General features: G+C 42.5%; 5 protein-coding genes and 1 long non-coding RNA gene across 7 annotated transcripts; 2 read left to right on the top strand and 4 right to left on the bottom strand.

The window, feature by feature from the left end:
• Positions 1 to 26,613: 26,613 nt before the first annotated feature.
• On the bottom strand, positions 26,614 to 33,689 carry Lnpk (zinc-ribbon metal-binding protein lunapark). The gene is made up of 30 exons (XM_076389856.1): positions 33,170 to 33,689; positions 32,333 to 32,374; positions 32,071 to 32,258; positions 31,811 to 31,997; positions 31,304 to 31,571; positions 30,964 to 31,125; positions 30,687 to 30,872; positions 30,531 to 30,614; positions 30,373 to 30,457; positions 30,259 to 30,333; positions 30,195 to 30,200; positions 30,109 to 30,137; positions 29,973 to 30,057; positions 29,881 to 29,891; positions 29,719 to 29,763; positions 29,642 to 29,655; positions 29,457 to 29,543; positions 29,399 to 29,409; positions 29,143 to 29,203; positions 28,948 to 28,995; positions 28,764 to 28,854; positions 28,696 to 28,722; positions 28,389 to 28,501; positions 28,229 to 28,302; positions 28,106 to 28,156; positions 27,798 to 28,062; positions 27,600 to 27,719; positions 27,323 to 27,418; positions 27,072 to 27,227; positions 26,614 to 26,871 (listed from the first exon to the last, which is right to left on the bottom strand). The coding sequence occupies exons 1-30, from the start codon at positions 33,194 to 33,196 to the stop codon at positions 26,857 to 26,859; spliced, it is 2,709 nt and encodes a 902-aa protein (XP_076245971.1). The 5' UTR covers positions 33,197 to 33,689; the 3' UTR covers positions 26,614 to 26,856.
• A 266-nt stretch (positions 33,690 to 33,955) lies between these two features.
• On the bottom strand, positions 33,956 to 35,708 carry LOC143185670 (malate dehydrogenase, mitochondrial). The gene is made up of 3 exons (XM_076388856.1): positions 35,289 to 35,708; positions 34,817 to 35,203; positions 33,956 to 34,546 (listed from the first exon to the last, which is right to left on the bottom strand). The coding sequence occupies exons 1-3, from the start codon at positions 35,706 to 35,708 to the stop codon at positions 34,172 to 34,174; spliced, it is 1,182 nt and encodes a 393-aa protein (XP_076244971.1). The 3' UTR covers positions 33,956 to 34,171.
• Positions 35,709 to 35,737: 29 nt separating this feature from the next.
• On the bottom strand, positions 35,738 to 38,730 carry LOC143185669 (uncharacterized). Its single transcript, XR_013002944.1, has 3 exons — positions 38,646 to 38,730; positions 38,440 to 38,563; positions 35,738 to 35,997 (listed from the first exon to the last, which is right to left on the bottom strand). It is a non-coding gene; the product is annotated as an uncharacterized LOC143185669 (long non-coding RNA).
• On the bottom strand, positions 36,215 to 38,206 carry LOC143185925 (condensin complex subunit 2). The gene has a single exon (XM_076389254.1). The coding sequence runs from the start codon at positions 38,204 to 38,206 to the stop codon at positions 36,215 to 36,217; it is 1,992 nt and encodes a 663-aa protein (XP_076245369.1).
• Positions 38,731 to 39,020: 290 nt separating the features above from the next.
• Naa35 (N-alpha-acetyltransferase 35) lies at positions 39,021 to 42,301 on the top strand. 2 transcript variants are annotated; one of them, XM_076388572.1, is made up of 10 exons: positions 39,021 to 39,106; positions 39,285 to 39,340; positions 39,627 to 40,162; positions 40,253 to 40,445; positions 40,511 to 40,692; positions 40,761 to 41,093; positions 41,170 to 41,562; positions 41,637 to 41,810; positions 41,877 to 41,993; positions 42,067 to 42,301. In XM_076388572.1, the coding sequence occupies exons 1-10, from the start codon at positions 39,048 to 39,050 to the stop codon at positions 42,214 to 42,216; spliced, it is 2,193 nt and encodes a 730-aa protein (XP_076244687.1). In that variant the 5' UTR covers positions 39,021 to 39,047; the 3' UTR covers positions 42,217 to 42,301. The 2 variants fall into 2 exon arrangements, with proteins under 2 accessions (XP_076244687.1, XP_076244686.1); XM_076388571.1 differs by having other exon boundaries at positions 39,035 to 39,106; positions 39,627 to 40,168.
• Positions 42,302 to 43,412: 1,111 nt separating this feature from the next.
• On the top strand, positions 43,413 to 52,589 carry LOC143186282 (uncharacterized). Its single transcript, XM_076389855.1, has 16 exons — positions 43,413 to 43,636; positions 43,681 to 43,702; positions 43,754 to 43,788; positions 43,886 to 44,113; positions 44,193 to 44,737; positions 44,817 to 45,017; positions 45,090 to 45,152; positions 45,209 to 45,587; positions 45,665 to 45,733; positions 45,805 to 45,822; positions 45,866 to 45,926; positions 45,990 to 46,205; positions 46,275 to 46,387; positions 46,486 to 46,496; positions 50,402 to 50,744; positions 50,984 to 52,589. The coding sequence occupies exons 1-16, from the start codon at positions 43,413 to 43,415 to the stop codon at positions 52,203 to 52,205; spliced, it is 3,750 nt and encodes a 1,249-aa protein (XP_076245970.1). The 3' UTR covers positions 52,206 to 52,589.
• Positions 52,590 to 70,487: the final 17,898 nt, after the last annotated feature.

Here is a 70,487-nt window from a genome sequence, read left to right as displayed (position 1 = left end):
GTTCACAATCAACGGCCGCTTGATTAGAGGAGGCGGAAGTGCGTGGAAACGGCCCTTAAATCCTCGATGAAAACGGTCAGCCGCTCGCCATAGCGGAGTTCCAGCTCCATCGCGATCTCTTCCCCAGAAACGAGCTACTTATCCTACAAAAACCGCTCAACTATTCGTAATTCGACACTCGAAGTGGAGATGTTAACTGGTAAAAGCTCGGCGTTGCTCGATCGCGAACTGGTGAACCGGTTCGAGCAGAAGTTCGGGGAACCCATAACCCCGTCGATCTAGCGCTTCCTGTTTTCCCACAGCTGGCTTTTCCCGTAACGAGGATTCGCTGCATGGCAAAGATTGCAATCCTGAACACGGCATCCTGTTCTACTCTGACGATTTTACGATCCCTGGCTTCAATTAAGAAACACTTGGTCGCTTGAAAGATTCCTGGGAAGCTGCAGCAGGGGCACGGTGCCTTACAAGTTTTATCACTCTATCTTCAGAGAAGAGTATTTCCCTCTTGCCTTACCGAGGACTAACTTATTTAATAATCCTGCACTTGGGAAAGTCGTTCTGTCTCAGGATATCAGAATTACTAATGATTTTGTACACGAAGAAGACCCACTCCTTCTGCGCCGTTCTCCGAAACTCCTTCTTAACAAACTGTCATCCAGACAAAAAGTTCACGACCGAGAAGGGAATGGATCGCGAGGCGTGGCGAGGTGAGAAAAAAGGGATCGCGCGTGTCTGTCAGAATAAGTCCGTTTAAGGGTTAATCTCGGAGCCGATCGAAGGAATTACGTTGCCGGCTGTCCGAGCAACGGCCAGTCGAGCAGCGAAGCTCGGAAGAAAAAGCGGTAAGTGAAACGTAGGTCCGTGATTTACGATCGATCGCTCATCTGCTTGAGCTATCGCCCATCGGTCGCGATTTACATTTTATCGCGCCACGCCGAGGACGTCCTCCGCCGCGAAACGTCAGAATTCACGGCCAGGGGACATCTGCCAACGTGGAGGACGATTCGTCCCGGTGAATCGCTAGCGCTCCATCTGCCGAGCTCGAGATGACGAATGTCTCCCGACGGACCGCGTGGAAATAAACGCGAATCCACAAAGAACTGTGGGCAAACGCGGTGTCATTTTGGGCGTCGTTCTTCGCGACAGTTGGCTGGGCAGAGTCGACGTCTGAACAGGACTCTGGGCGGAGGCGCTTTGGGATACTGTGAAATTAAATTTCAATATTTTGCAACTTCGCTGTCGCTTCGGGCATTCATCTTTTTATAACTCAAGTAAATAGAATTGTGTTGCAGCTTCGCAAACTTCATAAATTACCAGCAGAATGTGCACAGCGATACATGTTATTTATTGCTGCTCCCTTGAAGGCTCCAAAGAGAGATCAGTCTATCCAAGGGACCCAAAAATCTGTCGCCCAGAATGGCGCTCGCCATGAAAAGGGAGGCGACCATTCCCGCGACGCTAATGTGTGTACACAGAGAGAAATTTGATTTTGTTGTCGCCTTACAATACTCAATTATCCCCTTAGCGGTGGGGCTGGAACATCTGTCGCGGGCACACCCCTTGTCACGACACCATGGCCAACTCGTTTCCCCATTAGAAGGATGAACCTACTCGAATTCATGGACGCTAGATGTAGTGGGATGAGCTGAGCTTAGGGAGGAGGGTGATAATATCGCTTATCGACGGCCGCCCTATCAGCCCTTGTTCTGTTCTTCATATTAGTTCCACGATGATGTTTTGGGGCGGCACCGATGGTCTGATAATAGACACAGATGATGAAATCCGGGACTCTCTGTTGGGGGTGTCTCAGAGGGGATGGAAATCGGGTCGAGTTGGAGTTAATGGTGACTGGGATGCCAGTACGAAGAGTTTTCCAATGGAATCATAAAAAACTGATTTACTAAAAGCCTGGGTAACCCAAGTCATCCTCTAGAGTCTAGAATCTGTGGTTTCAGGGTCTGCCATTAAAAAGTGCCCAAGCCATTGTTTGTGTATGATTACCCATAGGATAGACTTTACCTATTAGGTCAACACTGAAGTTGTACCAAAGAGCTCCAATGTCTAAAAACTAAGATCAGTCGCTCGAACTGCGAATGGAGCTTGACCAAGGACTCCGATTCAGACCTAACCAAGATCAGTGACTAAGTATAAGAGGAGGCGAGAGGAACAAAGAGGCTGCCGATTCACTCGTCGAAGTGGCACGTCCACGCTTAAGGAGCGATTATACGCAAGGGATGGCTGGCCTCTGTTGAGCGTATGCCTAACGCGGAGCGGCGCGATGGAAGTGTTGATCCCATAACAAACTCAATCCAACGGCGTGCGTAAAAGCTTCATTTAGCCGTGGCATTGGCAACGTCAGTGGATAACGTTATGGTGGCCATGGTTGCTAGTGGTAGTCACCCATACGCTTTCAGTTCCTCGAGGATCTGTTCCGTCGAGGTGATCAGATTTGATGGACCGATCGTTATGGGTTATAATTACCTGGCAAGCCGAACCAGTCTTGTCCACACAACTACAGGGAACACCCATGTGTGGGCTAGCGACGTGTAGCCCGCGCTCGCGACGACACGGTCTGTTCAACCGTGACTGTGTGTGTGCCACGTACGTGTCAATTTATGGGAATGCATCCGCGAGCGTATTTATGCACACGCGAGTACGCGTGATTACGGGTACGCGTATGTTTGCTCGGTGAAAAATTAAATACGCTAATTTACGTGCACGCGTGAGCCGTGGATACCTCGGAACACGGATACCAATGGGAATGATTCTAGTGTGGGATGCGGGAGCCGCGGCTCTCTGGCTTTCGCTTTGATGCACTATGATTTGGAATTTATGAGGGACAGGGCTTGAAGATTATGTTAATGGGATCTTATCATTTCGCGCAGTCGTGCTGGGAAATTTGAGTCAGCTAGGGGTACTCATTTGATACTCCTAAACTCATGAATAGGAACAACTGGTATTAGTTGATTTTAATCTGGTTAGGTAATTACTTTCAAAAGAGTGGTATAAACTTGTAAAATATTCCAGTCGATTAGATACTATCGCAGAACTGTGTTTACATTTAAAGGCTCGAAGAGGCATTAACTTCGATGCCTGAAGGGTTTCTCGGCCCTTCGAGCCTCTGATAATTGATATAAAAATCAATAGCCACATAAGCGTAAAGTACAAGGATTAAAGCACGCGCGCAGAATTGTCCGCGACGGAGCAGCCTGCAATGCACGCCCAGGATACCTATCGATACACCATAATTAATGTTGAAACACATGTTATATAGTGTATTTTAATACAGCATTACCTACACAACATTTTAAACAATAAGAAGTACACTTTAATGAGGGAAGATTGAACTCGAAACTTCTTCATCAGGAGTAGAAATAATTCCAGTATTTTTACAAGCTTACATTGCAGTATTTTGACTCCACAAAAAAATCCTCTCAGTTAATATGCAAAAAATGATAAATGTGTATGTGTTGCCCGCCAAAAGTTGATCATTAGTGTATGCACACAGACGTCAGAGGCGCGTGTGTCGATGCGTAGCCCCGAGGAGCCGAAGGGACTTAACAGGGCCTCCTCGCCTCCACCCTTCCTCGAATCCCCACTTTCCTCCTTGGTCGACCTCACATACACCTTCTGCTCCCCTTCCGCCGTCCTCTTTTTATCCGGTCGCCCGGTATACGAGGGGAAACATGGCCGCATGCCTCCTCACATGGGCCAAACAATGGCGGATACACGCGGGGCCCAGCCTGTTGTTTGCCCGCTCGTGTTTCGATGAAGTAGGGGCCCGACCACATAATGCCAGGGAACCTTTTTCTGGCCCCTTTTTGCTCCTTCTTCTGGATTCTCTTCTGTTTTCGGCGTCTCTTTTGCTCCCCGTGCTCCTCGCGATTTCTTTGTTTCCTTCTGGGACACGTTGGTCCCCGTCTGTTTGTCTCTATCTGTTTTTGGTTCCAACGCAGCCTATAAAAGGCAGGAATAAGTGTTCCGCATAATGATACAGAATAATTTCTCCTTAACCCCTTTCCACTGTGTATTTAGTCATCTCGATGATCGGGCTCCTCAGTTTTTCAGGTCATTTCGCTGTTTCATGGCTCCTGCGCTTCATCTTTCGCGAACCGTTTTCGATTCACTTCGCCCTTCATTCTGTATTCGTCCCCGCTGTCCAGTTTCCCCAACGCCTTCGTGTTAACTCGTATTTATGTTTCCTCTTGCCGCCTTCCTACTTTTTCCCCGCTTGCATTCTCTCTCCTTTTTGCAGCCTTCGCACCCCATTTCCAACCTGACTTCTCGTGCTCCTTTCTTCGCTCGATCGCGCGCTGCACGTATCCTTTCAAACGCTTCTGTTTCAAACCTCTTTTGTACCCCTTGCTTCTTTGTTGGTCGCCTTTTCAAGTGGCACGGTTGTTCCGCGGGTAACACAGGCCAGCCAACGACTGTTGTCCTAACTGAATGAAGAGCTCCGTGATCTGGTTATCTTTGTGCGATCTTTATCGTCTACCAAGATCGACGTGCTCCGAATTTCGTCTCTCTTCCACTCTTTACTTTTTTACCCTCGTCTTGCCGCAGTTCGAGCATAAAAGAGATTCTCAGAAACTCCTGTAGGCATAAGTCATCCATTCATCGAATCATTTTCCCGCAAAGTAGTTCTCTAAAGACACAACTTCGCCTCTTTGCTCAAGAACCCAGTAAACTACCTGGACATAAATGTCCTCCTCGAGGAATTAGCAAAGATTACGCTGTCGAGAGTCGGCGAGTTAGCCGAGTTTCGACGATTGAAGCGGCATTTCGCTAGGACTTTGCGCATGGTCACCAGTTCCCCAAGTATGGATCAGATAATGGCGGACACGCAGGCCAGCCTGTGTCTACCAGTTCGTGTTCGGATGAAGTAGAACCCAGGTCACATAATGCGCCGACCCCACCTCCTTCTACCTTAGCTTCTCTCCTTCCCCCTGTTCTCCCCCCTTCGTGGCTGCACAGGGTGCCGACTCTTTCCAGAGGTCCGTGCGTTCGATTAAGTGAGACGTGGTCGCACCCCCTTCGCTCGAGAGCTGCTTCGACGGGGAATGGTCCGCGTTAAACGAGTTCACGGTTAAAAGCGTGTAATCGAGACGTTTCGTGCAATCCTCCTCTAGATGCCGTTTAAAATTACCGATGATTTCGGAGCTCGAAACGCGAGGCTCTTTGTAGCGTTCGCTCTGGCTTCTCGTAATTTGCCAAATAATGGATCTGGAAACTTCAGGTTCGCTTGAATCTATTAACTGGAAATAAGGATTCAAAGTTGCCTTTCCACAGAATCGCTGATCAATAGCGACCCGACGCTAATGGGCAACGATGGGTCCCCTGAATTTGGTAAAGATTCCAGTAGCTCATTAGGTTGCATCGAGTCAAAATCGCGTCGTTCCCTGGAACGAGCACCACCACTACCTGCGAGTCTTGCAACTCCACTCATTATCTCCTCGAAATTGCTAACCAGCCGCGATAAATACCGCGATACAACGAGGCCTCGTTTAATCGATTGCAATCGGAATTTCGCGGTGGCAGAGGGAGCGAGCCGATGGAACTCCTGAATCGTCGTGTAACGAGATAATGACAGGTGCAGCATTCGTAGTTTATTAGCGATGGATAAGATCGACGCGTAACACTTGTCCGTGTCACGCGACAACGCACACACGTGTACACGGACGCGGTGTAACGCGACAGCGTAATTTAGATGAGGATCTGTCGGTGCCGCGACAACACGAGCTTCATTTACCCCGCCATTTTTCGCTCGCAATCGCATCAGTCTGCTTCGTACTGCATTTTCACGCCTTTATTTTATAATTATGCTTACGAGGACTCTTATTTTCGACAGATGTTTAATTGGTGGTTCGTCAGTTGTTACAACTTGTCACGTTTGTTTATCTAATTGATAGATGTGGCCGAGAAGGTGTTTCGATACTCTTGTATTAAAACGTCAAGACTATTTAAACCATATTTTCATTAGATTCTTCCCGAATTTCTGATTTAAAAAATACTTATGTAAATTTTATTGACCTTATTTTATGTTTCCAATAATTCTGTGAAACTTGTATCGACTTTCTGAACGTAGGCGTGAATTAGTACCATTTTGGTAGACTGCGAACGTGTTAACCGTAGTATTATGTCTTCCACGACGTTACCTCCAATATTGTTTAAGTTAAAAATCGTGAAGGCAATGTGGGACCACTTCCACGTTTTCGAAATCCATTAAGCGTCCCGCGGTGCACATTCTCCCCGTTTATTATCCTTCACTGACAAAAGAGTGACTTTCATAGTTCCACTAGCGCGTGCTGGACGAAATATTCGATCAGAACCGAGTCGTTCCGTCGAAGATTATAAATCTTCCCTCTCGGGACGTCCTCTCCTGCATATTGTCTCGTTTCTCTGAAGCGGGCAACCTCGTCTCCGATATTTATAGAAGCTGGTCGCGCCTCGGCGTCTTTTTTCCGATATTAAGCGTAAATCGTGACACCTATAGTTTTAATATATACACTGGACCCGAGAGCGGCCATTTTATTAGACGCATCAAGAAGGGGAACATGAATTTTTCTGGTGCGGAGGGCCCATGTTCGCGCGGCCCCCTCGTGAGAGCCCTCATCAAGCTTTAGTTCCTACTTAACTCAGGTTATATATGTAAACGCGACCAAATCGTTAACCATCTTGCCTGCATTTTCTACGGCCCACGGCCCAGGAGAAACTCAAGTCCGTGGAATGTGGCTGGATCGTCTTTAATAGTCTGTAAAGATCATAATTCTCTCGACGGCTGTCTCGCTCCTCCCGCCTGTTGTTCCTCGGATGCTCGCCGACGAAAATGGTCGAGCTATCGACGAACTATCGCCCCTACAGAAAGTGGAAATAATTTTGTGGGAAGTGTCTTAGAGCATAGCTGCATAAAGCCAATGGATTAGAAGTGGACAGTAATTTGTGTCTTCAAACAGTAGAACTTGTAACGATATACTTGTTTGATTACCGACGACCCCTCTTCTTCAGTAACCGAGGTAATCAGTACTTTAAATAATCCTAGAATCCATGGAACCATCGCTCTCTTGTCTTCCATGTAAAATGTCGAGTATTTCCTCTGTGGACAACTGTACTCCAAAACCGTACCTCTCTTCTCCAACATTGTTGAACAGCCGAACACGAACGTCTCTATCGAAATGGCGGCCCAGAGGACGCCGTGTTCCTCGTCAGCGCGAAGGAGGGCAAAAAGCAGCAGTCCCGCGTTCAGCTATCGGTCAATTTAAAATTCGACGAGGGTTGCTGGCAAAAGGGAAGGCTCGAAGAGGAGGGGGTAAAAAAGGAGCACAGCCGGAGCGCGTTGCGCCAGGGAATTGGACCAATCAGGAGCACCGGTTCCAGCCGTGGCACACTATTAATCCCAGGGGATTTGCCATGGGGGTTTTTGCGCTCGTGATCCGAACTCGGGGTGGCGTTGCGGTCGGAGCTGTGGTTTGATTTATCTGGGGCCGCTTCTCACGCAACCACGATAACTCACCGGCCCTTAATTTCTATTTTTCACCCCCTCCAGTCGCCCTCGCGGTGCTTAACCTAGACTTGGGACATTTCGCCCACGTAAAGGCGAAACCATCGACTTTTTCGCGACTTCCGTGTCCTCTGGATCGATGGACAGGTTAATTGAACCCTTGGTCGCTTCTCTCCTTAATGAATGGTCGATTCTGTCTTTGAACCTGCTGCGTGGGCGTAATATGTGAATTGAATATGGTCGCGTTATTAATGAGGAACGCATTGTTTGACGGTGTCGTGGGATGGACTTGTTTCTATCGATGGTTGTGGAGCAAATCCTTGGTCTCTGTATTCCATGGTTTCGAGCCGATTCCAAGGCGTGTTACTCTTGCTTCCTTTAGGGGATCTCGATGGTATATTAAGTGGAAGCATTGAAGGCCAGATTTCTGCGCCATACATCAACCAGTCGTGGTTCCATGGGGTTGTTATCTGTTACGATTACTACGTACGCGATCATTCGTCAGAATGGTAATATGATTGATCGAACATTATTCTATTAGGAGTTATAAGAGATCCTCCCGTTCGCTGGGAGCAACTATTAATAGAGTACGTTGCATCATTTCCGTCAATGTCATGCCCTCGACAACCACCTTTCTAAACTCTCTACCTCTTCCTATTTCTCACGTATCGCCAGTGTCAGTGGGAAATACTGCGTAATTTCTCAGAGCACACAAAACCTTCATTTTACTCCTCGAGAATGTAGCTACAAGTAGTCTTTTACAACGTGAACTTCAATCGCCTTTGCCCATTGATATTCCCCGCTCGTTCATCAGCTCTGTACAGGAAGATTGACCACAATCGAGAAGATCACACGCGATATACCTTCAGGTTCACGTGTTCATGGGATCATGCTCGCCAAATAGGCACTTATTTCCTGGAATATGACGAATCGGAAATCATTGGATGCGCAGGATAGCTGAGGCCCTGGACGGAAGCGAGGTCTAGGCGCCCATTTTTCTTCGAAAATGAGAAAGTAATGGAGGATAGTGTGCGGGTGGAGGTTCCTCCCGGCTGGGAAAAGGAAGCTGGCAGAAAAAGCGAAGGGAAGCTCGTAAATGACGAAGGGATGACGATGCGCGTGGTGTCGATTCGCGCGGGAAATGAATAACGATCGGCAGCGTGGCCATTCGACGCTGCTTGTCAGACAGCAGGCCATTATCGATTATGATAGCCGCTCGTCACGATCGATCAGGGAATCTGGAACTCGCTCGGATCATTCGTCTTCCGCTCGTTGAACGCGCGCGAGCCTGTCGATGCGAACTACGCGCGCATTCATCGCTTTCAAGAGCCTCTTTTGTAGTTCCTGGCTCTGCTTCGATAGTTAGGATTAATTACTCATTAAAAGATGGCCAGAGTGTCTAATTAAATGTTGTGGCCGTGATTTAAGGAAAGTAGTGCTCGTTCCCATAATTAGTTTTCTAATTAATTCTATCAGTCCGTCTGAATAACTACCTCGGTTTAATTCAGACAATTGCTCAGCATAATTACCACAGTCTTTTTAAGGACCCGAGATACGTTCTGCGTGTTTCCTCCGCGATTAATCCCTGGACGATTCGAGGCCCGTAATTAGCAGCTCTTCCCGAGAGACCTTCGGCCAACCTCGTTTTACCTGATCACCTTTTTCGTCAACTGTCTCGAACGTTGACCATCACGGAGACACTCGATACCCGAAATATCCATTTCCAAATCTGTTTCCATTTGTCGCTGTTTTTCGCCTTCCCTCAAATTGCTCTCGTAATTAAGAATTCAGGTCACAGCCGAATTCTTTGGCAACCTTAGTCATCGTTTCGTATTCCACCTGACATTTACGAAAGCTGCAATTTTCTTGCAACGTTGAGTGATGTTTTCTCCCGGGCGAAACCGAAAGGACTTGTCAGGACCTCCTGGCAATTCGATCCTACATAATTACGTCTTCAGCGTCTCGTTGGCCTCGGCTTCGTGACTGACGCTGAATCGAACGATTCTATTACAACATAGCCTACCTTTAAGCAATTCGATCAAGTTCTTGGAGGAACTTACTCTTCCGTGGTCTTACTGCTGAAAATTTTCGAGCGACTGATTTCTTTTTATTAAGGAGCGTTCCACTGTCTTACATCCAAATCCGTTTTGACATGAAGAATGTAAATGCAGCTCCACTGAACATGGGAAAACAAGGACAAGAAAAGTGACTTACGCAGCTGCTTACGGCTGTAATGAGGTGATTAATGAAAATAAGGGACGCGTTCGAGGGACAGCTCGATTAATCATTGGCCTAAATCGATTAAGAGGACCACGCAATAGGCGATACGCTGTGTCAATATTATTTAAGCGAAATGAGGTCTGAATTACTTGGGCTATGCGGTTTCTTCGTTTGCTCCATGTTTGTACAGTTGCCTGCTGCTGAAAAATTGTCCCCATTGCTGTGACTCGATTCTGTGAGTTTCCCTTTGCTTGTTAGCAGAACGGCTCCGTCTTGTGAACGAGAGTTGTACGATCATAATTTCTGGAACACTTCTTGCTCGAGAATGTTGTGCTATCAATCTTCCTGCGTCTGGCAACAACACTGTACCAAGACAAGGAACACTTGAATCCATCGTTTCTTTCATCGTTGAGCGCACGCTTTTACCTTTATTCGTGGCTAACGATTTTACCTTTCCGTTTGTTCTCGCGGTGTTTGTGATTGTATACGTTGTTGGAGTTAGTCTGTTAACTACACAGCTGGCTACAAAACTGCTCTACTCGGTTTGTTCATGGAAAAAGTAGATATTGAAGTGTTCTTTAAGAACATGGAGCTGGGGATTATCTATAACCAGCACTGTGTGTAATTAAAGTCATGAGGTTTCAGTCTATTCTTCTGGGCTAATTTGCTGTTTACTTGCGATTAAAATTCTTGTCATATATAATCGATTATCGCTCTGACACGACTGTGAATACGAATTTGACAGTTCAAGGTGCACTTTGTCATGGACTTAAAATTATTGCTCTCTTGTTGTTGAAAATTGAACATTACAGAGACACATGGAAAGAATGATATTTTTGAGACCATTCGTGGAAATTAAAATATTTGAAAATTTGGAATTACACTGAGGGAATAAAACGAAGAAGTGAGTGACTGAAGCCTACGACTGGGTAGGTGGAGCCTGACCAACCAGGGTGTGGCCCCTGAGGAAACCAGGGGTAGTTAGTGTACGCAGAAAGCACCGGTAGAGGGGCTGAAAATGATTTAGGTTCTTTGTAAAGAGATGGTGGGGAAAGCAGTGGCCGTGGACGATAGGGGGTTGGTTTCAATATGAACCAGCTGGCGCCTCGCACGGGGATCATCGCTGATACCTATGTTCCATTTCGATGAAAGCCGCTTTTACGTCCCTCGCGTTTTGTGCCATGCTGAGAAAAAAGACAAAGACCCTGGATGATACCAGATTCTTCACAGATACTAAACGTAGGTTCTCAGTCTGTGATTGCTCGGTGGTTTGACTTTTACACAGAGTACAAAGGAAAGTTAACCAACAAGTATTCCCTTCTTTTGTTTAATCTACTTTCTTCAAATTCTCAACATACATGCGTGTAATCACCAGACTTCATTCTTCTCAAAAAAGGAGCAAGTAGAATGTATCAATGACTCCATATCGAGAAGAATAAAATCGTAGACTTTAGAGAATATCAAGATGAATGGCTGGACGCGCGTGTCCTACCAGCAGGACGCAGAGTTCACCATCGAGGAAGGAATCGAGAGGGAGCAGCGCCCTTGGGGTGACAATGAAAGGGCCAGGACAACCGAAAACACGGCTACCGCCCACTCGATCGTTTGTACCGGCGCATTGTCGTTGCTGTTGTTGCTGCTGTTGGTGCGTCCGTTGTCGACGTTACCGCAACGCACAATGCGTGCCAGCAGCCACCGACAAAGGCTCAGATTTGTCCTACGGAGCCACCCGTGATCGTCACAATGGAGAACGCGTCTCAAAGTCCACGTGTGTTGTGCCACCGTCGAGTTCACAGGGTGCTTTTACCTTTTCTTCTCCTCACATTCTCGGTTTCTCCTTCTGCTATTTATTACTCGAGATTCTTCACTTTTTTGTGCCCCACACAGAGCGTTTCTTTAGAGACAGTTTCAAGACTCATATTTTCTTCGTCTTTCGCTGCTTGCTTTATTAGGCATAAAAACAATTTAATCAGTGAGTCTCTTAAATGACTTGAGTCTTTTTGGATGCACTGCAATGTCTGTGATACCTATTTAATTCCCAGGATATCTGTGTATTCTGTCTTCAGAATTTTGACTTTGGTCATCATCCAAGACAGTTCTCCACCTCTTCCAGCTCTAAGCTCGATGCCTTTTGTTCTCGTCCAATTTCCGAAGGGTCACAGATATCCTTATCGAGCTCTGGTAGAAGCTTTCGACTCTCGTTAGGCGTCTCTTCTACCTGGGCTATCGTTCTCCTCGTGGCTTTCGTAACACGCAAGAACTCGACGCGCCGCGTCTCAGAAGTCTCCGACACAATGGGGCTAGCAGCGTGAGCCGTCGAAACAGGCACCTTTCCAGCACCTGGCAGCCCCGAAGCGTTCGCCTTAGAAATCGGAAATACAAATTGTCGGATGGCATCGGGCGGACGTCGCGTGGTCGCCAGGAAAAACCACAAATCACCCGTCTCTTCCTCTTCTCCGCCATTCTTCGATCTGGCTGGCAGCACGATGCGATCTGAAACGACGCTAACGAGATTCCCCCGCGGCAATGACGACCTGACGGGCTCCAACCATCAAAAGAGACTTTGTATAAACCTAGCACGCGTCCCGACTGCTCGAATGATGAGATTCCCGAGCAGCATCGTTCGGGACACCTCACGAGCCCTCAGAGATCGATGCCTCCGTACCTGTAAAACCGAATTAAGATATCGACTGATAAATCTCATTGAACGGAAACTCGGAGGTCGACGGTTCAGCTCGGGCGAACTCCAATCGGCTTCTACTCCACGTTCCACGAATCTCGTCTCGAGGCACAGCTAGACTCCACCTTCCCAATAAACCGCGGCTCGGTTCCAAGCGGCAGGAGGAAAAAAACCAGTGACCGCTATCTGGACCCTCTCAAGACGCTATTAAATCCTCTCGGCTCTTTATTTCCATCGCGGCGGCGATGATCGGGCCCCCTCGAAAACCTCCAGCCTCGAACGGTAGTTTCGCCGCGTATCCAGTGGAAAAGGAAGAGGATCGGCGAGGTATCTGCTTACACGGCCGCCTCTTTCCCGATATCAGCGGTCCCGAGAAAAGGAAGGCGAGGAAGGTCGCGGCAGGCGCGGATCCGAGCGGTCGTGTCCTCCCGCGTCTCTCTGGTAGCGGTTGTCGGATGGAGGCACGGTACGAGAGAGCCGATTAGCCCCGAGATCGTGTTATATTCCCCGTGGGCGAGGGCGGAGAACGCGGGCGAAACGGACGATCCTGGCCGAGGACATAATTTACTCTGGGAAAGGGCGAGTAGCGACAGCATTAGTAGCTAAGTGGGGCCCTACGTTATCCTATATCCCGGCGTGGATTGCGCCTTTACGTATATACACACACGGTGCGCCACGATACCACCCTCTCCCTCCCTCACCTTTCCTTCTATCTCGCGTTCCCTCCTTCGAGTGATTCCTATCTGCCGCTGGCACCCGCCACGCCGGGAACAACAACGAGAGAGGCCCCATTCAGATTACGATCTTCCTCCCTAAGCGACGCGGTCGTGCCGAGGCAACCGTTTAAGGCAAGAGAAAAACGAGACAGTATGCTGGTTATTGTTGCTCTTCTGCCTGACCGTACCACCGTGGAATCGGGATCGCGGCCGTGGACGCCGAAGGTGTCGCGGACGACTAACAGGATTCAAAGGGTTATTACCATTTTGCGAGCAACGCTGCCGCGCCTTTGTCTTGGGGACAGGATAGCGGAGGATAATGGGAAATCGTCGCTGAGACTGGGAGGATTCGTGTAGCTTTCGTGGGTTTGTAGAGCTTGGGAGCTTTTGGAGCTGGAGTCTTTGAATTTGTATTAATGTATCTTTCTATTTCAATATCCTGAAACATAAAAGTTTAAGACATAGCAGCTCCATTCTAGAACCCTAGAAGTGAGAATTTCTACTACGTGAACATTGTAATCACTCTCTATAAAAATCCATAGTAATCTACAATAATTCCCATGCTCTTCCACAGACAACTCTTACTATCTCTCACAATACCTAGAACTCTGACGACGAAAGATACCCATGTTATATTTCAGGCTACAACCCTTCCAACATAAAACCCTTTCCCCAGTCTCCAAAAATACACCCAATATCAATCGATCTCGCATCGTTTGTCCACATCCCCGCGACAGCGAGGTGTCTCTGGAATTTCTACGCTACCAAGCGTTTGTATTGGCGCATAGAAACGCGACCAAAGGGCCGCAGAACGATCGTGTGTCCAGTGGACACTGTCCGCCAGTGTACATTGTAAAGCGCGGGAACAGGCGTCGCCGCGCGAAGCAAAGAGGCATCAAAGTATCGTTCGAGAGACGAGCGTCTGAGAAACAAGGTTCGGTGACACACGAGCGAAGAACGTGGCGTCTTCCTCGGGCATGGATTTACATTTACGAGCGGTGATCGGGCGACGGTGGTCGCGCGGCATTGAATCGTCAGTCAATGTGAAATTTAAACGTGAACCGTTTCGGAGGGCGAGAGGTATCCGAGATAGGTATCCGAATACATTAAGGTGGAAACGGCGGGGAGATGGTCCCTGGGTAGAGGGGTTTTTGGTGGCCGAACCGAGGGCCCTGCCAATTAATTAGAGGCAAAATGGCCACCACGGGGACCGTGGACCACCATTTTATCTGTGGCGCGCAGCACCGGCCCGATTCGACGTTAAGCGTCGAACGTAGTCAGTCGTAAAGTAGAGATAAGTCGCCGCCTACCAGAAAGGATAGCCGAAACGGCAGCAGCTGCGCCCGCGGATATTATGGCGCCGAAAGGGGGCCGGAGAGGATAAATCCCCGGTAGATTAGATCGTGGGCCCCGAGTCTCCAGTTTCCAGCCTCGTGAAACTTTCGGCTTAACGTTTAAACTCCCATCGCCGTCGCCCCTCCGTCTTCCTCCTCGCTGATGGCGCTGACCACCTGGACGCTCGCAATGCTATCTTGCTCGTCTATTCGCGCCTCCTGCACATTACGCGATGTGCACTTGAGAAAGCTATACCTGTATGAAAGAAATGTCCCTGGGGAGTAGAGATGGAAGCCATCGGGGTAATATTTTAAAGGTAGACGCCGATTGCGTGTTCTCCGCTTGAAAGAAGTAGAAGTGTCATAAACAGTAGAGGTGGAAACCACTGAATTTTTCAGGCAGTCGTCAAGTGTGTTTTCTGAAACGCTCTCTGGAAAAGAAGCTAATAGACTGATTCGCCATGTCGAATTTAGTTGGCCTAGCAATTACAGCAAATTACAGATAAACAGAAGCACAATTAAACACAGCATTCAATAGACGATTGAAAAGGCGCTCACGCGATCCTGCAAATGGCAGAATGAAACTTTGGTTTTAGCTCGGTTCGATAAAGTGATTATAGAAATGTCGGGAAGCTCCCTCGGCAGCGAACGGCTCGTTTGACTCGATGATTGTTGTACCATTTGCTTGACGATTGTGCTGTAGACTATAGGTGAAGTGATCGCTTCTTTTATTCACGTTTCAGCTTTCTGTTCTTTTCTACTTTGCGCTGGGTACCTGTAATGCATCGCTAAATAAACAAGGTTATTATGAATAAATCCTCAGCGATTTGAAATCACGAAGTAACACACAAATATAATTCTTCCACGAGTGGTGTCTTAACGAGACGAATTAAACTTACATGAGGCAACGTAGCGTAGCGAGTAAAATTAGAAGACTGTCTACAATGGGAGCGTTCCAGACTGCTGAATGACCCAGTTAACAAGTTAATTGCTCAGCGCTTGTATCCTCCATCAACCATATTTCTCGGCTCCCGACTCCATTCGAAGGAAATCAACCCCCCGAGGAACCAGCGAGTAGTTAAGAATCAGCAGTTACTTGCTCCGTCGTCACGCTCGTTCTTAGTACGCGGTATCAAAGCGAACAAAGTGTTGGAATTTTATGCACGTAGGTGCCTAGCTCTGCGATCGCAGTTTCACGATAATATTTTCCGCGAATCGACGGATTTCAGCGATCGACGACGCGATCGTCGCCGCGAGCGCGGTCATTTGGGACAATTTTTCCGTCAACGCGGCCGCTCACGCGCGAAAGACGACTGAAGCAGAACCGATTACGGTAATTCGAGTTCTCACGGAGCGACCACGTCGTCGAACGATCGTTAGCGTGATCGACTTTGGTAAATATGCCATTGAAAACAGAAAAAGCCGTCTCGTTCGTCCATGTTCGTGCGAACTCGGAGGGCAAGAGGGAGGGTAGGGGGAGGTAGAAACGCAGAGGTGTAGAGAAAAACGGGGAGTAGGGAGGCGAGGGAAAAAAGAAGACAGAGCTAGAGGGGAGAGAAGGAGAGAGTGGAGAAAAAGAAGCAAGGGGGGAATAAAGAAGGCAACACGCGAAGGAGTGAAACACAGCACGCACAGTGGCTCGAGTAAAAAGCGACAAAATAATTACCGGCTTAAAGTGGCGCAGGGACTTGCATAATTTCTCACGAAAGCGCCGATACTCGGTGCACGCTTGGCTCGCGGTGTAGATGAACCGAAGAGGATGGAGGGGAAGAAAAAGAGTACGATGGAAATGACGAAGAGGCACGGTAAAAGAGGGTGGAACACCTCTAGCTACGTATTTTAATTGCCCGATATAATACATAGCCGAATTATAATAATGGTAGGTGATTCGAAGTTATCGCTTTATCTAAATGAGGAAATAATTGCGCAGAACGTTCGTTAAAGCTCTTATCTCGCGGCCGTTGCTATCTCCCCGCCGTACTTTTCTTCCTTTCATCGAGACTTCTTCGATTCTTTACTCCCCCTGGCGCGCATAATTTCGCACGAAAAGTGAGTGCATCGCACCCGACAAAGAAAAACGAAGATGAACCAGGGAGCCTGGCTGTAGAAAGGAGGTGAGGGTTCCGCGCTAAAAAGACCAGGGGGCAATTTGTCTGCTAAAAGGGAGAGCATAATAATGCAATTATACGCGAGCGTACACGCTGCGCCCTTGTGCCGCGATTCTTATTAGCAGGCAATATTTTAATCCCAAATTGGATCTAATGATCCCGTAATTCAGGTCGCGTTATTGCTGCTCAGGGGCGAGAGAGCCTTCCGTCGATTCAAAGCCGATCAGTGGCCACGAAAAACAGAGACGTCGGGTGCAGACAGAGACGCTCGAATCCGCCGTGTTCGAGGTAAATTACGAGCTGACCCGTCGAACGCAATTAGTCGCAATTATCGCGCCACGGAAATCCATGATTATTTTAATATCGAGCGCGATCGAGCCGGGCCGACGCGATTTTTTTCGAGCTTCCTGCGCGTTCGTGACTTTAATTGGAAACGCAGACACCTTCGATCGTAATTTACCCGCAATTCGAACTACTGGTTCAGCGATCGACCAATCGCGTGCACGTGGATGCACATGGGGGTCGATGCAATTGGTGGAGTCAATGATATGGTACCATCGCTGCGAAGAGGGTTGCAAGAGTACTTCAAGAGATTTTCGTGGATTTCATTCTTAATTACTGACTCCTAGTTCTTGGATGTTAAGGGCATAGAATCTGTCAAGTCTTGGACAGCAAACATAGACAATTTTCTTTAGAAATTATTTCAAAATTACTCCCCCAGATCCTAGGGAAGCTTCACAAACTCTGCGATAAGATAAAGAGAAGAACAAGACTCTTGTTACATAGATTGTAAATGCAGCTGCATGGAGGAACCTCAGCTCTCTCTCTCTCCCTCTCGCATGCTCATTTCGGCGCGATCTCGAGGGCGTGACGAGAGATGCGAGGCAGAGAGAGGCAGCGCGAGGGTTAAAAAAAAAGTGATTGCAGGTACCCACGAGCAGCACTCAATTCAGATAATGGAATGACTTGATCGTACCACCAGCTTCGTCTTCTCTCGCTGCACCGTCCTGCCAACCTCAAGGCCCTTTTGCCGCGCTGGAATAAATTGGCCGCGCGGGCTGCGTCACTTCCAACGCCTACCAAACGCTCCGCGAATAAATTTGTATCCCCAGCTCCTCTTCAGCTCCTCTCGTTTTATCGAGCATCCCCGCGTAACGCCTGCTCGATATTAGCATCGCTTCAATTACGCCGCGCGAGATTTACGGTGCTTCCGCTGCGCGTCGAACGGTGTCATCCGACGATCATTAAGATCGAGAATCGATTACCTCGCGCGACCGTCTTGCTCTTTTTCGAGCGCGTCGATCTGACAGTAGTTGTAGCATTGAGCTACTCTGTAGTAATAAAGTTTACGCGAACAGGTGGGTAGGAAATAAATAAGAAAATGTAGAGTCAATCCTGTTCCATGTCCTCCGAGACCAGAGAATAGAGGAGAGTGGGATTCGAAGGACTAATAAACGCGTAAAACACGCTCCATTGGTCACAGTAACCACGCAATTCTACGCAGGAGAATCCGTGGAACGCGCGCGATTAATAAATAATTACTTTCTGTTTTATTGCATCTCGGGGACCGAAGACTGCGACGCACAACGTGAAAGCAGATTTCCTGGGAACGGGAACTCATTGGCACGGTCGTTATTTGTAATTATGGACAACAGTTACGGTAATGTGGAGAATGAAGTGCGCGATGGATCGATTTTCATGAGGTATTTAATGAGCGACGGTGATTAATCAACGCTATCGTGTTTAATTTATTAATTTTTACGAGTTTGGAAAAATATATTGAACTTGTCTATCTTGAATTATCCCGTTGGAAATCATTATCGCGTCCTTCCTTCTTCTCGTTCTCAGTCATTGAAATTTCTAGCTACCTTCGAAGCACTCTGAAGTATTTTTCACTTTGCAGGTTTAGGGACACAATTGCCTCGAGAAGATAAGGCTCAAAGGCGGAACTTTGAACGATTGTTCGAAGGTGTAATCGCGAGGCGAGCTCGCAGCATGAAGAATAGTCCCGATTCATCAGGCTGGAACGGAGCAGAATGGAGAAGGAGGACTGGGTAAGATAAGTAATCGTGGAGCTTAAAAAGCGCGGCGCGCTGGTGATGGCGGACAGAAACGATCTAACCCAGGCTTAACTACATAAGTATATACATCTTTCTTTTACGTTCCTCGCGAGCAGTGCCTGCGGCCTCTCGCCTCCTTCGTCCTTCGCGCACTCGCGGCCCTTCTTCGTTCTTCGGCCCACCTGATTATGCCCTCTTGTATCTCGCGCCCGTCGCCCATTATTTTATTCCTGTTTCACGATTGTCAGTGCTCTCGTTGAGCTCTTCCATCAGTTCTAATTGCGCGGAATAATTCCTCGGAAATCATAATAATCGCGTCACGTTCTCCACTCCATCGTCGATCTTCCCTAAATAAGAGTCAAACGAACGTTTACCCCATGGTGTCTCGAGGTGGAACAGGAATCTCTGTCCACCTTTACACCGAAATATATATTTTCATCGGTGGCATTCTTCTCTCTTTTATCGCCATCTCCCGCTTTTCCGAGCCTCTCGGAGCGTGCCTCGGGTCCTCTCTTCATCTCCGACTCCGTGGCATCCTCTTCCACTCTATTACCCCTTGGAACCAGCTCTCGCCCTCCTCTCAGCGTTTCTTCAATTTCTAAATCTCTCCTCGGCTCGCTCAGCTTTTCCTCTCCTCGTCTTCTGGGCCTGATCATGCTTCGTCCCTCTCTGGAGGCTCTCTCCAGCCTCCGCTTCGCTTCACCACCTCCTCCGGCTCCTTCCTCGTCACCTCTTCCCTTTCGCTTCCTCCAAGGCCTAACCTCGTTCTCCCCTCGTTCCACGAGCCTTCTCCGTCTCTCTCCTTCTCCCTCTCACGATCACCTTCTCTCTCTCTCTCCTCCTTTCTCTTTCCCTCCGTCGTTCGCACCGCCTTTCTGCGTTACGGTACGATCCAGCAGAGCCGCGCCGCTGGCGGCACGGAAAAAAGGCGGCCCTAAAAGAACTTCATATTTTTTATGCTCTGACAGCGACTTGGGTGGTCCAAAATGGCCGCCAATGATGTAATATAGTGCTCTCGCGCCGGCTATCCCACCACGGGGACGTCACGGCAGCGTATATAGAGGTAAAGTCCTCTCTGTGGCTTCGCCCTGACCCTCCCTGCCCCCCTCGTCCCCCCCTCGTCCCCCCCTCGTCCCCCCTCGTCCCCCGCTGGCCCCCACGCTGCCCCCTTCGCGGCACACCTAAACCCTTAACCACCTACTTCTAACCGCGCGGGTTCCTCGGATCCCATCGCCGGCCTCTGCCGGGGCATGTAATTACTCGACGGACGATGTCTTTCGGCCCTTTTGCTCCTCGACCGTATTACCTTCTTCGGCCGACGCGCGTTTTGCCGCTCGCTCGAGCACGCTGTCGCACGGATCGCGTGGCCTTTTTTCGTACCCCAGAGAACTGAAGGGTGGCGTCCTAGATGCTGAGGGACCAACGTACAGTCACTGTCTGAGGCTTAGAATTTAGATCTTTGCTGTGTTACTGGGATGCGTGGATTTCTTGCTTTGGTGGGTTCAGGAGCTTTGAAAGTTGTTTGGAAGAATTGCCACTCCGTGTCTGAATTTATGAAGTCGAGTTTTCTTGGTCCTGTGGAGGGTACCATTTACTGGGTACTGTATAAGGGGGTAGGTAGACTTCAAAGTGTTCTGATAAGTAGGAATTCCCTTTTATGCGTGGATTTTTTTGCAATTTAGTTCTCAACGCATTGCCTGGTTTATTGTGCAATTGGTCCTTGGCTCCTTTTAAGGCGTAAGACGTATCTTCTCTTTCGTGGGAAGGAGAGGGAGCTACTGTGTTAAAAAAAGCTTATTTAGCCTTTAGCACTCAGAGGTTCTGATTTTCCATTTATTTTATATCCTCAATTATTCTAGGTGCATAGGTTTTTGAGTTCTCGACTGTTTCCGAGTTTTATTTCTCAATAAGTAACTGAACTTCTTTCGAAAGCGTGAGTCAAGGGTGTAGGAGGCAAGTAATTGGTCCCTCGACTCACGACTAAATATTTTTTATCTTTAATCCCTTGTGCAGCGAGCCGTCTCCATGGCTCGATAAACTCGTTCACGTTACGACGACCAGAGACACAATGCCTTCATAAATATGTCTAAACGAAAGTGTCGAACTTTCCCGCGGGCTTTATCGCCATTATGACGGTCACGAATCGCCCCCGAGCGACAGGCAGTAATTGCGAGTCGCGCTGCGACGCTTAACGATACGGGGAACTGAAAACTCGTGAGTATCGGTAATACGATTCCGACGTATCAATCCGGCACCCTATCCCACGCACTCGTTTCTTGCATATCGTTTGATCTATCAGGCAAGGGAAAAGGTGGAGTATTGAACGCTTACAACACAATTCTTAATTTATATGGAGAAGCTTCTTGTTGCCTGTATTACGTTTAGCAATGCAAGAAAGATCCATTGTCGGTAGGGAAAAGCTTTAACTTAAGTGGGAATATAAAACAGTAATGATACAGGGTAATAAATTGACCGATACAATCGATAACTGCAAGAATTCCTTTATTTCATCGACGATGCACTCGTGTCAAAGGGTACGCAGCTAGAATGATTAAGGAGGAGCGCTGACGATACGTCTCGGCTAATCTCAAAGAAAAATCTTGCGAGTGGGGCCTTAAATGGACAGGTATCTCTCAGCTCCAAAGTTCTCGGCAACGTCCGCAGGATATTTAACGCAGAAAACGCCAAATCTGGAAACTGATACTTCAGCGATTCGTTACGGCGGCTAAACGAGCGCCGAAAGGAGCCGCGCTCATTTCTCTCAGGTAACATTCCAAAAGCTCGCTTAGGAAGTTATCCCCGTTTCGCGATTGGCCCGGACTCTTAAATATTGTGACTCGGTTCGTTGGTCACGCTCCGTCTGCAGGATTTAAGGCTGTTTAGGTCTGACCCTCGATTTTGGAGTAAAGTACCATGTGGATGTAGCCGACTCCATTTCAGTAGAAAAAGAAGAACAGTTTCACGTATATAATTAAAGAGTGATGTAAGCAGGAGTCTCAGGGCAACGTGACTACCTAAACAGAGAATGAAGCTTGTCAGGATTAGGCCTAGTTTAGACAGATTAGATAGATGAGTTAGGTCTAAAACATAAAACAATCTTATTTTTATCAATTATAAATTAAATTATTTTTTGAGAAATAATAAACAGTGGCTTCTGAATAAAACAAGTTGTAGTTTTAGGTAGCATTTTTTATAATTGAAATAACTTAATCTGTATTTGAGACTACCTTGTTTGAAGTTTCCCAGCAGAAGCAGCATTCTCATATATCCAAGTTAAGAAATGAAATCATAATTCTTTCACGTTATTATTAGAAAGAACCAAGAGGATCCAGTGTATAATCCCTCTAGCCAAGAGGTTCCGACGGTCCGCCATGTTGCTGGGATAGTCGCGCTGCGAAAATGACCACTTCTCAAACGATAACCCAAAGAAATAAGTACTGTTTAAGTCCACTGGTATCATCGAAGCGCGATTGCTTGCGGCAGATCACTAATTTCACACTCGTCATAGGTCTTACCGCTCGTTCTGGATGTTTCTTGGAGTTCTGTTCATATAATCTCCAGCGAACGGAAACCAAAGTCCTACATTGCGGTTGCGGTTGTTTGGTCCTCTTCAGGAAGTGACTCGTTACTAACAGGGCCTTTGATCTCGAAGATATGTTGAAAAGTTGAGGTCGGTGAACAAACTTTACTTAAAAATAAGTTTACTTAGAAATAATTTAAATCGTTACGTACCTCGAATAGAAATAATTAATCTAGGTAGAGAAGAGTGAGTCTCTTAAATTTCTTTTAAAGCTTCAGCAGAAAATTTATCCTCACTTAAAACACAATTTATCCACCTGAATTAGCGATAATCATTGCCAGGAAGCCATAGCGCTGCTTCTTACCCTCTTACCACCTGGTTGTCCTCGTTTCTGCAAAGAACGTTGACCAGTAATGCAATTAAGACGGTGCACCTTCGCATACAACAATCGAATTATGCGCAACGAAGTTTCTGCTTTTATCCTGTTACTTTGTTGTGTGTTGCAACAATATTCTTTCATTACATTCCATCCTACAAAACCTACTCTTTCATAAGCGATCGAAAGTTCCTCCCCTCTAATCTACCTCATTTTTACAAACCTAGTATACTTCGACTGAAGTCTCAAGCTCTCTCCACTCGAAACTAATAAGCCAAAGACGCGAAAGAATCGTTCCAGATGAACACCACGACGCTGCCGATCGAAGAAACCGATTCGGTTCCTTCGCGTAGCCCGCGGGAGATACAAACGAGCCGCGCAAAGGAACAATGTATCGGCACGAACCGGCAGAACGATCCTTTAGTCTCGACGGACGCGGCGCTATCTCTGGGCCTTGGGTATTAATATTTATCGGGCGTTTTCGACGGTGTAGTAAATATCGAGCACGGCGTAAGGATAATTTCATTGCTTAATTCGAGGGAACGAGCGTGGCCCCAGAGGGTCAAACGAGAATCGGGCTCGTAGGAGATCCCCAGGCGAGGCAGACACGCACGCACTCGTGTGTCATCGTTTTTCGTTCGGCACGAAATCACGCTCGGCGATCATCGAAGGTAAACGATCGTTTGCGCGGACACCAGAAAAATATTACGTCTTCATGGACACCGAGGTTACGCTGCCAGTATAATTTCGTCATTAAATTTCCCCTCCTCGTCTCCCCTCGGCTGTTCCTCCGCTGCTCGACAACCCCCCAGAGATCCTTTCATCCCTGGCTGCGCGCCACTTATCGGGGATCTGCGCGACGAGGACGGACGAGCAAAAAGAGGAGTAAGAAGGCGGAGGTGGACGAAGGCCATCGATCGATCGATGATAATGATCCCGTTGATGATAGCTCGCTCGTTATTATACGCATCGACGGGAGGGCGAGAGGGGGGTCGAAGAAGGGAGCGAGAAGGAGCTATAGGGGGAGAGGAATAAGAGGCGCGTTCGTGTTTTAGAGCTGGAAGCGATTGGTCGACGCCATTACTCACACCGTTTGCGCCTGCCACATGGCTCGATGGATCTTTTCTTCCCTCCTCGCGCCTTCCTTCTTTTTTACCCTCCTGTTGTTACATGCTGCTCTTCCTTTTCTTGGGCACACGCTTTGGAGCTCGGAGAAGAGGAAATTGGGAAAATTGGTAGGAATTCGGGTGCACTGTTTTGACGTAGAAGAAATATATTTCCTTCCATTTCTTAATGGAAAAGTGTGGAGCACCATTTGTATAAATGCTCAAATTACCCTATTTTTCAACTTTTTTGAGCTAGGCAGTCCTTACCTCATACTCTAAACGAAGAAACAAATACATCTGTCCGTTTACCAAGGCGAGTAAATTAATCTGCTCACGGCGACATCGCGAAATATCTACTTTATGCAGATCAGCCCTCTAGAGGTAACCCGACACGCGTCAATCCTATTTGAAAATAGTGCATCAGCGCTGCACGCCGCCAAGATCACGTGTGCTCATTCAAAGGGGGTACGTTCACGCGTTAACGACTTATTAACGACGACAGTAACGCGTGAACGTCAATACAGCAATTTGCATCGCGTGTGGCCTGGAATACGCAAAGTTCACCAGGAGTTCGCTAAAGGAAACTTCTGTGCACGTTGAGGGTGGACTCGATTGCATGCAGCGAGTAGCAACACTGCAGAGTTTGCTTCTGCGTTTGACTAATCCTCGTATCATCAGCAAATTTTGAGGGCTTAGGAGGATGCTCAAATTCTTTGAGCATCCTTTGAACATTCTCTACCAAAAAATTGGTTCCTAGCGAAAGCTTGCCTTGCCCAGGTCCCTTCCATGGGGCATGACGCAACATGACAGTCTCTTTGTGCGCAAGTTTATGAAGATGTCGAAGGAAGCGGGGACGTGCGAAGCGTTTACAAAACGCTTACGCGTACCACAGCTCGCCGCGCCGCGTGCACATCCACGCTGGCCGGATACATTATCTGATGGCACCGACATACGTCTTCGCTGTCAGCCGATCGTTAAGGGAACAATCAGACACGCCAGAGACGGATCGACTGCCATGGTCCCCTCCCACCCCCTCCACATCCCACCAGCCTTTTTATTCACTATTTTTATTCCGTCCCCGTGACCATCCAGTTCCACCGACTACCTGTCCTCCACCTTGGGTGAAACCCTTTTTCCAGGGGCGTTGCTGAACATTTGGTTCTTAGGGTGGAACGTGATCTTTGGGATGCTTTGAAAGTAATATCGCGTATTGAAAGGAAAATTATGTAGGTATTCTAGGTTACTTAATTTTAGTGGTCGTGTAGGAGTTGCGAGTTTAGGAATTTTTATTTTTGCTGTTAGGGGATGGGACTGTAGTCAAATATCTTTTTTAACACGTTCAGAGCTCTATGACTTCCTTAATGCAGCGGTGAATTGGACGTTTGGGGTGGACTGTGGTCGTGTTAAAGTATATGAAGGGGCTGTCACGAAGAAGGCTGGTTACACCCATTAAAGTCACAAAAGATCATTGTAGTCTGTGCATCATTCGCCTACGATCGTTTTCATAGCGGTAGAGCCAACGTGACCGCAGAGTCCGGCGAATGGAAATTCGATTACTCGGATCCCGCAGGTGTTTCCATCGCTGCGATCCTTTATTACGTGACAATATTGCGAACGCTTCTTGCGGGCAATAAAGCGCCTTAAGATCCTTGCCAGATGTCACCGTGGGTAGCGTCATATACGAGACCAAAATCTCAAATATTAGCGGATTCTCGGGTGGATAGAGAGGATGGCACAGCCGCGCTCTAATATCGCAGTTTTTCCAACCCCTCGTGGCGGTGTAGCATCGTGACACGTGCGGGTAACGGCTTATAAAACTTTCGTAAAACACGAGTCATCGCGACATATCGCCCTTGCTTTGTTGCCACAAATTTGTCAGTCCAGAAACGCTGATTTAAAGTTCAATGATATGGCAATCCTTTGTCATTCTCTAAACATTCTTCTTCTGTGAGCAATACATAGTTATTTAAAGGTGTGATAATGTAAAAAAATTATTAGCTCCTTCAGTGACTATTAAATTACTTCACTTTTAGTCCAAGGGCCAGACCAAGGGCTGGTCCAAGGGCTAGTCCAAGGGCTAATCCAAGGGCTAGTCTAAAGAGACCCTTCCCAGGATCGCAAAAGCCATCCGGAGCCGCCGAAGGCCCCGTCGCGAGTGAGACACTCGAGGTCCTCCTGTATGTATATCTTCGCAACTAGGAGTGGGGCAGCCAATGAAATTAGTTCTTGGGTGGTGGAAATTGCAATATTAATCGAACGAAGAATAATTTGCGGAGAATTTATATTTCTCATAAAATAATCATCATATTTTATCATAATATTTTATCATTAGTTGCTTCTCCGTAATCAGGTTGTTTAAATAATTAGCAATAGATTGTGCAAAAGATTCATGGTGTTGAACACAGTAATGCTTTCAAGTGGTTTTCTAGGAGGTTCAATAGCAAAAGTTTAAGACAGAAGCTGCAGTCGATGCAACTTCAATTTATTAACAATCTGAGGATATAAAACCAATATAGGGACTTTAAAATTCATTTTGTAATAATATTGACCAATGAAAATTGTTTCTTTATCGTAGGAAGATTTAAAAAATTTATTCAAAATATGGACAGTGAAACGCTATAGCCATCTAGCTGCGACCCTTGAACTACAAACATGAAAAATTTAGTATTTGTTAATTTATTAGCTATTTGATGATGTAGTATCATTATAGAAGCTCTACACATCACTCTACAATAATAAACATTTATGGAAATTGTTTATTTATTGCAAAGCCAGCATTTGAAACATGCAGCTCTGAACGGTACTGCCAGCACCATCTAACGGTGACACCTAAGAACTAACGTTTAAAATAAATTTGAAAATGCTTTATTCATTAATATATTCACGGGAAAGGAAGATTTATTGCAATTTGTTAATTAAGTGTTTAAAGTAGTTTTTTGCGGGAAGTATAGGTCATGGAACTTAGGTCACTGAGTTGAAAGAATTACAAGCAATATAGTATCCTTAACGTATTTATTTTTTGTTCATATGAATTATGTATATACATGTGGATTTTCTTTTTGAGACAAGCATCACGACCTCTGCGCGAACTCTAGTCTCTCTGAATTCGAGTTTATCCTTTCAATGCAATGAGACAAAAAGAAGGATGATGTTTTCCCTGATGACGCAGATGATAAAATAAGAATACCTCACGAGTTGCGAGCTACGGCGTAGCGCATCCTACTGCTACGCAGCTTTATCACATTGTCAATTCCTGAAACATAATAAAGTGCAAAGTAAATTTTTGATCAATCAACTGTATTTAAATCTGTACTAGGAAATGACTCGATCAGTCTGCCAAGATTTACAGCAATGTATTAATTCTGTTAAGTAAATATGTATGCGAAACCATTACGTGAATCATCATCTATTCTTAATAGTAGTATAGCACGCTCTTTATGTGCAAAAGCTTACCATAATAGCATTGACAATGTCATTCTGATTATTTTTGAGAGCTTTAATAGCCTTCCCTCGAGACACGTGAGACTGACTAATTACTAGGTCAATATCCTTTTCTTCGACACCCGTTTCATCGACTTCTTCTTCCGATTCTTCTTGTATAGGTGCAACCTATAGCAAAATTAAGTTGGAGAATGAAATTCAATATATAGTGAAAGCACTGGTTCTGCTTTATAGGATTAATAAATGTTTGTACAATATCTTACCGTAGTACTACCACCCGCTTCCGTTGCTGGAATAACTGGGGGTTCTTTGAACTTCTCAGCTGCCGCAACTTGGGCTTGCTGACTGAGATCCTCAATCTAAACCAGAGTTTTTTCAAATATAAAATAACCATAGAATAACATTGAAAAAATAGAACTATTTTATAAGCATCAGTCTGCCAAGGAATATTTCAGCAAAAATTTCAGCTAGTAATATGCGAAACTTTAGATCATCATCGTGTATACCCATAAATGCAGACAAATAGTTTAAGAGCTTTACCTTAGCTTCTCCAAATACTATATAAGTATCTGAAGCCGGATTTTTCAATACGTCTGGTTTATTGATTACAAAGAGAATATTCTTTGATTTACGGATAGTTACTCTATTAACGCCTTGTACCTGTAGATGAAAAAAGGAAATTAGAATTTCTATTATATGATACAGAATAATATGAGAACGCAAATCTAATCAACGCACAGGTTTCAACCCTAGTTTGCTCATTAACTTCCTTGCTTTCTTTTCTCCACGGCTCTGTTTTGCTTTGGATACCATATCACTCGGTAGGCCAGTGACGGTTGTTCCTGGGAACCCAACCGTACCACCGGTACGTGGATCATCCACATCTGGGACAGTATCATCAGAGTCTGAATCAGTTCCAGATCCTGCTGCTGCGGCTTCAACCTTGGTAGGTTCAGAGCTCGCAGCTTTGTCAAGTTCAGTTAATTCCGGCATGTTTGTTAATCTAGAACACACAAAAATATTACATGTTACTCATTTCGTATTACATCATCAGTCTCTGTAATAAACCAGACATATTTTTTACATGGATAAACAACCTGAACTCCGATATTACTTATAAGTTCAAGTCCTTGAACTTTCTAAAAAATACGATCGCACGTGTTTGATACCGGATTACCAAAATCCGCCCGACCTCAAACTCGTCCTGATTTTCAATTAAAATACACAGTATGGTGTATTTTGACTAGGAATCGACGAAATTTATTCGTGAATTGGAAATTATTCGTGAATGCGAAGCGATTATACAAACTTAAACAATTATCGTAGAACGATTGTCACAGACAAATGGACGTTGTTATGGCGCCCACTGGAGGTAGACGAAAAATACTTGTAGCGATGCGATCGACAATTTTCTTCGTTACTTGTAACTAGCAATTGTTTCACTGTCAAAATGCATTTATATAAACTAATGGTAACGCGTTTCGGGCTGCTTCGCGGTTTTACACGATATTTTACGTGGTTATCGTGCACGATGAATTTTGTGAGCAGAGATTGAAGTGCAAATATTTTGCACGTCCATCGTTGACAATATATTATATCACACAATAAGATTCACACAGAGAGATTCATCGGTTACTTGTCTCGCGATATTCGCGCTCTTTTACTATCATTGTAGAACGATGCTGAAAAAATCGTTAGATTTACCTCGAACGATAGCCTGTCGACAGCCGTACACTATTTTTACCATATAAACTGAGACCGATTCACACGTGTACTCGATGAGCATAGTTTTGCACTTTTAAGAACGCAAGGCGCGAAGGATTCGTTAAATCAGTATCCGCAATTGGCTGCACGAGAGCAGTTTTATTTCGGAGCGATCAAAGGGAGCGGTAATTTGTTTCGAATTTTTTAATTCCATTTTTTTAGTTATTTTTATCTTGGTTGCTTATGATTAAATATAGCTATAAGATCTGTAATAATAGCAATAGTTTTTAAGTGACAGTATATAAAGTATATAAAGGTACATAAAGAAATTACAAAATTTAGACATTTTAACTCCAATTACAAAATTTTATTTTAACGCCGCAGTATCCTTTGATTGTTTATTATAAATATTAAGTATAATTATGAAAAATGTTGGTATTCTAATTTTCATTCAAAAGTATATTTCCTTTAACAATTAGTCAAACAGTTTTGATCACCATATAAATACAAATTTCATTTGTAATCACGTTAAGTTTTACACCACTACTATATATTAAGCACTGTTTCAAATGAAGATAAAACAATTAAATTATTCTTAAAGGGAAAAATTACTTTCATAGCATTTCTTAAAGTACATCTGTACAAACTAATTATCATAACAATTAGTTATTGTTATTGCATATTTCACAAAACACTGGTTTTTATCTGACGTAAATGTGAATCACATTTAGTTTTAACAGATATTAGTAAGATACAGTACATATTGTTATCACAATGATTCTTATATTAACGAGTTCGACAAAACACGATTTAATTAAAAAAAAGTGAAATATTTTTTTTCTTATTTTCTTTTTTCCACATGAACATAGATATAAAACCATCCATACAACGTCTAATATTAAAAATGTATCTCATTTAAAAATATTATCGAGCACATAAATTATGACTCTCTCACATTTCACAACTTTGCGAAGGATATACTTAAGTTCAATGAAAATTCCTATAGGAAAAGAAAAAGGAAATGATTTCTTCTAATATAAATACTAATGTCCATTAATGACAAGATAAGCAGTCTTGCATAAAATTGCATAAAATATTATTGACTACAGTTTCCAACGTGGGCATTTTCTTCAATTACTCGAGAAGATTTTAGATCTTTATAAGAATAAATCATTTCTAAAAAATTTTCGATATTTTATGAAATTTTACAATTTTATGGGTAACAGATAGATGAAGCAAAAATGCCATTTCAAAAAATTTAAGAAGATATTGGGTTTTTTATCAATATCTTCTCCTAGTATTTGTGATTATCTTGCTTCATTTTACAGTTACACACATTCCTAACGGGAATTAGACAAGAACAATTTGGAATGACTTTGTTCATTCGACATACGAGAATATAGTATGCGGCTTATGCAAATACTATATTACTGCCCACTGTCGAATATGGTACTTTTTTCAAAGGTAATCTAACAATAAGTAATATAGTATTTACATTTTTGCTACATATATATACCTATACACTTCCATACTACACGTCGATTGTAGTAGAGTGGATAACAAACAGTTTCTTGTCACGAGTTCTTTGAAAATTTATTCTTGTTAGGACAAAGATTCATCAATATCCATCTTTTCAACACTTTCTTCACGTTTCTCCTCTTCTTTTGTCTCAGATTTCTGATCATCAAGTTCATCTATAATTATAATCGTTCGTAAAACTAGAGAATAAAAAAAATTACATAAATATATAAGAAAATTATTAATTACCACATTCTTTTTTTGTTTCTTCAATTACGTGCTCAGTATCTTCTGCTATTTCTGATGGTCTCTCGACTACTTCAATATCAGAATCTGCAAATTGAATACATTTTCAATGCATTTGTAGATTAATGCAAAGTAAAATAAAATAAAAATATTCCAAACCTGTATCTGATGGACTTGATGATTCCAGTGGTACTTGTTTGTGTGATTCTATGTCTGTAGCAGGTGATACATGTTCAGGTGTATTTGAAGGTGATAAATTGCTTTGTATATCAAATGATAATTTTGGTGCGGACGGCTTTTGTTTTCTTGCAGGGTTCCAGAAGTTGCAATAGCAACATCTAAATGCTAGAAGAAAAAAGAACATACTTTAAGTACTTTATATCGCAATTGAAGTTTGACGAATAACTTTTTCGATTCTTATGAAACAAATATTTACCAAAGTATTCAAATTCTTCTTTTAATGCCATTCCATTATGTGACTCACACTGTCGACAAATTAGTGCATAACGATTTGATGGACCATCACCCACTAGGTAATCAATTAATCGATCCAAATAAGTCCTTTGCCGAGCTAATACTGGACGCGGCAAAGGTGATCCTATTGCAGAATTAGTTTTATAATTGTTTGACGCAAGTTGTGTATAAATAAATATGAAAGAAAACAATGTTATGTAACTTACATAATGAAGGAATATATAAAGAATTTCTTTTCTTATAATAGAACAACAATATTTTACAAATAAAAAAAGTTAATTATTAATTCTAACAATACTAACGATAACCTATAGCTGGAGTATTGACTGCTCTCACACTACTCTGGAAAGGAGTAATTTGTGGATTCTGAGTGGGAGACATGCCAACTGGGACAAGGCCAGTGTTAGTGGGCATTCCACTTTGCACATTTAGTGGTTGATTTTGTCGTGCCATTACTCTTCTTCTTAGGTCTCCGGAACTAGGTAGTGGCGTGTTACACTGAGATACTAGATTTTGTGGTGTAGAAAATCGTTGAGGCGTTTCTGATGGTGCTGACACCTTAAAAGCTGGCTAAAATAAAAGTTTCATTCACTACAGTTTTATATTTTTTTATTTTTATTATGCAAAAATATACTTTTTTGTATATAGAAACAAGTGACTAGATAAAAAATACAAACCTGAGGAGATAACTGAAAAAGAAAAAAAAAGAAATTCAATTAAAACAAATTTAAGTAAAAAAAAATTAAAATAATAAAAGAACTTGCTCAATAAGTCATGTGTTTTTAAATCATATACTCTTTTTTACTTACAGGTGTCATTTTTAATTGATCTGGAGCAAATTTTAATAATATTTCTTTTGCTTTTTTATATGTCTCAGTTTCAGTTACTTCCTCCAGAATTTTCTTTTTTTCCATTTGCATTGTACTCAATTTGTCTTGATTGTGAGAAATTTTACGTTTATAATACCAAGTAACCATTTTTTTCGTAAATAATATTCTGCCACAATAAAATTTTTAATAAACTTTAGAAGAACTGTAAGATGAATAAATTTATTTATGTAAATACTTACAAAATTGGGAAGGTCAACAATGGAATGATATAGAATATTTGATCATATAGTGATGCAGGAAAGAAATAGAAATAAAAAATGAATGCTGTTATGATATAGAGTATGACACTATAAAGAATAAGGGTTCCAACAATTCTTTTGTGTCTTTGTTCTGTAGTATGTCCATATCTTTCTATTTCTTTAATTTTCTGTCAAGAAATAGCATTTTTTAGTCTTTACTATTTCTATGTAATAGTTATTTAAATAGGTATAAATTCCTTACCGCATCTAAGTCTTCTAAAATCTCAATAGTTGTTTTCTTTTTCTGAAATATGTAATTTTTTATATACAGTGTCAAATAAAATCCATGAAAAAATAATCATATAAAAAAAGAATATAGAAAATATACATAGGACCAAGCCGAATTTAATCAAATTCAAATGAATTCAATACTGTGAATCAAGCATGTCCATGGAATAATAATTAAACTGCTTATGATTACACATATAGCATATTAATTTAAAACTTTTAGCTTTAAGCTTAGTCACTTCTAGATTGTTACAGTATGTCAAAAAGACTAAAAAAAAATATTTCACAGAAATTAAACTACTATATTCTTTCTATGTTTAGAGTTTACCACTAAGGAATTCAAATAGCATAAATGGAATATCATTGAATGGTAATTTTGTATTGCATGATAATCCCACTGCATAAATTATATGTCAATTTTGATTAATCATTGAATGTTGTGAATTTCATTCTGCTTTAGTTACAAAAATAGAACAACAGAGGGTACTATTATAAAAGTTTCATGCTTGATATACGTTTGATAGGATACACATATGTTACTCATCGTTAACTCCGTTTAAACCCTTCTTATCTTCGCGCCTAACCTCGAAAAGCTATCAACCATAAAACCATATCATTATTTCGATTTAATCCCTGTATCGACGCAACATAGAATATTACTAGTTAATGATTTCTGATACATTAACGAAGAGTAGAACCAAGAAATAACATTTAAATGCACAGAAAACCGGGATGATATGGTGAAACGTTAACCTCAAAAGCGCACAATAAATCAGCGACATTATTTTCGCAAATACTAACACACACTTACACGAAATCTTGACAATATTATTCCCATGGTGTTGGCTCTCGAACGAGATCTTCCACGGATCGAAAAATCGTTTTGATCGGCGAAGATAAAACGGTACGTGCGTAAGATGTCAAAGTCAAAACAAGAGATTCGTGCAATTTTAAAATAGCCTAGCCGGGCGCTATCTACGTGCACTTGTACGACCCAAATTTAAATCCCTCCGCGTTTTCTTTCGATATTTATAGATAGAATAATCTATAAACACTTCTCGAATGGCAACGACGAGAGATTCACGATCGTAAAGCGAAAGTTTCGGCGAAGGCGCGCGGAATATTCGGCGAATCAACAGATGTCGAGGACCCCTTTTCTTCGTTTGTCACTTTTGCACGAACGAACCAATCAAGCGGGGAAATATTTTTTTTCTATAACCAGTTTCTCGTTCACTAGTATTTCTGCATGACAACGAATCACGCAAACCGACAGCTATTTCGTGGATACACTTCTTCGCGGATCAGCTGGAATCGCAACCGTTGTTCCGTTTGAACCTGCAAACCGAACTGAGTCACGAACCGCTATAGACTGCAGACAGTGCTGGGAACGATTTCGTTCTGAGAAACGCTCATTTCCCGCATCGATAAGGAAGAAATGCGAAGATTGGATTAAACTGTAACATAACGATTTTTTTGCAAGGGTATAGGCAAAAACTTCGCAGCTACAAATACACGTATAATATTTTAGCGAATATATAAATAGAACTGACGTGTACGCTCGATTACCTAGAGAAATCGATACGTTAATAAATACTACTATGCTTTTATTAAGTCTAAAACATCAATCTTGCAATAAACTGTGCAGTACAACGTCTCGTTAGGGACTCGAAATTCTTTATCAGTATTATCTTTGTATTATTCCAATATCTTCGGTTATCAAAGTATAATGTAAACAATCTATAGAGTACCAGTATTTTACATTTACGAATACATTAAAAGAATGATTTATGCTTAGTTGAATATGACGAATACATTACGCGCTCTTTCGCGTGATATGTATATTCTGGTAGACCGTATTTATCGCCATGGTAGAGTACTCGTTAATGAATGGTATCGCCTGCTCCAACATTAATATCTCTGGAGCAGACATTTTGGGTAGGCCGAAATTCTTTTGCACGCCACCGGTACCGAATTGTAGCTCATTTGTAAAAAATTTACAGACAGGCAGAACGTTCGATCGCACGTAAGCAGAGGTGATGATATTTGGACATCCGCTAAGTCCACCGGCAAGCGCGAGGATCAGTCTAGCAGCAGCTGCAGCAGAGGAGAATATCATTTGCCTGGACTCGATATTTGCCACTTCTTGATCGGCGCCACGAAAATATTGCAGTAACATTTCTTGTTGCGCCTGTGTACAAAATTCTCCTTTTACTTTACGAACACAAGTCCTTCATTATAAATATTAATCGTGTAATTACGTAAACATGACGCAAAGAAATATCGGCAGAGAATACTAGAATATAAAGAATGCTTGAAAAGAAAACCGTAAGAGATTAATCGATATTCAGGAATGTCAGTTTCAAATCTTATCTTGCGATACGCGATGATATTCTCTTAATCATAGTCGGTCATTATTGCCATGGACACAGTTTAATCTGGATGATTTGTATTTTCGTACGTTTGTGAATTGGTTAGCTGGACTTGCCCGCGATAAAATGGGAACAATGGTGTATGGATCTGCTCCACCGATCATGGGTACTGATAGGAACGCAGGGTTCAGATCTAGAAGATTCGCGGTTATCGCTTCCATTCGCATTCGATCGAACGAGGTAGAGCCGATTATTCTGTCTGGATCCCACCATCCGGCAAGTTTATAAACTTCTGAGATCATAGGAAGCATCGCTGTGACTGGTCGCGCGAAAACGGCCACTAAAGACTCTGAACAGTATTGTACCATTTGATCAGCCATTGTTTGCGCATACAAGGCTGCGGCTTCAAATTGTGCCTTGGGACACGTAATCGTCATGTCTGGATCAGTTTCGTCCATCAGTGCAATAATGTTCGCCTGTAGAATATTAATTTAATTATTCGGTTCTGTAAAGCATTTCTTGTAAAGGGTACTCAAGATGGTGAGGATGATGACAACATACATCTTTGAGGGCCTGTTTTACGTATTTCTTCTTGAAATATTTTAGACGTGCCGACGTGTCAATGTGGCTAGCATCGGAAACCGCACTAACCAGTGAATTTTTTGTGTCCACCAGATGCACACGTTTAATTAAACGAGACTGTTTTATAAGAACAGCCGCGTAAAGTGACACTTTACCTCCCCCAATTATGCAAACTTTCACGTCACCTTTGCGATCTGGCAGGAAGCTACTGTAATCGTTAAGTTCACCTTTCTTCGTGTTCTCACAAGGTACATCCTTTTTCGGTTTATCGGTAGTTTCACTGCACTTTGGGTCCTTTGTTTTTTTATCGTCGATCGACATGTTTGAAATTTTTCGATAAACATGGCGGGATCCACATTTCCTGATACATTTCAAAAGACACCTTTGAGTTCCAATCATACCCGACCATTTGTCCTATGATGCGAACATTAACTATAATTTTTTAACGCTATAAGAACTTATGTTATATAACGAGAATGAAATTTCGTGAACACTTAGGTTACTGGCTCAGTCAGACCTATGCCGACTAATTGTACAATGAACAATTGAACAATTCTGCATGGATAAAATATCTTATAAGTTTATGCAAATGACAAAAACAATAATTCTGTTTCATTTTATCTATATTTTATTGTTAATCCTTTTGAAGATGGTTTGGATTTTTCCGCTGCACGCTCAGCTTCAATATCTGCAAAAATAATTACTTTTTAAGTAATTATGATTTTTTTTACTTTACTTATATTGTATAGTACATTTTATAAGGGATAATTTAAGTGATTGAACAAAACATAAATTTATAGTTTTTATTATCTATTTTTACATATTCTTATAAAAAGTATAAAATTCTAGTTTTTATATTTTATTTACAATGCATTAATAATAACATTTACAAATACAAACTGACTTTAATCTGTTGCTACAATAATATCAGACATATCTGGAAGAGATTCTATTTTCAATGTTTTTTCATTTGCCAAATGTAACAAAGATACAAAAGATATAGGGAAACTTAGTGCTTCTATATTAGTTTTTGTTAACATATTTGGCAGTACTTTATAAACTTCGCTAAAACATTTACTTTCATTCATTTTATTTTCTATCTCTTGCTGTACTAAATTTTGTATATCTATATTTTCTGTATCTTCCTTTGAAACTAATCCCTTCCAAATAGACCTCTTTAATTGTCGCATATCAATTCTTTTAGCGCGTATGCTGTACGCGATGGATATTTTATTTGTTAATTTTGGAACAGCAACTAGATTATCTCCACCAAACATTACATGCGCTTCCTGTTCACCATCTTCAAATATTAAATCTTCATTATCATTATCATTTGTTCCATAATCATCACTAGGAATATTAGGACAATAATTTGATACATCATTTTCATTATTGTAGTTATAATTTTCTACACTATCAAACACGTGAGTAGTGTTCAATTGATCCGTTTCTAAATGTATGTTGAATAATTCATGAAGATATAGTTTAGTAGCGGATGCAATATTGTAATGCATATCCCGCGGTAGTAAGATATTTTCTTCATGCCACTCCAGTTTAGCATTTTTAATTTCTAATCTTCCTGCTTTAGTCGGCAGAAATTTGATTATTGCGGCCTCTTTTATATCATTGCTATAAGATAATTCTATTTCTTTTCTTTTCCTAGTTCGTCCTTGATGACACGTTTCTATGATTTTACTTCCTCCCAAGAATTTATTAAAGTTATTTATTTTCCAATGAGATGGACCTGCCCAATGCATACTCATATTTTTCTGAAGGAAAGAATATTCAGACATTTTTGATGCTTCAGTAGTGGTCACAACTTTGCAAAGATCTACAATTTTTTCTACTGGTCTTTGTGGTTCAATAAATTCGTCTTCATCATTTGCTTCATCCTGAACATCAAAATAATTGACCTGTTCATGATCTGCTTCATCTTCTGATGGCACACTAGCATCCAAATCAAATCGAAATCCATTTTCATTGTCGTTTTCTGGTTGCTTTTTTTCTTCTTCTTCTTCTTCTTCATTGTTATCAGTCCAACCAAGAAATTCAAAATTATCCACAGGTGAGCAAATTTCCAATTCAGAGAAATCTTCTATTTTTGGGATACTCATTTCCACACTTTTTGTGTTTAATGTTTCATGTTCTACACTATCAACTATTACGTCATTATAGAAATGCAAGTAGAACTTTGAATTTGCATGATTCGGTAGCATTACTTGATAGAGTGCATCCGTAGTTTGTGAATCTCCTTCTTCCATCATCCAGAATGAAGGTTTCATTATTTCTATAGTTCCTTTCAAACTGTCTGCACTACAAAAAATTTTTTGCTTGCTTTTACTCTTTTTCTTCTTCTTCTGTTTTCCCAAATTAGGTGCTTCACCCTCTTCAACATCAAGATCTTGTTGAATATCCACAGATGCTTCATTGTCTTGTTTCTCTAAACCTCCTACCATTTTCATTAGTTCTGTATGAACACCATCCACACGATATCCATAGATTTTCGTGCTTACATCCAGAGATGTACTGGCCGCCATTAGGGTAGACATATTAGCATCTTGTTTTTTAATCATGTAGGTCATGAAGTCAATCATTTCAAGATTGAATGCATTCTTAATATTAATCTTATTCTCTGTGCTGAGTTTTATGCATTCACATATACGATTTGTCATTTCAGGTGCTGACATTTGTGCTAAAAAACCAAGCCCCAGAGATCGTCGTTTATCATTTACAGCTACATTTCTTGATGCTATAGTAGTAGTTAATTCACGTCGTAAAGCCTGTCGCTCTTCTTCATCATTATTTTCTGATAAATCTGTATTTTGAATTAGAGCAGATTTTCTTCGTAAAGACACGGAAGAATTTGGAGATTTCAATAATTGAGCTTTTGCTGACATATCTTTAATGTTATGAGTAGCCATTTTGTAACTTTCTTGAAATCCTTAACTTTTATTAAAAGTTACACGTTTACAAATATGTACATTTATTATCCTGAAAGAAACATTTTGACCTATGCACTTTGCTATGGCTTATACTTAAAGTACAGAAATAAGGAACTTAAAATAAAATTATTATTTCTTATGTTAGGCTATGTTCGTATGTTTAGCAAATATTGAATGAAGATGTTTACCCTTCAACATAGTGAAATTGTTTATAATCTTTCCTAAATCGACCCTCATTAATCTTAACAAGGTGCAAAATTGCTGCAATTCGTGTTCTACTTGTTTAAGTGCAGTCAGTTCGTTTAAAAGGTTCTAGAAACAATGTATAAATAATTATTTTTTTTCTAAATTACATGAAGATATCAATATGATTACTTTCTTTATTTTATCATACCTTTTTTTCCATTTGTTATAAATTCATAACAATCAAAAACACAAAAGATGCGATGAAACGAATTGTCAGCAATGTCCAGTGGAACGCGTAACAGTCAAGTGAAAATTTAAATGTTTGAATACATTTCAGTGTTCTTAAAATCATTATATTCTCACCTCATGGTTGATTTTTATTCAACATAATGCAAATTATTTTCATAAATATATTTACTTGTATGTAGTTTCATAAAAAATAGAGGACATTATTTACTCCTAGAGAAACCGAAGAACTTGGGTGTTTCAGAAATAATTAATAAATTTTTTAAGTTAGAAGAGACTTGGGAGTGCCAATTATCTGATAAAAAAATATCAGACTACTACACTGTTGGCAGTACTGCTTAATGTGACAGGTCAGTCTGCAAGAATGGCGACCATGGTGGAAGAACAGAATTTAGTTGATATGAATGAAGATAAAGAACCACAGTGAGTTACGTTATACTAACTTGAAAAGTAAAATTAAGTTACACATTACAAGCAGTTTTGCAGAAATATTAGAAAAAGAATTCCTTGGTCATGATCGGGCTTTCGAAAAATAACCTAACGTACATCTTTCACTGTTCTTAGCAATATTTTTTAATTTATACATTCATTTACATTGCAGATTCGACCAAATCAATTGGGTGGATATTACCCAAGAATTTTTTGAAGCTATTACAGGTGCTTATTTTAAATACTGATCTTATCATGAAAGCTTGTATAGACTTTCTTTTTCTTTTTTCTTTGGCCCTTGCTTTTTTTGCTTTGCTAAATGCAATATGACAGAAGTTATTTTGTGTACAGCTTTTTTTATGTGAATAAGTGCGTAGTTCAATCAAATTTAATGATTTCTGTTTCTAAACTTCTATTAATATCTTAGTTTTTGTAAGAGTTGTTTTGTTACATATGTAGTTGTTTCATGTATCAAGTTGCAGGTATAAAACACTTTGTTGATGTGTTTGTTTAGAGCTTGAATTGGGAGAACTTTTAAGGGATGAATTGTTTGGGTTATTCGAGGCAATGTCTGCAATTGAGATGATGGACCCAAAAATGGATGCTGGTATGCTATGTAATCGGGGCAACAATAAACCATGCACTTTTTTTGAAGCTGTCGATTGGGGTACCTTGAAATTGGATAATTTAACTCCATCTGAAGTAATAGGAATAATAGATTCAACCTATGCGTGTATAGTGTCATGGCTTGAAGGCCATAGTTTAGCACAAACTGTTTTTACTAATTTGTATCTACATCAACCCAGTCAAATAGTGGATAAACCTTTAAAAACCTTTTGTTATGCTGTGTACAAAGTAATTGAGATAATTAAAGATTGCATCAATAAAGCATTAGTGTTTGAAGAAGAAGATTTTCAAAGTATTACCTACGGCTACAGATTACAACAAGATATCACAGAACAAAAAACTATAGCCATGCTTAGGGAAGTAGAAGAGGAATTACATAGGAAAAGTAGAATAAAACCAGTTGATATGGAATCTGAGAGAGAAGTAAGTGTATGTCTTCAAACTTTTCATACATTGAATGAGTTTTCACTTACATCTATTTGAATATTATATTTTTTTTTTTTTTTTTTACAGTATAACGATGGACTAGCACTGTATGCCCGAATTAGGTTTACAAAATTATTCTATCAAATACTGTCATTAATGGGAAAGAAAGAGCAATTGCAGCAAAATTTAAATGATTGCCATAGATTGTTATCTAAGTGTTCATACATGATTCAGGTCATGATTGAAACAGTCAATCGTGGAGAGAAAGCTGATGAGATATGTAAGTTTTTTCTAAATAACTTTTTTATTCATTTATATGTACAACATGCCTCATTGTGTTTTTAGCAAATTATCCAAATATTATGGGATTTGATCCTATGGTAAATCAAAGATTATTGCCACCAACATTCCCAAGGTACACTAAAATAAAGCCACGAACAGAGGCTTTAAAATATTTGGATGAATTGTTAAATAGATTTCGGACAGTCACTATGATTACCAATCAGAATGGATTTCATGCAGCTTTGGTAAGAAGAAGTTTATAAGTTAATAGTCACTTTTGGCATAAATACCAAGTACACTGATTTCTTTTTAGGACTTTTTTTTAGAATTCTCACGACAAAGCCCGTGTATATTATCTAGATCAATGCTACAAATAGTTTATTTACCAGTAACAAATCGGGTCTTTGGCGTACATAATTTTGCCGATGTGTTAAAAGATGCGGCACGAAACTTTATTGCACCGCCGGTCTTGATGCCGAAGAGTACATTACTTCAGAATCATCAAGCCAAGGAGTATGTCGATAGTTTCTTCTCACATTGTGTAAGCCTTTTCGGTACCTTATTGCAACTTACTGGCCACAATAGAGCGAGACAAAGAGACAAATTAGCCCATTTATTAGAAGACTTTGCCACATTGCAAGATGAAGTGAGTCTGAATGCAACTCAAATGATCGCGTATAACATATAAGGATTATGTTATCTTAAATTTACAATTTCGACAGGCTGAAAGAGTAGATGGGTTCTTACATACCTTATCTTTAAAAAGTGTTACACCCAGATCCCATCTAGCATGTTTTGGAACATGGATATTGTATCATACATTACGAGTTATGGTCATGTATTTGTTAAGCGGTTTCGAGCTCGAATTATACTCAGTACACGAATATCACTATATATTTTGGTACCTGTATGAGTTCCTTTATGGGTGGCTTGTGTCAGCTATTACAAGAGCTGATACATTTTTAATGGAACAGGATGTACATAACGACGTACATAAAGGAAGAGGTGCCAAGAAGAGTGCTAAAAATAAGAAAAAGAAGTCAACGCTACGGCCGTACCACTTAGAAATAATGATGTATCAAGCTATGCAGAACATATGTGGAGGGTATTATAAGGTACATTTTGCTTTAACAGCTGCAATGTGTAATAAAAATTTGCAGTAAAATACTGAAATCGATTTATATTGCAGGCTTTAGTTGGTTTTCGTATGGATGGGAAGATACCGGTTCCAGAAATGCAGTTTGATTCGGAACGAGTTCGATACGAGCATAGGTTATTACCATTCTCTTCATTACTCACACCGCCACCGGTGCATTACCAAGAATTCTTAGACATGACTAATGCACAGATGCATAAAAGAAATGTAAGTGGTTTCATCCTTACTTCTTTATATAATAATGAACTTTTTTATTGATTACCACTTTTTTAGGAGAAAGTTAGTAGTGAGATGCAGTACTTAGCCGGTTGTCGACACTTTCATCAAGCTAGGAATGCGTTAGAACGAGCACTATCCTTTTGCACACCGAATGCTGGTACCCTAAATGAGGTACAGCCATTTTGAATCTATCATTTTTTCATTTTTTGAATTTTTCATTCATTGCGCATCGTTTGATTTCCAGATTAATGACTTACTCAAAGTGGCTAAAACGAATTTTGTGGTCCTGAAATTACTTGCTGACGGGCATCAAAAGGATTCCAAAGAACCTCCAGTGTTCGATTTTTCATGCCATCAACATTTCCCATTGATAAAGCTCACTAAACCTTTGTAATAGCTCTCACTTCAAATTGCTAATGACACACTATTTATTTTAGCTTTAACCGTACAAAAAATATTTTTGTGTTGTTGACTTCAGATGCCTTTTTTTTTTTCGTTTGGTAAAACCTTTAGAACTTTTTCCCCTACCCTGCCACAGCACTTTTTTTTTGTTTTATCAAGTCTGCCTTCATTGTACAGATATTGTATTATTTGCCGTATATATTATGTGGATAAATTTCTATGCTATATGAAAATGATATTTGTATATAGTTTATCACAAATTGTATATGTTCTAAGTGAGTTAATGTGAATATTAAGGTTGAATATTAAGGATGAATGTGTTCGATCGTTCGAGTATAAGGTTCGTGAAATTTACAAGTTGCGAGATGTAAATACAAATGTAGAATGTATAGTCTCGAAATGTTGTATAGTAAATTACACCCCGTCAAAGAAACTGTTCACAGTTTCTCTTCCGCGGTATCTGTAACATTTTGACTATTATTCCATGACTTAATAACATGAAATAATACCCCTTCTGATGGTCGCCTTTTCTATTATGACGATCTTCTCACTTTAATTAATTTCATGAGCCAATTTGTATGTATGAGTGTTATGTTTCTCTTCATTTAGATGAAAATTATTACGGTTTATATCTTATTAAATTCTGTATCATACAAGAGCACGAATCGAAATGATTCGCAATATTAAATACATGTATAAAATTATTATAAATATGACTGAAAGCTACATAAATATACTTGTAAATCACAAAATTCATGTGAGGAAGTGATATGTATGTCTAATAAAAATACTAGACCAAGAAGGAAACGAAAGTCTATTTAATTCTGTGCATTATACATAGATTAAGGCCACTTCGATTCAATTAAAATAGCATAAGATTATTGGAAGTGATAAAAATAGGTAAATAAAGTTTTCCGATAGCCTACATTCCAAGTTCAGTAGTAATATTAAACTAAGCCAAGTTGCTAACAAAATTTTAGTAGTAAAATATAATAGAATCAATATTTGGAACCATTCAAATTTATTGGAAAATAAAATTTGAATAGCGGATTATTTCAGTATAACACATCATTCTCCAACCTATTATATTTCACCATAAAATAAAATAAAGTATTGCTTTGAAAAGATCAATTTTTTCAGTTTTATAAATTCTTGATAGCTAATTCTTGAGAATACTTATCTACCAAAATGGTTTGCTGTGGATCTGTGGAGATAGAAGATCGAAAGATAGAGAAACCCTATTTGGGAGGATGGCGACACAAAATCAGTAAAGTAGAATATTTAAATGCCGAATCGCAGACAGGACCACTCAGGATGCCAGCAAAGGAAACGTGCAGTAAAAAGGTGCAATATATTGCGGTGGAAGAAGTGGGAACTCAAACTCGTTGCGACCATCCGACGCAGATGTGGCGGTACGATACTCTGTCTTGAAATTAAAAATACTTGATATCTTGAGCAACAAAACCCTTCGTCTCTCTGCTCATTCTTTGCTCCATCATCTAAATTAAATGCTGTGATACTTATTTAAGATGAAAGCTTTTGATTGCCACGCTATATATTTTCTGTTCTTAAACACTTGTGTTTTAATATCAATCTCTGATAATGATACTTGATTACAGCGGCTTTGAAGCCTTCTTCATTTCTTCTTTATCTTAATCCAGGTCAGATTGTTTTATATCGAGTGAAAAAGATAAGTATTTAACGTCGAAACCCTATGAAACGTACGAAGAGATGATGCGACGATTAGATTATGATGGCAAGGCAAGAATCATTCAGAGAAACTATAGAATATATAAATTACTGAAATATATTAAGGAATATGCGAGACAGTATCGAGAACTGGTCAAAGATTGCCAGATCTATGAAAGAGACAAGTTGATGATGTACCAGTACGTGTACTTCGTCATATGACGTTGCAAATAATACCTCAGAGAATAGTTTTTCCTGTATTGGTGCGTATATTTTCAGAGAAAGACATCGGCAGGAAATTCTTCGAAGAACTAATCCGCAATCACGATTGGATTTCGATTTGCTATACGATCTGGTGGAGAAGTGGCAGCGCGATCGTTTCGATTGCGCGAAGCAGCGTTTCTTCAGGGCAGGAAGGTGCGCCGAGAATTATCTGATCCTAAATAAAGCTGTAGAAATGTTCAATGTAATCGACCAGAAGAGGCAAGCGGTGCAGGCGCGTTATAGGAAACGGAAACGCGTGAAATTCTTAACAGTTAACTGCAAATCTGTGATCTGGCACGGTTACAAGGCTAAATTAGTAGAAATGATCACCATGAGGAACCAAAAGGCACGTGAGCTTCGAGCTATTTACGATTTATTGATGAATTACGATGTCACTCTTGGAGAACGGATAGAAATTTTAACAATGCTGAAGAAATCATTGGAGCTGCATAACTGCGTAGCTGCATTTCATTTAATAAAACTTTTGGAGCAAGAATCGGCCTTCTTGGCAAGAGGATTGAAGGATATACCCTTGGACTACTTTAGAGAAAGAATAGTTTGTAAGTGACCATAGTTTTTACATCTTAGTGGTCGAAGATTCTATTAAATTGCGTTCTCTTTTCTGGGTCCACTATGTAGACAGTTACTTGTGTTTTCTACGATCCTCACACTCTTGTTGTTGCGTGAACAATGACGAAGATTTTTGTAAAAATGTCGATGATGAGAAGCTGCGAGAGCCTACTGAGCTTAAAACAAAAGTGTGTAAAAGTTGCTCGAAATTACTTCCTCATCACAAGTTCACGGTTCATGGAAGGATGAAGAGTCTTTCTACTTGCATTGGTATTCAATGATTCATTTATTTATACGATATCCTTATTTGAAAGCTGAGTTTTCTATTTATTCCTAATGGAGAACGATGGCGAACGTTTACTCGAAGATGTGAGCTTCCTATGTTCTCCAGCAAAAAAGACTCGCGTAAGAAGCTCCATTTCATGGCGTTTCGTTCAAAACCAACGTTTTGTCGCTTCAAGGTTGTACTTGGTTGCGTGAGCGAAATACTGTTCACGTGAATTACGATCCTTATATATTTCTTCTGGTTTGCGTGCGCTCCGCGGAGAGAGCAAGAAACTCCCCTTCGGCCATCGCGTTCATAATGCAAAAACACGACATTTACCATCTGGTACACAATATTTGGCACGGTCGCTCGGTCGTCAGTGAGAACAAAGATCTATTCAAGTTGAAGATGATTCGGTACCATGTGAACGAGGAGTGGTCACCATGGAATTGCATTCTTCTGACGGAAGAAGAAGCTGAAGTCCACGCTAGGATCGAGGATTTACAGTCAGTGTACTCGAAGCCTCTTATAAAAAAAGTTAGACTGTGTCATCAGGTGGCGAAAAATCATTTCAAGTAGGCGACAATGAGCTTTTTTATCAGTAATTTTGTGTACCCACAGAAATTAATTAATATTTTTTTCCCAATTTCAGACACTTAATGAAGTTTGAAAAAGAGTTCCGAGAAAAATTCCATAAGATCGAAGACAAAATAGAGTACAAGCCAGCTGTCAAGGTGGAAGATTATCGTTTCTCTTGATACAATGATCTTGACACGATTTTTTGCAATACAGCATCAATCCATTAATTTCGTAATTGTGAATTCTTTCCTTTCAATGTTCCTTGTATAACCAGAACTGGAAAGGGGTCCTTTAAAAGTGGCGGTGCAAAGGGGTGTAAAAAGAAACATGTGCACGTAAGCAGTCACAACTGTTTCCTTTTTTCTTTGGCTGGGACGAGATGGACAACCACGATTTAGGTATCGTTTGTTGTAGCCAGTGCACGGTTCAAACGAATCGCGCCTTTGAGCCAGGGATATATAAAATCGAAAAATAATGAACTAGAACGCGCTTTTGACCGATCGACCAAGCAGGTTGCCAATGGCAACGCTGGATTTAAGGCTTTGAGCTTTCAAGTGGTGCGCAGGGCTGTTCGTGTCCACTGCGCCGCGTTAAAAGCTCGATTGTTTCTTTCTGCTCCTGGTTCTCGTTACTAATGTCTTTCCTTTCGCCTCGCCATGTGTCCGTCTCGATAAATCTCATAGCTCGTGGTATTTTTTGGGAATAGTGCGTCGTTGTTGAAGGCAATCGAGCACTGGGACAGCCTGTTACGTCGTCTAATTTACGGTCTAGAGGAACAGAGGAAGAAAGGGGATGAGTAACAATAAATTTCTACGGTGACGACTCGTCGTCAGATGAAACGAACGACGAATAATCGCTCTGGGCTATAACTGATAAACACGAGTATAACAAAAGTAATTTACGAGGTAAGAAACAATAAAGCGGGGGTGGAAGCGTTCCTCGAGATGAGGGGTGGTGAGTCGAAACACAGAGTAGATTTGTATTTATCGTGGCGTTAGTGGGATAAGAATTGTCGAGGTCTCATATTTTTCCTGTCGTACAAGTTATCTTTATTTAAGATCTAAATATTGAACGACGTTCCGAGTGTTTGCTTAAATGGAAGCTTAAACGTACCGACAGTGTATTAATCCCTGTTTATTTTACACGTTCTAGCGACGTAAAATTAGCTATTTTATTATTAGCAAGGAAACTGGTTTACAGTTACGATTAATGTTCAGGGAAAAAGGATCAGTCACGTAGAAAGACTGATGTCGTGTTCAGAGCAGAAAGGCTTGAATTACAGATTTGCTGCTGGCGATTTTAACGAGAAGAGTCGTTTAATATTTATGTACTCGAAGTAATTGCTCCCTGGTGCAATCATGCCAGATCAGTTTCTCGATTTTTCGACGATTCGCGAGCCCGTGTTCCCAATTATCGTCTCTACTAATTATCCATTTTGACATGGTTTGCTTTTATCAACATGGAAGCGATACAAACTTTATAAAGTAACATCCACTGTCCATCTGCCTTAATTTGTTTTTAAATTTAGACAACGTTCTCGCTCAGCGCACTTGTTAATGTTATTTCAACCTAGCGAAGGTTTCTCGAATTTAAATTTAAATATAATTCCATCGCGTTGTCACCGTATCAGCTCGCAGGAATATTATTCCAGAATATTTGTATTTGAATTTTTTAGGATGTTAATCCATGTAGAAGGAGTACGCGGAAGCATTGGGCCCGCTATACGCATACGCTCGCACTTTAAGCCCTTGCATCAACCATTCCCTTTTCGAATTTCTTCGATGCCTCGGGTGGTTTGCTCGAACGGTTTTCCGTTCGCGTCGTATCTTAGCAACCTCCATTTCCTTTTTCTCGTTTAATAATTCATAACACGCGAGGAGCGTGGATTCGCTGGGAAATTTTCGAAAAACGCGGAAACGACTCGGCAATGTTCCAATTGCCGTTCAAAACACACCTACAGCTAAAAATGGTCCCGGAAGACTTTTGAAATTTGCAGCCAGTCGACTTAGAATCGCTTTCCAAGATACCCTTTTAAATCAAGATGCTAAGCAGCGTTTAAAAGCTGAATATAGTATAATAAGGGAGAAGGAAAAATGGGTTTGAAGCAATCGCTTGAAAGCTTTCAAGTAGGGGAAGATGTAAATAAAAATACCATGAAGATGAAGTGAGCTGATTCTATTAGAAGATAGATCTTTACCCCCTGTTTTTTAATGGGAAGCATGGGAACGCGAAAAGGTGTATCTTTATCCCTCATGGAGTCAAGAACGAATTATTCATGACTTATACACGAATTATGCACAGATGTATACGCAGTCAGCCACCAACGATCCGATTAAACGGAAATTAAATTTCTGGGTTCGATCGGGTGCGAACGTTCAATAATCAAAGATGTAAACACTTAGTTTTCAGAGAGAGGGCTACGCGGTGGCGAAGTTCTCGTTTAGGGTAATCCGTCCGCTTTGAGTTGCGAAATTGATTTTCGATGTCATCGAGTATCGTTTGGCGCAAATCCAATTTAATTGCGACGAGTTTGCCCCCGTGATCGGCGATTCTTTCAGCGCGGACGCTGTAAGATCAGAACCGCCTCCAGTTTCCGATAAACGACTAGGAAGATCGAGCGTTCTTATCAAGTAGAAATTATCGACACTGGATTATCGGTGTCGAGGACGAAGCGTTAATTCTCCATTTCTTTTCCTCGAATTCTGAAGAGGGACTTAAGGATGCTAAGCATTTCTTTTTTCCTCTCTTCGAAAGTGACAGGAGCTAAGAACCCTTCCTCATAGTAAGTGCTATCAAACCCTAATCTGTTTGCTAACACTATTCAATGTTCACGAGGTTTGCTCCCCACAGCCTAGGCCATAGTTAAGGTGCAAGCAAAAAGGAAAACAAGAAGGGTCGAAGGGAAAAAAGCTATTAAAACGATCTGACTCCCGTAGTAGCTCAATTAAAGCGACGTTAAACGAAATGGAGAAAAAGAACGGGGAAAAAAGCGTGCAGGCATGCGTGTTTGCCTTGTTCAAGGGGTCGCATTACGCGCGATGCATTTAATGCACCGGGTGCGCGAGTCGCGCGTGCAAGTTTTACGGTTCCTCGCGCTCGTCGCTGCACTTCCGCGTGCCGGAATCACCGGCTGGATTTCCATCAGCCATAAAACCCTCCAAGGCAGCATTCGTTCCTTCCGTATGGACGCTAAGCTCTTGTCGACGTTCGGCAGGATAACGAGGAATTAAGCGACGCTTCTGGCCCGAATTAACGGGAATTTATAACTAGGAACCGCGTCGAAGAAAGAACGTCCATGGTGTATTTCGTTTGCGTTTCTTTTTCATTTTAAGTTTACTTTTTGGATAGGCGAAGAAATACTACATTTTTAGGAGATAGTGTCTTATAGCTTGCACACGTCTGTGTAGCTATTTCCTACACAGATAAAGACGTTTATGGTGAGCTTAAACGCTTTCCTTTCGTGATATTTGCGGATTTAGAGATCGACGAGCTACGTAATTCGGTAAACGTAGCATTTATAACCGCATCAACGGTTTTCTGCTGCTACTTGTTAGATCAACTTATTCGCGGTCGAATTTACGCGGGTGATATACTTATTTACGATCGAATTTGTGCTAGGCATTGCGTTCGTTCCACGGTGAAATTTATGCTGCACTAAGCGGTCACCGATACGTAACATTTATGGTCGAATTTATGGCAGCGATACACGCGAACCTCCGATGATTGACGCTGCAATATTTACGCCGTTTGCTGTAGTTGCCGACAAACCAACAAGTATTACGCTCCCATGCCTTTCCGAGCCGTTTTCAGTTGCAAATTAGCGCGGCGAGACTGCAGCATTTACATCTGCGACGATGCACCATGGGGACTAATATTTTGGTAGCCAATCGTACTTTGGGAACTAAATATTCAACACATTTTCTCTCTGTCTATATACTTTTAAATATGCATAATTTTGCTTTCGAATATGTACCGAAAGAAATTAATTTACCTTTTCACATTTAACAGAGAGAAAAAATATACAAAATATCCAGCATTAAAACTGAGCAAAATAAATCCATAAATTCAGGACGTTTATATTGCCTCTAATAATGCGTAATCCTATGCTTTACGGGACTGTCAGACTCACGTGGTTCACTATTTACCCCTTCTGATTTCTATTGTCACGAAATCACATTTGCATTATACTAGATGTCTATTAATAGCACGTGGCTATGTTTACAATGCACCACGTGGCCACTAATGTCATAGAATCGTGTTTACGCAGCACCACGTGGCCATCGACCCCAGTGAAACAACCCCTATTGTAACAACTTTGAATCGGACTTCAAAGTGTAACTTCTACCCTTGAATTGGGTTCTTCGTACCAAGAAAAATCCCCTTGCTTCAATGCCCATTGTTCTATTAATACACGAAGTTTCTATGTAAAGTAGCCTCAACAGGAAAGAGTAGAATCAAAAGTACAGTTGCGGAGAATCGGAGTGACGGAAAAAAGCAGTCGAGGGGAATGCAGTAGAAAAGTAAAGCTAAAGTGCGACGGTAGTGGGTTCAGTGAACGTAGGATTGTGCACGTCGACGGCAATTCGCTTGAAAACAAGTTCCCGATTATCTTGATCCTGTATAGCGGGCAATTTCGGCGCCCCCCCCTTTGCTGTCCGAGGCTCGTTTGGAATTGTAAAACGGCGAACGGCGCAGTCCCTCGGCGAATCCTTTAAACCAGTGGCATAGTAATTTCCTTTACTACCCGCATTACCATTATCCAACTCCAACCGCTGGTTATCCCTTCAAACCCGCATTTTTTCCCTTATAGGTAGAGGAATCTTCGTCATGGTCCTCATCTCCTCGACCACAAAACCAAAACCATTTCTAGGAGGATGGAGAAGCAAAGCGACTGGGATCGTTTACTGTCACGCGTGCACGCAGACAGGGCAAGATGGACAGGACTCAGACGAAAAGATCACGCAGACAGTGTTCACTGCTGACAAAAGCACTGCCACGAGACGTGACGCCTCTGTACAGGTGGATTTCTTCCCTGATGTCAGGGATAGATTCCTAGAGGCTAGAAAGAGCAGGAGTACTCAAGACTGGAGCTTTAAAGATCCCTCGAAGGAGAAGATCTTGGAGAGCGTCGTAAAGATACAAAGGTTTTACAGGTAGAGTAATGGGTGACGTCGAGTTATAGTAGCAAGTAGCGTGGAAGTTGGAACGAGTCGCTTTTTCGACTATCATCCTCTCTCAGACTTCTCGTTTTTTATATCCTCAACTTTTGGGGAGCAGTAAAGCTTCCAGAGGAAGCACTTTGCCATGCCTGCCATTAAATATTACGATTTATCTACTGAAATTTCCCCGAGGACAGAACCGCTGTTTAACACCCGTTCAACGCTGTCCGCAGAGCTCACCGTCGGGCCGCGAGCCAGTCTAGCAGCGTTTCGACCAAGGACACGGACGAGGAGCAAATTCCAGGGGAACCTGGATCCTATCGGGGTCGGGATTTCGTGATACTAAACCGCACGTCCCCGAGAACGAGGACGGACTTCGAGTTGCTGTACAATCTTCTGGACCGTTGGCGTATCTGCGAGACAGAGAGGGCGAGTCAGCTGCTGTTCGACCCCTCCAGGATCGCCTTGTGTAGTCTAATCCTGTCGAAGGAAGTCGAGCTGCTCCGAGCCATAGACTCGCTGAAAGCGGTCGTCAAGTTGAGGGCGAGGGAGAGAGCGTTCAAGAAGTTCCTAGATGAGCTATCAAGGCCTGTCGTTTGGACGAACCGTCGGGGAGAGCCCATCTTCGTGGACACTCTTCGCGTGCAGCGTGCTCGTCGGTTCAGAGACACTTTTCACGAGCTGTCTAAGCAAGATATACCAACGCAGGAACGCGTGGAAATATTATCGCGAGTCAGAAGTGAGACTGAGCTCCACACCTGCAAGGCTTCTGATGATGTGGTGCGTCTGCTTGACCAGGAGATTGACCTTCTAGTTATCGACGTGGACGAAAGTAAGTTAAACTGGCTGAGGAACAGGTTAAAAATCGCCTTTTTGATACTAGCTAGAGACGCACTGGCAAACGACTTGGAGGATGCCAGTCTCATTGGCTGGCCTTCGTCGAGTCGTAAAACGATCTGCAGAAGCTGCGGCAGATTACTGCCCATCGAGAAGTTCCCACGCGAGAAACGACGCCGTTCTTCCTGCTGCAATTATTGCCTCTACGTGAAAGTTCGAGAGGGCCCTAGAGTCGTGTACGGCCCTTACACGAGACTGCTTCGCGGTATCAGGCGTAGCGAGCTCAAAATGGGCTGTCACAATAGTGTAGCCTTTGCTATTGACGAGAAGATCGTCTATCACCTGGTGAACGATATCTGGCAGGGCAAATCGGCGATCTCGGAGAACGATCGCCTCGAGGAATTGAAGCTGGTCAGGTTTCGCAGGGACGTTGAATGGTCCCCGTGGAACTGTCTTTTGTTGACCAGTCGAGAAGCCTCTGTACACCGGAAGGTCGACGATCCCGACAAGTTTTACGGGCCGATGATACTGCAGAAGTTTCACACGAAGAATCTGCAGGCCAAAGTTCAGTTCGAGTCGGTGATCGAGATTCAGAGAAGTCGCGGGAAGAGGGTTTGAAGGTTGAAAAGTCTTGCTTTTTGCTATTGTGTTTCGTGACTCGTCTTTAAAGCGCCTCAATCATTTTCGAAATCGAAAAGAAATCTTTGCCACAAGTGAAGTAATAAAAGGGAGAAGCGTGAAAAGGCAGCGGGAGGGACGATGGACGTGAATGTCCACTGAATTCTATAAACAACTTTGCTGGCAGTAATTTTCGTGTAAAGGAGAGCGGGGCTGAGCTTTTATTTCCAATTATCAACTTGCTGAGAACTGGATACCCTCGAAATAGAGTCGGGGATGGAATGCCTGTATTAGAACGGAGAAGTTACCGGTGTTCCTCGTTTTCCGTCTCCCGTAGCCAGGGCTTGGTCGCGTTGATAGCGCGAGTTAATCGCGCCACAGTTTATAAACTAAGTTCCCGTCGAGCAAGAAAAGAGCCGCGGGATTCGACTGACATTTAACCCTTTATAATCCTCTCTATCTTCTGAGCGAGCCTGCCGAGCGCGTATTATACACCTCTCGCTTAGGAGCCTGTAAATTGGCTCTCGAATCCACTCTGACACTATTGAAAGCAGAGTAAGCCTGATCCAGAAAGGACATTCGTCGAGCGTTCAAAATCAATTTTTTCTGCTATTCATTCGATTTTATCTTTTTGAAAAGCTGTATAGAAATTGGCAGTAACAGTTTTTGAATGCGTTGTTTCTGCAATCTGTTTCTCTCTTCAAGTAAACAAGCGTAACGCAGATGGACCATGACTCTAAATGTTTCCCCTTGTTAAACGAAGGTCCAGTTTTACGGTACAGGCGTAAAAAAAGAATAGCGCCGTAGTTAAGGGAAGGAATGATGATAAAGCGTAACGAAATATCTCACGTTATGGCACATCGCAGGGGTGCGTAACGCGCGGCTTCCTCACATAAAGATGGTAACTTTTATTTTCTGGCGAACGGTGTCGTAATGTTAACATTTAAAACGATATCTGGCTCTCGTGGAAACCTCTCGTTTAGCATTTCAATTTTAACACAATAGCGACCACTTTTTACTCCCTTGGAATTCATTCAATTAAATTTTCTAATCATGTTTATTCTCTTCAGTTTACTAGATATCCATTATATGGAGAAAGTTGATAAGGCATGGCTTCACAATATTTCATTTTCGAGCGAGATTCGCTGGCTGGTGTTAACAAGGAACAGGTTTGCTTGCATTAATAAGAAATGCTGGCCTGCACGCAATTTACCCTGCAAATTTATGCACTGAGGACGCTTTGAGCCATACCTGAATGCTTGATCAAATCATTCGAAGCTTATTATTGGTCAAACGCTCGTTTCAGCCAATATTATAAATTTGGAATGTATTATATAGAGGCTTGGCATCAAAGCGACTGAATACCTTCAGTGAAACCGTCTTTTAAACTGGTTTTATTCATCGTGAAGATATTAAATAAATATCGTATATGTTTCTCTGCCAGAATGTACGATACTCAGCACTGGAGAAACTATACAGAACCGAAGTTTCTCAGACTATATTTCCTTAAAGCTACTTGTTATTTACTGTACAATAGCTGAGGGAAATCTGCACAGGCTGTTGAATAAATCAGCGCTGGGTAAACAATAAGTATCGAGTAAACGGACACAGTAGTGCCGCCATGGATTGTATTGCCGTGTTTGTTTTAGATATATAGTTAAGTAGTTTAGGAGCGCATGTGGCCAGACACGTAGTTTACTGTAAGACGATTATACGCTCAGCCTCCGATCAGTGTATTTCAGATATGTGTGACTCTGCTAAACTATAACAATCTCTTGTTTCAATATAGAATATAGAGGAATTTCATATGACACCTATATATTTTACAACTAACTTTGGAATAGATGAACCGGAGGTTTGAAATGGATGGCGCAGTTACTTCCTATTTTTAAGAGGTTATTTACGAATACGAATAAACTAATGTATATTGTACAGGTAAATCAAAAATTTAATTTTTCGATAATACATAATGCATTAAACCCTTTCAGATATTGTCTCGCGTACCTCCAGTCCTCAAAATATACAAGAAAACCCCAGTTTCTGTAGTTCGTTCTAAAATGGAGAGACAATAATTAAGAATTAACCCAAGTTTACCCGAATCGATACCAAAGAGTTGTTCGAGAATACGGCAAGACTCAGGGGTAGATCGTCTATTTGCATTTAAAACGGAACCGTCTGCTTGACGTTGATATATCCGTGTCTATATCGTAGTTAAGATCGACCGTATTTATAGCCTGGCGAGGTAAGCGGTCTCCTTCGTGCGAACGACCACAAAGAAAATGGGAAAGGAAGAGAGAAGAAGAGAACGACGGGGGAGAGTAGGAGGAGGTTCTAATTTAAACTCCGACACCTTATTTCGATGCAAAACCGCGGCTAATGCTCCGTACCGTTGTAATAATCCCTAGTGGCTAGCGAGACCAGTACGACAAATTACGTGAGTTTAAGAGCGACGAAAACTCTGTATGCCACTTTGCATCGAGAATCGTGTGCGAACTAGAGTAATTATGCAACTATGTGTGCATAATAATTTAGGAAGACCTTGCGCTAACATTGACACACTAGAATTGTTGGTTTTACCTTAAAATATTGTAGAATATTACGTAACAATTTTAGGGAAGCAAGATTGTTCAATAATGTTAAAATACTGTGTAATATTTCTGATGGCATCGTTAGGCAGTAGAGGCGGGTAGCAGCAGCATAAATATTTTCTTCATTATCAGGGAAGAACTTAATTATATTTCTGCATTTTCTCGGTACCCGAAATCTCCTCAGATTTCCTGCCGAAGTTTCAATCGAGTCGAATGCATAAACAAACAGCTTTTTCCAGGACGAACGAAGCCACGGCGTTCGGCGAAGAATCGGGGGAAGCGAATTGAATTGCGAGAAGTTTTCTTCTCCGTCGAACTTTTCAATTATTGGAAATTATGAGAGCTCCCAAGGACGGTTTGCCGACGGTTCAGTTTTCAACGGGAAATCTCTGCATTGCATTTTCAAGAACGTTAGTATTGATCTGTATTATTGCATGTAGTACAGATTTTCACGAGCGATAATCTTGAAGCGTGAAATTATAATCATTGATACTTAGGCGAACGAATTGTGCGAAGAAAAGGGATTGAAAAATATAAAAAAAGAAGGTCGTGTTTCAATTATTGAGTGTAGACTTGGATTTGTTCGTGATCAACTGTTTTGCTGCTTTTTTCTTCATTATATCTCGATAGATTGAATTGGTAACTTTTGTTGTTACCTTGATTAATATGTTGCTGAGACGCGAACTAAATTAAATCTCGATAAGACACTTCAACGCTATTGAATATAACAGAGGGAAAATTCAGATGGTGATTTTAATGGAATGAAAAACAAGGAGATGATCGGAAACATTAATTTAAACGAATGCTCGACGTGTCGCGTTTCGTGACGACCTATGTTGATAGATTCAAGCGTCTAATTAATTAGCCATCGAAAGCTTGTGGACGATTAATCATTTCCCCCGTACTCGACTAATGAAAGCAAGCTAATAAACCGAAATGGGGTTTCAGCAGCGATTAATTTTCATTTTTTTCCTTCGATTTCCTGCACAGCACAAATCAGCTCACAGCGAGCCGTGACCAATAACGCGAGAAATCGATACATTCCTATACAGATTCGTCTGTATTCCGTAACAGGTTGAAATCCAACTTTTCATCGGTTGAATGTCGAGGGTTCTTGCCATCAATTAATCATTTCCCTCGATTAAACAATAGGGGAAAGTTAATAAACCGAAAAATGGACCGACAGCAATCATCAATTTAAATTTGTCACAAAAGTTTACCCGCTGTTTCATGCCACGTCATCAATGATTGTGGTTGTCGACAAATTTGATGGAGATTTCATTGTTACACCAGTGAAACCCTGTTGTACAAATGGAACTGTACCTTATATACATATATTTCAATGCTTAAGTAGCCGTATTCCAGACAATCAAGTTTTCAGGTACCTAAGTGTCTATGGATTTAGGTATCTAAGCCATCAGAAACTCAGGTACTTAGGTATCTAGTCATGGCGGGCCAGGTACTCCGGTATCTACACCAAACACCCAGGCACCCAGGTACCCAACTACCCAGGTACCAGACAACCAGATACTCAGGTACCAAGCAACCAGGTACCCAGGTACGCAGGTACCCAGGTACTTAGGTGCCCAGGTACTTATGTACCCAGGTACCCAGGTACTTATGTACCCAGGTACCCAGGTGCCCAGGTACCCAGGTACCCAGGTGCCCAGGTACCCAGGTACCCAGGTACCCAGGTACTTAGGTGCCCAGGTACTTATGTACCCAGGTGCCCAGGTACCCAGGTGCCCAGGTACCCAGGTGCCCAGGTACCCAGGTGCCCAGGTACCCAGGTGCCCAGGTGCCCAGGTGCCCAGGTACTTAGGTACCCAGGTGCCCAGGTGCCCAGGTACCCAGTTACCCAGATACTCAGGTACCCAGTTACCCAGGTACTCAGGTACTCAGGTACCCAGGTACCTACTTTTGCAGCTACCTGAAATGCGTAGGTACCTAGACGCATATGTATATTCTACTCCTCCGTAAGAGATATAAATCCGAGTTCCGTCATTTGTAACACATGTTGCGCAATTCAGATTGTGCAAGAAGTACGAAACAGACACGAAATCGATGAGAAATGGGGATAATAAAATCGAGAAGGCGATTCGCGGGTAGATACAGCAGCTATTAGGAAAACGGGAGTGCAGCGGGGCAATTCATAACACGAGCATCGCATAAATTACAGCTGATATGTTGGTGTGCAATTAGGGTTTGCTAAATCGGCATTACTAATTAGATTTGGTGTACCGAGCTCGGCACGCCGACCAAACCGTCTCCTCTCCGTGCGTATAATTGATTCGAGTTTCAAACTAATCTATACCTGGTCGCCATTCGATAGTGATCGATAATCGTTCGCGAACGCCACAGGCTTAAGGCCCTGCCAAAGTTCGTCGCGCACTGCTTTCCCTTGAGGGAAATCGGTTCTCGATTCCTTCAATCGTTAATTATCATTTACCAATCGACGTCTATACAGAACTCTAACTTTCGAAGCTACCTTATCATCAACTCTATCTTCAAAACTTCACTTCCCTCTCTCAGCAGTATTTGTAGTATTTTTTACAGCATTTTCCCATCCCTTAATTGTTTAGATCCCAGCGTCCCTTGGCAGCCCGGAACTTCGCGGAACTCTCTGCCCGTTAGCACAGCAGTTAAAATTTCGATTCGCCGAGGCGCCAGGAGAACCAGAACTCACGTCGCCGCAATATCCGGCTAAAGTTCATGAAACACTTAGTAATTTCCAGATGGCACGTTGTTGGATCAGAAAGTTCGGTCGAGTAATGCATACGAGAGGTAAGAAACCGCGAGAAAAGTTCCTCGCCGACAATTGCCCCGGAGAACGATTTTTATTCCGTCCACCGCTACTCCCTTGTCCCTGAGCACATAAATTATCGGCACGTTTCGTACGTATAATTTGTTTACAGGCTGGATGGCCTCGCCCCGTAACGACAGACATTTTTAACGCGTCTCCAGCCAGCCCTTTGTCTCCTGTCCGTGTTTCCGCTGGCTGCGACTGTTTCGAGGATATCTCGGCCAAACGGATGCGATAACGGACGACGCTGTATCGCGGGGGAAGAGTGCCTTCGGTCGTGGATCGTTGAATCCAGGGCGACCCCGTTAATTACAACGTTTCGTGTGTTGCTGCTATTGTTCTGGGATCAGGTTTAAATTAGATCGCCGAAACCCGCGGTATAATTACAAGTAAGATCATAATCAGCGTACCAGAAAAATCAAGCCCATGCATCATGGATAAACGGCGACAACCAGTAGCGCTCGTGATTTATTAAGCAAAGAATGTGTACCAGCGGCTGTTTACATCGAAATCCAAGCAACAGGGACGAATTTATCGTTCCAGACGCTCGTAAACAGAGCGTCATCGAGGGCAGATATTCTCCTCCGTAGTGCCCAATAAAGGAGCCACCTCCTTCGTCCGTTTAATCTTCCATCCCCATCAGGGTGCTCCTAGCTCCCTCGAAAAGTGTCTGCGCGGGAAGAAAAACGTTAAACGGTACGTTAAGAGTTACAACCCTGTTCGTGGGAAGCCACGAAGGAGTGGCTCTAACCGAGCTTCCATTTTCGCCCCCTTCAGAGCCAGATTTGACAAAGTATACGCCTGGAATTTCTCGGTCCCGCGAGCACAGGAGCCTCTGCTTCTCATGACACTCCCATTATCCCCTCAGTTAGCCGCGAAATTAATCGATGGTGGCCCTGCGTAACGATACACGGTAGTCGGGGGCCATCAAATATTTAGCGGTGTGTTACTGGACGTCCCCTTTTCGACGCGAAACCGGATTTCGGCTGCTCGCGTCGCGGGGTTGCTTTGTGTTTAGAGCGCTGGCCGGATGTGTACTCTTTGAAGCCTGACGGGGTTGTTGTTTCCGGTCAAAGTCATCTAAATTGATTCGATCTATTAACATGTATGCGAGTTTCGAACGGCGGAAGCTCACTGTTATCTTTAGCCTGGTTCAAGAGTTTAGCGAAGATAACGCTGTCGTATTTTTCGAGGGACACGCGGAAACCCTCGATTCCGAAAACGCTAAAAGCTCGCCAATAGAACGGGGAAGTTCCCTCTTCGCTATAAATTCAGTTATTATCGGAAATCCCTTCGACGTGGCCCCCAAGTTGTCGCATATGCGCGACCCGCGCAGGAAGTACCGTATGGGTGCCCCGAAAAGAAACGTTTTATGCTGTTTGACGTTTATAACCGACTATAATCTTGTTAAACGGGGGGAACAGCTTTGTGCGTTCCCTGGCCCAGAAAATTGATATGTTATTGCGAACCAGCTCTAGCGTTTCACCATACATTCGTTTTTGGGTGTCGTTTGACACATAGCGAGGCGACGCGAGCGCGTTCGACCATGCGTGTTATCGTTTGTCAATTGAATCCATCGCATTTATTTGTGCATTATTCAAAGAGTATGATAGGTGAATGTGTGAAGCCTCTGTCGAGCTTTGATGCTTTTCAGGCAAGCTTTTTATCGGATTTTTCTGGCGAGTGTAATTAATTATTTAGGGGATGAATCTGCGATCTTCTTTCCTTGGGGATTAATATTTCAAAGTGATGAGGGGGGGGATGTTGATCGATTCGTGGTTCTTTTTTCGTTTATTCTATGCTTGAGAAACAGTTTTCACGTGGGGAATATTCAAGTGTTATGCTTTCGTTCCGACAAACTTTATGAAATGGTAGATACTCGAGGAAAAATACGGAGTAAGTGGTACGAATCAATGTAGAGTCAGACCTAAAACGTTCGTAGAGGATTGAGGGAGAAATGTATCTGATAAAGTGTCTGTGATGGAGGAGCAACTGAGTAAAAAGCGAACGGGTAATGAACGGTAAATTTCAAAGTGGAACGTAATGAAATATTGGAAGAATTTAGAAGCTCTCGTCTCACGATGAAAGTAGAGACACAATCGCCGCGTTTTGGAAGCATGTTCGATGAGCTTTGAGTCTTTTAACCAAGAGAGGCTCGAGGGAGGAAAGCGCCAAATGATTGGAGGACGAGATCTATTTTAGAAAAAACGATGTCGATGTGGTGTGCTCGTAATTACGACTGCGTTTGAGCGCCTGACAGGTGCTTGACGAGCCGATCCAATAAAAGCCTTTCCGAGCGTTTATTCTGACCAACTATGCTGCGGATTCCAACCTTTCTGGTTTCTCTTGTGCACCAAAGCATTTAAGATTCTCATTACACAAGTGAAAGTCAAATGACGGGTAGGTCATTAAAACGTCGGTTACAAGAAGACCAAAAAGTGTTCTTTTAGCGCGTGAGTAAACTTGAGGAAAACGCTGCTCAAAGTAAAGTAATAATTTATATGGCGAAATCTGATTTCAGGTTACAATCTTTATGGTCTTAAAAGTGTGGAAAAATTCTTTTATGCTGTAAGCGAAATTTGAGGAACGATAATCGGATAAATACGCTGGACGTTTTTCTCACGATAAATGGGGCGAGATGGCAAACAGGGGAGAGCGAAGTGCGCGAGCTTTTACGAAAATCTGGGCAGTAAAAAGGGCTTCCTTCCCTGGGGTGGTTCCCTCGTAATCACGGACGTGTCCTTATAGGATGACGATCGGTTGACGCCTCTGTGACCCGATAAAAACGCAAGGGTGACAATCCAATGGTGATGTACGTGGCTGCAGGTGGTAAAGCGAATGGAAAATATTCCAGAAAATCCTCTATTTTGAGAGTCTCTTTTAGCAGTCGATATTGATCAGGTTACATAAACGTCAACGTTTTTAAATAAATCCATGAAACTTTTATGACCCGCCTCTGTGAAAACTGTTTTTCCTTTTTATTTAGACTAATAAATATTGTTTGATACATCAAGCTGATAGCTAAGTGGATTAAACTTCAATAATTTTCGAGGTATGTTTACTGGAGGTATCTTTTGAGATCGGTCACAGATGCTCAGAAGGATTATTTATGAAGGAAGCGAACCATCAGCGATCGAGAAGCCACCGAGGGCCGATTTATCTTCGAGATGGCTCCCTGAACAATAAGTATGCGGAAAGTTGGGGAAGTCAATAAATATTTAACGCGTTGGAGTTTGTGTACGCGAAGGCAGCGCGGTTGATATCGTTTTTTGTAGTATTTATGGTAATTTGCGTTTCCGATGTGACCTCCTTGAATATTTTGATAAGGTATCTCGAGATCTTAATTAATGTTTTTGTGTAAAAATTTGACGGATATATTCAGGATTTGAGTAGTTGTTAAAATATTTCCAGCAGAATTGGTTATAGGTATCTCTACTTATGTGTCTGACCAGGCACTGACCACATCCACTTAAACTTGTGAAGAGAATTATCAAAGATCTTTTCGGTGTCTACTACTTCAAAAACAACTAATATATTTTGTTAAAGATAATGCGTTCAGTATTTAGAAAATCATCGCCAAATAAGTATTCACTTTTAGTAAGCAACTCTTTAAATTTCTCTATCTCTGTGAATTATCAAGCAACGCAAAAAGAGCCAAGACCTCAAAGCCCTACCTATTTCCGGTTTATCCGATAGGAAACGAAATCCGCCATCAAATCCTCATTCGGTTTTCCTCATCGATCCCATTGCTGGAATGGTAGCCAGATTATCCAGCCGAATGGCTCGGCAGACACATCATCATCGGCGGCTTCTTTGTCCCCGACGATTCTCCCGATGGGAATTAGGTACTACGTACTAACTGTGCTGTAACCGCGATGTAACCGTGCGGACGAGAGAACAAAAGAGAGAGGGAGGACCAGCTACCCCATGGGAGCGAATCAAGAGGAAGAATAAGAGGGATGAAAGAAGGACGAAGGAAAAGAGCTGTCACTGGCGTCTTCTGACCGAAGACGGAAAAGCATCCGTAGTAATTATAACCCCTTCCGGTTTTTTTCATCCTCTTCTAAGCAGGGAAGCTGCACATTATTTGCAACGATGTCCCTGTGCTCATTTCTTGCGATAATTTTTATTCTTCCAGATGCTTGGTTGAATAGGATTTTCCAGTCCCTTCATTTTTCGCAATTACGAGTCGAGAGAACTCAGTTGCAAATTGGACGTTTGTTTTTGCAGTGTGCAGCTTTTCTCGTTAACGACCTTTGCGATGCATACAAGCAGCTCTCTGTTTTCTCTTTGTGACTGAGATGCCAATTAGTATTCGAATCTTATTAATCTGCTTTTACGATGCCCTCTCTGCGTATCAGGGTCCAACGAAAGTGGATTAAACGTAAAAGAATTGACTCCATTTGAAGCCACGAACCATCAGATTGCATTGCTGCAAGCACAGCGGACGACACCGATCCTCTGCCCACGAAAAACGCAATTTCTGCTCGAAAATAGAAGCCGCCCCCGATACTAATCAGCTTTCGATGCTTTTCCACTTGTGCACACGTACGTAGGGATTCTACTTTAACCAACACGATCCCTATCCAACCTGGACTAACCTTATTCGCGAGAGATGCTACAGAGTGCATAGGGAAAATTGAGTTTCGAGTGGCGCCACGTGGACTGCACGCTTCTTCGGAGACACTTTTCCTTTTTCTATCTCTAACCTTTCCTCCCTTCATCTTTCCACCTTCGATTCTTTCTTTTTCTTTGCCAGTCAGGCTTCTTCAAGATGAAAGTTTGAAGTAAGAGAGTTATCCGTCGGGATAAAGTTAAGGGCGGGATTCTGATTACAAAAGCACTTGTTCGAACCCGATGCTCGTCTCTCAGAAATTAAACTACTACAAAATAGACAAAACTCCTGTTCATACAAACAACTTTTTCAAGAAATTCCTAAATTATTTAGACACCTTAAAGCAGCCCTAAGCTTCAGGGAAGTTCAACGAGGTAAGTAACTTAGAAGGATTTAACCCAGAAGGATCGCTAAATATGTATATAATTCAGGAATTTCGTCTTAGCCTAATAACTTCTAACACCGACAAACTTACGTCGAGCTGTATACTTTGATGGTAGCTTAGCCGACTCAAAGGAGAAACTCGTCCTAGTAAGTTTATTCCTCGTACTTTGTAGAATTTCGATTATCTCGCGACAGAGGCGTGATTGGATTGCAGAGAAACACTCTATGGAACACCTGTAGCAGAATGCTAATGAATTTAGAGTAGAATCCCGATTAACTTATGGCAGAATGTTTACACAGGTTTAGCAGTGGGGCGCTGAGTAACTCGTGGCTGAATCATGATTGTAACGGAGCATTTACACGTTGAAACCTTCACAGGGTGCCCCTAATTCGAGGAGAAATTTAATTAACACCGTTTATTTAATGCAATCCTCTCAGTACTCTCAGAGTCTGTTCTAGGTGCAGCCACGAATTTCTCTCTCGCCAACAATATTCAAATTCGCAATCAGTTCGCGGGGCAAAAGTCTCCCCTCTTTTTTGGCTTCTCTAAACAAATCCTCGATACCTTTTGAACGCGTTTGAGAATTTCGCGAACTCAGCGTAATCCCAAATGAAAAATATCGTGGGATAGGGAAAGTGGCGTTCGCTCGAGGAAACGAAGGAAGTCGAAGCGGGAACGTGCGGGAAATAACGAAGCGACTTCGCCGGGAGAAATTATTTTCCTCTCGAAGAGTGATTTCGCAGACATTTCGCGAACGTCCTGTTCTACTTACGCTGAATTCGTAATTATTATAATACGCTGAGATAATATTACAATTGTTATCTCTGTCGAGTCAGGAATAGCAGATAATTCACAGAAGTATTATCGTGAGTTTCACGAGAAGAGTTTGTAAAATCATAAAGCTCCTTATTAGCCATTATCTTTACCTTTCGATGGTTAGTTTTAGCTTATCCCACTATGAAAATGTACTTATATAGGATATAGTCACTCTGTGTACTTATTGAAGAGCGATATTCACTGTTGCGATAAGAGCAGGGATCGATCCCCCTATCGGAAACGGGCAAATGATACAGTATCCCTCGGTGATCTGTGGTCAATCAGTTTGCGAGGGAATTCGTGTATCTGTCAGGGCCTAGAGGGTTTGTGAGAGGTTTGATTGGTCTGGAAGATCAAGCTATCGCTGGGCGGGAAACGATTATAACGGATCGATGTTATTCGAAGGGCTTTATTCTCCATTGACCGGGATAATATGATCGAACGAATAAAAGTTCTCTCTTTCCAGCAAGAATTATACCCCGAAATTGAACAGTAAAGATGTAAGATACAGGCAAGTAGAACTACGACGTTCATTTTGAGGGTGGTCATCCTTTTCCGATATGAATGACCGTCATATAGATAGATGAAACAATACCCTTCGACAAGATGAAGGTAACGTTCTTATTCTCTCAGAAGAAACGAGTACAGGGACTGCTCTGTCTCCTAAGGTCTCCTCTACCAACACCATTGAGATGTAACTCTTCGTGGAAATACTTTTCACAAGCATTCCAAAGATTCCTGTATTTTTACCAACGCGATCCAGCACCCACGCAACCAGAACGTTCCCGCAACACGAACCCTCGGATCCGTGGCTCGAGGGGGAGAGTGTCAGCCACGACGACTACAAAGAACCAGGTCAACCCGCGATAATCTCAATTTTCCGCAAGATCAGTCCTTCGTTCGTGGGTATTCAAGGCACAGACGATCCAAATCAAAAGTCAGGTCCCCAGTTCTCTACTTCAGGCCACCAAGATGGCTTTACTGGGCGCGATCCTTTAACGAAGGTCATAAACCTCTACCCCTGGTCTGGAACGTGCCAACTGGCCTCGCCTGGTCCTTCGTCTTCGGCGTTATGATCGCTGGCGTACCAGCCACTAGACTCACGTAGAAGGGGGTGCAATAAGGGGGCGAAGAGCTGCGCTAACAATGGTTAAAATACTTGGAGCCTGCGGTTCGTTTTACGCCGGTTGAGTTTTCGTGCGGACCTCATCTAACTCGAACATTCCTTCGGCCTGTTCGACCCTCCTGTCTCACCAGCTTACTTGTTCGCCGGCCACCCTCTTTCCTCGCCTCGTGCTACCTACTTCCTCTGGTTTTCGAGAGGATGTAAATTGGACCCCGAGCAAGCCACGTGTTGCGGATTTCGGACGTGGGTGAGAGGATTTGGTGCCTTCTGATCGATGAGGGGATGTTGGAAAGAGTATAGGTCTGATTGATATGGAGGTCTTGATCGTGTGTGAGTATTTAATACAGAGCAGAATTTAATAAGCGTAAAGAGCAGAGAAGTGATGGAAGCTTGGTAGGGCAAGTAGAACGAGTCAATGTATGAGTAGACAAAGTGGAATGAGTTAGGGTATCAGCAGACAGAGTCAGGATAGAAGCTTTATTTTGTGATTAAACTGTAAGCAAGTGGTATACATCAGTATATGAATACGAAGGCAGAAGTTGATGGATATGAAGTTCGAGAGAACTATCAGATAAAATATCTGAGTATCTTCATTTCCAATGATTAATTAATAGACAGTACTTGCTTTATATAGTCACTAGTTTGGATGTAAACACAATATGAGCAGGTATTTGTTAATGCTCAAAGACTGGAACAAATTTCAATTGTCTCGTCAATGCAACTCATGTAAATATTAATGATCAATGTTCCCTCACTGCAATAGAACTCTATTCACTGCAAATTCATTTCATAACCAATTCAGTAATTAGAATCTGTCATCTGATACACATGCTCCTAATTAATGTCTATTGATTACCTAGAAAATATGCAAATTTCAGCCTGAATCGTCGGTATACCAATCACCATTGCAATTTGACTATTTCCATCTCTATATTTTTTAATTGGCATGTTTTAAATTGATTATTTAAACGAGTCACTTGTCGATACAAGTCGAAGATAGCGTAGTATCTATATTCAGTTTTGATAGCCCAAAGCGGCATGGACGGCCGAAGTCGCTCGGGAATCGACTGGCAGCGGCTGGAAAATCGAATTAAAATCTTCGAATTCATTCGCGCGAAACGAATATCAGAGCAATTTATTGCCGCGTGACTGGAATGTCATTTCTAACAGCTTGCCAGCCGCGGCGATCCCCGTAATAAGATTTCCGTCGCCGCGCCCTTTAATGTTCGCGAAATTAATGCGATTAGGTGCAAGAAACTCCCACCAGTGGCGCAGATCATCTCCAAAACGAGCATTCGCTTTGACCCTCATTAAGGCTTTGAAATCCAGACCCCTTTCATGTTCCGCGTGAATTGAACAATTTAATTTCCACGGGGTTTCTTATTCACTGTTGAAAAGACGTTCCTTGCGTTCTTTATTTAACACTATGAAAGAATAAACCTCACCTAAGTATCGAATCACCATTTAGCGGGTAAAGTAACCTTCCAGCAACTCGTCTAGGCTAAGAAGACAACGCAGACGGAAAGGAAGAGAGAAAATTACGTTCCATTACCTCGGCGAGGAAAGTTCTCGACCTCGTCTGGAGTCTATGAAAATTTCAAGTGGCAGCCACGTTTTCGGGAGCGCGGGTACTAGCCAACGCGTTAAATCCGCATTACAGCGATTAACCTTCGCGCTTTTTCCCTCTGGCAGGTGTCGACAGGGAGGAAATTTAATCGCTGACCCCTCGGCCGCGCGATCGATGGGCTTTCAAATCGCCGTGTGCGTGCGTATCGCTTAACCTCGTCACGAAGGTCCGAATGCCTCTGCTGTCGGACGCGTCCCCCCCTGTACTAGCTGTATTGTCATCGTTCCAGCAGCAAGGGGAAGCCCAAGCATGATTCGTCGGTGTTTGAACGGCCGCGGGGTCCGATGGAATTTTCGGATTCTTCGGTTAGATGACTGGCCAGTCATCCGCTGTGACTTCCCTTTGTTGAATTTTCTTTTCATCGATTTCGTGCACCAGAGTCTCCCTAGCTATAGGTATTCGAGTAATGAAAGAGAAAGTAGCTGACAACGGAAGAGGACTGGGGTATAATACCCTTCAAAGTGTGTATTTTATGTCAGAGAAGAGGGAACAAATTGGAGTCGGTGGGGAACTGGGACTGAAAATTGTCAAATGACAAGCGACGCGTCTCCCTAGTTGGAGTCTGTGGTGGGGAAGGACTGGTGGGACGCGTCGCGTGGCAATCGCCAGGCCCAACTCCCCACCAATGACTCTAACTTGTTCCCTCTCTACCCCCCACTGTATTCGCGCAGATGCAGAATTTTCGGACAGCTCCGTTCGTCAGTCACTCCTCAGTCTTGTAAGAATTTGTATGTTCCTCACGTCTTGCTTTACACCAAGTCATGTAAACCATTTACCTCCTTATTCCTTAGGAAACTTTGCATACATAAAGTGACTCACGTAACATTAGAATAAAAAACACGTTCCTTTTCCCAACCTTTTGCATTAGTCTCCTTTTATTTCTATTACTTCCATCCCGAGGTGTTATTTACATCGTCGCGTGTGTTCCATTTGAAATTGCCAACACAGCCAACAGCGATTTAAAGTTTTGGACAGACAGTTATTCGCCAATAACGTCTCCCGTCGAAATAACGACTCGATACGATTTCGACGTGCTCGACACACGGCGTCAAAAAAGTAGTTTCCTTTGCCATAACTCATCCCGCCACGGAGCCGATATCGCGAGCCATAAAACCTCGATATTCCGACGTTTCATCCCGAGTATTCTACGCACGTAGCTTATAACATCCGCTCGTTTCTAGCCGAATGGACGGGAGCAATTGTATTTACCTTGGCTCGCGAAGGGACGTTTAATAAGTTTCAAGTCGGGATCGCGTTATTATAGTCCCCGTCTCGCGCGCAATACCTGTCATAATTTATTCCATCAAGATTTCGAAACGATTCCCTCCACAGTGCGCGTGTCTTCCGGCGCGTCAGAGGTCTTGCTTGTTTTATTAACGTCATTTGAATAATACATCACGTTTCGATCAGATCTGACGATCCCTCGGATCGCGAGATTTTACAGCACAATTGCTGTGAGATCGAGGCAGGTCTCAGGGCGATAAAAATTTTACAAACTCCATTCACAGGAGTCTATGTAGTTCTAAAACTCGGATATTTTTTTCTAGCTCGTCGATAGACCTACCAAGGCAACTTGAATTCAAAAATCTGAGAAGGCTCCATAATGCGCGCGAAGTTTGAACGATTTCAGTCGCGGCAAGTAACTTCCGAAGGACTCTTCGTTCCTCGTTTTATCCTCTTTCGTTTTCGATCAGGATTCAATGTCTCTCAAGAACGTACAATTTTTGCGTTCTATACTACTGTTGAACATCGCCGGGATGATCTCAGAATTCCCGACAGCCCCCTTTGCCCGATCTATAGCCGAGTGAGAATCCTCGGTGACGAGCGCACGTAAATCCCTGCCGCTGTTATCCAGCTATATACTCAAATATTTCTGCAACGAAATCCTTCGTTCTTTACCTCGCTGTGCATGCTTTTGCAGAGATTTATAAGCGGCGTCGAAACACAAATCGAAGTCTGTCAATGCGACGTGGATGTGTTTTCGAACGGAGTAAAAGCTGCTCGGATCTTGACGCAGCTGATCCTTTTACAGTAGATATAGTAAAACTTCTATTAACCGAGTTTCTATTATTCCTAGGCTACTTTTGAGTTTGCGTCAGAGATACCTTGCGTATTAAAATTGAAGGAAAATAATTTGGATGCTCCCTTTAAAGAAGAATTTCTTCGACCTTAGTTTACGAAGTAGCCAATGAAATTTCCAATGTCGCGGCTTTCTCTTTAGCGCCAAGAGAAGAGGGTCTACTTTAGAAACTCCTGTTGTTTGCGCGGCAGCCTCGCAGCGTGTAAACTTCCACCATCTACCTCGTGCTATCGCGCAAGCAGGGTTGGTCGCGTTAAAATTTCACGGTATCCCGCAGATACGCGGCCTTCCCGTTTCCGTAACGGCAGAAGGGCCATTGTGCCGCGTATCTCGACGAAGAATTACGTCGCTCGTGGCATAAGCGAGAGCGCGCATCTCATTTACGCGGGTCGGAATCGCGGTGCAATTAGAAAGAAACGGTAGCAGTTTGCATTAATTAAAATGAAAGTATCGGTCTGCGGCGTTTCGGTAAGATCCGTCGGATATAATCGCGTATTGGCGTGCTTCGAGTTCAGGAGGAACGTCGTTTTTCAGCGAAATTATTCGACCCGCGGAACCTTCGAACAAGGGAACGATGGTTCTAAAACGGTGGCTGGAGTCGCGTCGCTGCGTCATGCAACATAAATTGCAGCCCGGTGATTTACGTGTCGTTGCATCGTCGCGAATCGAGACGGGCGTTCGACGAGCCAGAAATCGAGGGATTTGACGCATCAGCGTGTCCGAAACGAAGGGGCCATTTCACTTCTATCGTGCCCCAGGAAGTAGATGAGTCTAAGACAGACCAGGGAAGTGCTCTCTCGAGTTTTCTGGACGGTCTATGCGAGCTCTGAATCCCCAAAATTTGTGGAGCTCGAAGAACGGTGACGGTGTATTCGATTGCATTCAATTTCCCGCGCTCCCGACAGGTTCAGCGGCTGCCCTTTTTCCGCTCGATAGAGACGAGTAAAATACTATCGCTGTTCTCTCGCGTCACTTCATTTTCCGGATGACTCGCCTCGTATTTCTCCAGACCCCGCTGCAGTCGCTTCTGAACGACCGCCTCGAGCGAGAACGCCTTTTAATTTCGGATCTACCGCGCCAGAAATCATCTTTCATTATCGGTTGCCATGGCTATGATCGTCGCGCGAAATTTCGCGCAATTTCGCCACCGAGGGCCAGCTCGAGTCGTACGAAATACTTCGATGAGGGGGAAACGCGCCACACACCCGGCGACAACGATATGACGCACGGTTATGACGTCGGCTAGTAACATGTGGCACTGTTTGACTGATGCCCGCAAATCACTATTTCGGTGCATCAGATACACGTGCACGGCACGACGAAATAGCCACCGATTAGGACTAACCGATCGTGCCTGTCCAGACACGGTATGATTCCCCTGAATTTCCACGGTAATCGTTCGCTGCTAGATTAACAAGCTTGTATTTCTAGCAAGCTCGAGGTAACGTGTTATTATAAGTTAAAAAACGGAGAAACTATGATTACCGAGAGTTTTAAGCTGAGAAGTTTCGAGTTAGAAAGGGGCTGTGCTTAAAAGTTCAAGATTAAAAGCTCTCATCTTGAAGACTCAAGGTCAAAAGGTCTCGGGCTTCCACAAATTCGAGGGAAAAAGTTCTGAATCCCTCGAGGGATCGCTTTCAAGCTTCAGATAGCGAAAGGTCTGAAGTCTGATGGCTAGAGGTCAGACAGCATCGAATCCAAGGACTCCATGTCAATAAGTCTGTTCTGTAGAAGCTTTTTCTACTTCGAACTACAGGGGTCAGATGTTTCGGAGCAGCCTTCAAGGAGCGTAGTGTGTGTACTTTGGGCCAGAGGCAGCTCAATAATAATTCTTACTCAGGAGTCTGGGATATTCGTGGGAGGATTCTAACAATAAATGGTGGTATGCTTAAACGAGCTGTTAACGTTTAAAATGTTCTTGGACCGGAATAACTTCACAGTGGTACTACGCCGCGGGCAGTTTGGTGTGTTGAACTAAACGTTTTCCGTATTTTAGAAGCAAATAGAAACGCTCGCTGTGAGACTGTCATTCGATTCTTTTTATTATCTTCCACCTTAAGAATAATAACCCTTGTCGGCTACTTTGCTCGCCACGTAATGGGTATATTAACAACTCCGCGGAGGCGAGCTTGCAAATTAACGTATCGAACTCTATGAAAGGATTTTAACGAGCCAAATTTCGTTCTATCTTCGTGGCTGTAGTTTTCAACATTTATCGAAGCTGTGCAACCACGGAACTGTA

The sequence above is a fragment of the Calliopsis andreniformis genome, chromosome 12 (assembly GCF_051401765.1).
Source record: "Calliopsis andreniformis isolate RMS-2024a chromosome 12, iyCalAndr_principal, whole genome shotgun sequence".
Taxonomy (NCBI): domain Eukaryota; kingdom Metazoa; phylum Arthropoda; class Insecta; order Hymenoptera; family Andrenidae; genus Calliopsis; species Calliopsis andreniformis.
The sequence above is the reverse complement of the archived record's forward strand: the minus strand, read 5'-3'. Positions and strand labels throughout refer to the sequence as shown.

Bases quoted from the DNA above. Each gene is read 5' to 3' on its own strand.
- LOC143185670 (XM_076388856.1), bottom strand. From the start codon at position 35,708: ATGATTGGAACTCAAAGGTGTCTTTTGAAATGTATCAGGAAATGTGGA. The intron at 35,204-35,288 runs GTATGTTGTCAT...AATATTCTACAG, and splicing joins TAAAACAGGCCCTCAAAGAT to GCGAACATTATTGCACTGAT. The intron at 34,547-34,816 runs GTACGAAAATAC...TTTTGTACACAG, and splicing joins CAGCTAACCAATTCACAAAC to GCGCAACAAGAAATGTTACT.
- LOC143185925 (XM_076389254.1), bottom strand. From the start codon at position 38,206: ATGTCAGCAAAAGCTCAATTATTGAAATCTCCAAATTCTTCCGTGTCT.
- Naa35 (XM_076388571.1), top strand. From the start codon at position 39,048: ATGGCGACCATGGTGGAAGAACAGAATTTAGTTGATATGAATGAAGAT. The intron at 39,107-39,284 runs GTGAGTTACGTT...TTTACATTGCAG, and splicing joins AATGAAGATAAAGAACCACA to ATTCGACCAAATCAATTGGG. The intron at 40,693-40,760 runs GTAAGAAGAAGT...ATTTCTTTTTAG, and splicing joins ATGGATTTCATGCAGCTTTG to GACTTTTTTTTAGAATTCTC.
- Lnpk (XM_076389856.1), bottom strand. From the start codon at position 33,196: ATGGGAATAATATTGTCAAGATTTCGT. The intron at 31,572-31,810 runs GTAAGTAAAAAA...CTTTTATTTTAG, and splicing joins ATCAATTAAAAATGACACCT to CCAGCTTTTAAGGTGTCAGC. The intron at 27,419-27,599 runs GTAAAGCTCTTA...ACTCTGGTTTAG, and splicing joins TAGTATTTGGAGAAGCTAAG to ATTGAGGATCTCAGTCAGCA.
- LOC143186282 (XM_076389855.1), top strand. From the start codon at position 43,413: ATGGTTTGCTGTGGATCTGTGGAGATAGAAGATCGAAAGATAGAGAAA. The intron at 44,738-44,816 runs GTAAGTGACCAT...TCCACTATGTAG, and splicing joins CTTTAGAGAAAGAATAGTTT to ACAGTTACTTGTGTTTTCTA. The intron at 50,745-50,983 runs GTAGAGTAATGG...CGCTGTCCGCAG, and splicing joins AAGATACAAAGGTTTTACAG to AGCTCACCGTCGGGCCGCGA.